This window comes from Mytilus galloprovincialis, chromosome 9 (assembly GCF_965363235.1).
Source record: "Mytilus galloprovincialis chromosome 9, xbMytGall1.hap1.1, whole genome shotgun sequence".
NCBI classification, from domain to species: domain Eukaryota; kingdom Metazoa; phylum Mollusca; class Bivalvia; order Mytilida; family Mytilidae; genus Mytilus; species Mytilus galloprovincialis.
In genome coordinates, this window is record NC_134846.1 from 46,617,203 (window position 1) to 46,675,685 (window position 58,483).

Consider the following 58,483-nt stretch of genomic DNA (forward strand, 5'->3'; position numbering starts at 1 on the left):
CAAGGATACAACGCTGTTTATAGTTTCAACTGCAATTTGCCAGAACATATTGCCTAGTACCGTCCCGTTTCAGTTCAGCTTTAGAGAAGACAGCCTACCACAGTGACGTTCCAAAACCCTTGAGACAGTTATTGAGCAAGTTGAGTATAATTTATTGATTCTAATTGATCATGTTGATACAGAAAAAAAAAAAAAAAAAACACAAAAAAACCAAAAAAAAACAATTGTTTCGGTTAAAATCAGACTTAAAAGTCCATTTATTTTTGGAAAGATACATTGATAAATAGAAAATTTAATCTTACTACAGACAGTTATATTTTAAAATATAACAGATCAGCAATATATAAACCATGCAGTTTTACAGAATCAGCGATTTCGAACCCTTTGCAGAAGAAACTTATTATTGAATTATCAGAACCCCCTCACTGTGTCAATAGATTATCTGTAGCTATGTCAAACAGTTATTGAGTAATAAATCTAGGTTTACTTTAGAGTAACGTCATGTTAACAAATTTATAGCAAAACGAAAGATTTAATTGACCAGAGGGCATCATCGTGTGTACACATGTATATACATCCGGATTATTTCACTTATTTGGGATTTTATTGGAGAATTAATTCAGTTACCATATACTTGAAATTTACATTTTTTCCTTCAGTTAAACAGTTCTGGTTACATATTTTTTTTTTTTAAAACTTAGACCTATAGTAAAATACTGGTTATCTAAGGATATAAAAGTAATAGTTTATTTAGACGTCGGATAGATATGTGATAAATTGAATATATTGTACTAAACTTTCATTAATACTACAAAATGAGTTTTTAGAAGCAATTGTTTCTAGTTAAGGAGAAAAACGGAGGATAAATTTGTTAATTTATACTTCCATAACCTAGATGTACAAATGTAGTTAGTATATCACAAATTCAGCAGTATGAAGCCAAATTACAAGCACTTGCATTCTCCTATTAAAAGACATTTTTAAAACATAATATAGATTTATCTGATCTTGGGCACTAAGAGAATTTAACGAGGAAGCAGATTTATTTAATTTTTCAGAAAAATCTTTGATTTTGATGATTGGATGTAAATTTTAACATTTTGTATATATATATATATATATATATATATATATATATATCTTTTTTTTTTTTTTTTAAAGAAATCCCGTTCTACATCTGCTTCATTTGGGGTAATAGTTTTCAGAATTGACCCTATAATATTATGATTTATTTTATGAAAACGTTGTTCCGTAATGATGTACTGATATGGAAATTTGAAGGAGGACTGTACTCTCTGATATATGGATTATTGGTATGTAAACGTATGGTTACATATAAATATTTTAAAGAGAACTATACTTCTTTAGAGAGGATGTATTCTTTAGTATTAGATAGATATTTTGCATGAAGACGCTTGGTCACGTATAAATAGTTAAAGGAGAACTGTTATCTTTTAGAGAGGATTGTATTCTTCAGTATATGAATAATTTGCATGAAGACGTATGGTTAAATAATATAAATATTTTAAGGAGAACTTTACTCCTCCAGAGAGGACTGTACTTTTTAGTATATGGATAATTTGCATGAAGACACATTGTTACTTATAGATATCTAAAGGAGGACTGCACTCCTAAAGAGGGGACTGTACTCTCTAGTATAAGGATAATTTGCATGAAGACGCATGGTTACTTATAGATACTTAAAGGAGGACTGAATTCCTAAAGAGAGGACTCTGCCCTCTAGTATATGTTTAATTTGCATGAAGATATATAGTTACATATAAATATTTTAAGTAGAACTGTACACCTTTAAAGAGGACTGTACTCTCTAGTATTTGGATAATTTGCTTGAATACATGTATACGTTTACATATTAATATCGTAAGGAGGACTGTACTCCTTCAGAGAGGACTGTACTCTCTAGTATATGGATAATTTGCATGAAGACGCATGGTTACTTATAAATATTTAAAGGAGGACTGCACTCCAAAAGAGGGGACTGCACTCTCTAGTATATGAATAATTTGCATGAAGACGCATATTTACTTATAGATATTTAATGGAGGACTGCACTCCTAAAGAGAGAACTGTACTCTCTAATATTTAAATAATTTGCATGAAGACGCATGGTTACTTATAGATACTTAAAGGAGGACTGCACTCCAAAAGAGAGGACTGCACTCTCTAGTATATGAAAAATTTGCATGAAGACGCATGTTTACTTATAGATATTTAAAGGAGGACTGCACTCCTAAAGAGAGAACTGTACTCTCTAGTATTTAAATAATTTGCATGAAGACGCATGGTTACTTATAGATACTTAAAGGAGGACTGCACTCTCTAGTATATGTTTAATTTGCATGAAGACGCATGGTTACTTATAGATATTTAGAGGACTGCACGCCAAAAGAGGGGGCTGCACTCTCTAGTATATGAATAATTTGCATGAAGACGCATGTTTACTTGTATATATTTAAAGCAGGACTGCACTCCAAAAGAGAGGACTGCACTCTAGTATATGTTTAATTTGCATGAAGACGCATGGTCATTTATAGATATTTAGAAGACTGCACTCCAAAAGAGGGGACTGCACTCTCTAGTATATGAATAATTTGTATGAAGACGCATGGTTACTTATAGATATTTAGAGGACTGCACGCCAAAAGTAAGGACTGTACTCTCTAGATATGGATAATTTGCACGAAGACGTTGGGTCACATATCAATATTTCGAGGAGGACTGACAGTCTGTACTCCTTTAAAGAGGAATTTTCTCTAGATTATGTTTATTTTGCATGAAGACTTATTGTCACAAATAAATATTTTGAGGACTATACTCCTTTAGAGAGAGCTACTGTATCCTCTCTAGTATATGAATAACGTGCATGAAGACGTATATGGTTTCATATAAATAATTCGTACTGATGAACTTTATTGATACCGATCTAATTATAGTTAATTTCTATCTATACTGATATCTGATCGTATTAGGATTTTATAAGTATAGTTAATATACATGTATATATATATAGTCAATCAAGGGCTCTTCTTTTATTGATTTGAAACGTTATTATTTTTTATTCTCATGTATTTTATAGATACGTGTACTACAACAGACGGATGCTACTGAAAAGATTTTGAAAAATTCAGGAATCATAGTTATTTTTCCATGAAGGCTCTGTAATCGGCTCCTAACAGATAAAGTAGAAAGTTCGAAAGCTGCTGCCAAAAACAAGAAATATGACAATTCGTGTTTAAAAAATTTCAACACTGGTGTTTTTAAAATATAATTGTTGTCATTAAATTGCCGTTGTGCAATTTACTGGGAGGTCTTATTTAACAAAAAGTCTCTTCATCAGTTATTTTTTCATGAAGTATATTTTTACAGTATAAATTGGCACACAAACACCATCGTAAGCTTTACCCATTTGCAGAGAAATTAGTATAATTTATATATATTTTTATATATTTACATAACCCCCTTTGCCATGCGATCTTGTAGCGAACGCACAACCCTATACTGTGTTTGGTATTTCTTCTACGATATATAGTTAAGACAAAATTTATTTTCGGAGGAGTGAAACGAGGGAGTAAATAAATACATTTCTTTACGGCTACATGTTTTATATATATAAAGGTCTTTCTAAATTTAAATGAGATGGGGTATTACCCATTGAATTCCTTTCTGCACGGACGATTTTGGCAGTCAGTATATAAGGAAGATTTGAGGTGTGTTTGACCAATGCGACGCTCGGTACAAGATAGTAAGGACTAGGTTAGTTTGGTATACTATTCCCCATTCTCCCACCCTTTTTATATGTTACCTTATCGTTTCTATTCGACTTGTGTATGGTAAATATTGATTCATTTATGTATGACTATTGTATATATTTATGTTGAACATGTTGAATTAAAAGGCGATCTTGTAGCGAACGCACAACCCTATACTGTGTTTGGTATTTCTTCTACGATATATAGTTAAGACAAAATTTATTTTCGGAGGAGTGAAACGAGGGAGTAAATAACTTGTGGGAACAAGAACACTTTCTTGTGGGCACAAGATATAATCTTGTGGGAACAAACTATTTTGTTGTGGGAACAAGTTAAAAAATATTTCGTGCACGACCTCATTCTGCCACCGTAGTTTTCAGTTCAATTCATCACAACAATTGAGAATGAGTTAAACTTATTTCTATTATTTGACGTCCGTATTTTTTTTTACTTCTTGAACACTTCTATAGTATCAGCCAGAGTTAGTTCCCTTACATCACATCAAAATTCATAATTTGAATTGATAGAAATGCTACTAACCAACCGATATAGATACTGTGTACAGCAATATCAAGGGTAACAACAGCAATTGATTTTTGAGTGATCTTTAGGCAATTCATAAATTGGTATTAATATGTTCGAAACCACAATAAAAAGTTTTTAAAACCTTAAAATATAAATGAGAATCAACGAAACAGCGCAGATTGAAAGATTCCTGGAAAAATCCAATGTGAAAATTTTCTGCATTTGAGTAAGCAACAAACACGTACGTACAAAACGTATGGTTTATTCAAAATAACAGAATTTTGACAATTGATGACGTTAAAACCGAACATTGCAAAAAAGATGTTGTTCTAGTCTTTTCAATGTAAGTCATTGTATGTTAACTTGATATTCTGATTATAAATAAAAAATGAATAGATTGCAGTATGCGTAATGTTTAATGACAAATGTGTCATCCATCTACATACCGAGAACAAATTGATAATTAAGACAATAGATACGTTCTAGAAATTCGATCAACAATGACGATTCCGGCAAGGCGAAAAGAATCAACTGAAAATGGAAAATAAACGTATAATACGATGAGGTATAGGAAGCATATCGTTTGCATTGAAAGAGGGTTCCTACGATATCCCCGAAGTGTTGTTGCAAGGATTTCGTTTCACCAAACATAAAGACAGCATGGAACTGTAGATCTACTCTGATTTAACATACACATTCCAACCGGAGATGGATACGTATTTATACAAACTGCACTGCCGAACGAGAGAAGTTTTATTATTCCATACCTAAGTCAGCCCTTGCATTTGGAAAAGTAGATATGAATCATAAGGCTTATTGCATTATCAATAACATCCCTAAACTAGAGGCTCTTAAGAGCCTGTGTCGCTCACCTTGGCCTATGTGCATATTAAACGATGGACACAGATGGATTCATGACAAAATTGTGTTTTGGTGATGGTGACGTGTTTGTAGATCTTACTTTACTGGACATTCTAGCTACTTACAATTTTGTCTATCTGTAATAAACTTGGCCCTTTAGTTACAGAGGAAAATATTTTGTAAAAACTTACAAAATTTACCAAATAAATGAAAATTGTTAAAAATTGACTATAAAGGGCAATAACTCCTTAAGGGGTCAACTAACCATTTTGGTCATTTGACTTATTTGTAGGTCTTATTTTGTTGAACATTAATGCTGTTTAAGTTAATCTCTAGCTATTATAATAGTATTCAAGATAATAACCAAAAACAGCAAAATTTCCTTAAAAATTACCTATTGGGGGCTAGCAACCCAACAACCAGCTGTCCAATTCATCTGAAAATTTCAAGGTAGATAGATCTTGACTACATAAACAATTTAACCCCTTGTCAGATTTGCTCTAAATGCTTTGGTTTCAGAGTTATAAGCCAAAATATACATTTTATCCCTATCATCTTTTTTTAGCCATGGGGCTATCTTGGTTGGTTTGGCAGGTCACCGCACACATTTCTTTAAACTAGATAACCTAATGAGGATTGTGGCCAAGTATGGTTAAATTTGGCCCAGTAGTTTCAGACGAAAAGATTTTTGTAAGAGATTACAAAATTTACGAAAAATTGGTAAAAAATGACTATAAAGGCAATTAAAGGGCAAACTCCTTAAGCAGTCACTTATTTGTAGATCCTTCTTTGCTGAACATTATTGCTGTTTACAGTTTATCTCTATCTATAATAATATTCAAGATAATAACCGAAAACGGCAAAATTTCCTTAAAATTACCAATTCAGGGGCAGCAACCCAACAACCGGTTGTCCCCCAGCAGGCACTCAACGTTGATTCAACGTTGAAACAAGGTTCTTTCTCAACGTTGAAACATGTCAAATTTATGTTTGATTTTGAAAATTTGAATCAACGTTGACATTTCAACGGTAAAGGTTCAACATCCATTCAACGTTGATTCAATGTTGAATAGTAGTTGAAAGTATATTAATGAAATTTATTATTAAGCTACATACACATTTTTACCTGCTCTCCAAATTTTTGCTGTTGTTAAATGGTAGGTAGCCTGAGTGTACACTTTTTAATGTGTTTTTCTCTCACTAAGACACATATAAACCAAATAGATAAGCTAAATGGGAAACATCTAAATAAGTACATCAACTGTTACTGAAACAACATCCCCGACACCACAGAAAGGATCTCCAAACAGAAAATGTTGAATATATATAGTTCTAAACAATTCTCACAAGTTGAAAGTAGTTTTTATTTAGCATGTTTAACGACCATCGGATTTTATCTTTAGTCACTACCTGAACCGATTTTAAAGTTATACAATGTTTACTTTAAATATCTAGTACACACACATATGACCCTTAACTTTATATATAACCAAATATACACTAGTATATAATCTTTCTCATTTCACTCATTTAACACCCAACATGGCTAGTGCATTAAAAGTGCCGTTTCAGGTTGGAATGAGGCGGTTGTTTTATGCTGTAACACCTAATGAAACCTCCTTCTCTGATGTTAAAGACGTACCGCCCTACACAGACGAAGTATGTATATATATTTGATTTTAGTATCAACAAATCTATTTATATTTTCTATGGATCTTTTCCTTACTAGAATACGCTAGCTAACTCTTTATCAACTTTAACCTTTTTCCCGTTTAATTGATGGATCGATTAATTGCTTGATTGTTTGTAGGTTAATGTCCAGGGGTAAACATTCAGGCTTAATCGGGCCGAAATAATTAAAAAGAAAATTAAGTAGGTTGTGCAATGTTGGTTGACAGGGATGACGGGTGGGAATTCGACAGGCATTAACAATTGCATATAAGATATAAGATGTAAGATATGGACGGAATATTGGCTTCGCATCGGGCCATCTACGGAACAACCCCTCATAGTGTTGTGCAATGGTTTTACAACGTACAGATATAATGCCAACAATCCAAACAAGGCATCGGATTTAACGTCCATATTTTTGTGAAAGTCCATACCGGACAGCCTAATATACGCGCCCTCTTTTACGGAATATTGGCATCACATCGGGTCATCTACGGAACAACCCCTCTGACATAGTGTTGTGCAATGGTTTTACAACGTACAGAGATCATGCCACCAACCCAAACAAGGCATCGGATTTAACGTCCATATTTTTGTGAAAGTCCATACCGGACAGCCTAATATACGCGCCCTCTTTTACGGAATATTGGCATCGCATCGGGCCATCTACGGAGCAACCCCTCATAGTGTTGTGCAATGGTTTTACAACGTACAGAGATCATGCCACCAACCCAAACAAGGCATCGGATTTAACGTCCCTATTTTTGTGAAAGTCAATACCGGACAGCCTAATATACGCGCCCTTTTAAGATTGGAGAAGTCTATAAATGATATATTACTAATAGCTATACATTATAAAATAATGATAATTTTTCGTTTGTATTTTTTCAGTCTGGACCATTCTTCTTCGTTTTAATATTCCTAGAGTTGGCCATTTCATCTTACAAAAAGGATGGAAAGTACAGACTCGGTGACAGTATAACATCCATTAGTGCTGGAGTGTTTTCTAGATTTCCGTTGTAAGTTTTTAGGTTTGACATTGAATATATCGTTTATTCTGGTGTCCTCGTAGATACACTGCACATGGCAATTAGTTTAAATAAATTGGTGTGCTTTCAATATTATAACCATGCAAGGAATGACTTTGATATTGAAATGTAGTCAACTGCTTTTGTCAAACCCGGCTGTAAGGCCAATCCTTATGGTGTTCTTTTCATGTCACGCAAGTATAATTAAGCATCCACCGCCGGTCATAATGGGAATACGTCGAGTAGATATGATCTCTGAACTATAAAGTTTCTATGCAACAACCTATTGCGTTGGCACCTGTCTTGTTTTTATAAAAAAAAAAACTTTATTTACCAATAAGAGTAAAAATGCCCATGATATTCAAATCTTTATCATTTTGTTCTGGAAGTTAAAGCGGCATTTTCTCCTTGCAAATTTTATACACGATCATGCATGTTTTATATACATGTACATACTTATCATATGAATATATATATATGTAAAGATGTATGTGAAGAGGATTAGAACCAACAAGGCGAAGGTTGTAATCTGAATTCCGTGATCAATAAAATTTTTCGTGCGAAGCACAACCTTAGTTTCGGTACAAGTACATAATTTTCAAAAATAATTTACAGTAGAAAAATACACGAGTTGCTTGGTCAACGCACCTGCTACATGTAGTAGGCGTATCGTCACTGATGGTATCACCAACCCAGAACTATATATTATAACATTCTTTAATTTATTCTGTATACAAAAAAATGAACTGTCAATATTTCAGGTTATTCATAAAAGCCATCCATCTTATGTCGTATATGTGGGTATATGACCACTTCAAAGTATTCGAGTTACCATGGAATTCACAATGGACATGGTGGTTGTGCTTTTTAGGCGTAGATATGGGTTATTACTGGTTCCATAGACTTGCACACGGTAAGACTTTATATAGACTTGCACACGGTAAGATTATTTTTGGTTGATCTGATAGTAGGCTTATGTGCGACATAGTTTCACATGGTTTTGAACTACATTGTTATTTATTATATCGTCAAGAAATATGTTTTAGTCAGATTTATACAGCAGCAGTTGATATTTTGAAAAAAAAATGTAGTGTAGAAGGTCAGTTTGACAACAAATATTGAAATACATTTATTTTCTAGAATATAGTTTTTCATGCATGCGTAGCTTCTCATCAGAAACAACCCCATGGGTTCACTAGGGTATATCAATATGATCATTCATTGTGTTTCTATCAATCGACAGACAAAACACTTCTTTAAGTGTCCGTTTGTCTGTATAGGATGTATAAATACGCAGTCATGCCCGGTTGAAATCTGGATCTTCTGGTGGAGAATACCATACTCAGACGTTTAAGAATTATAATAGCTACTAGAGTGACCTCTAGCGAGGTAAAAAAAAAACCACCACTATCCAACTAACTCTTGATTTATATGTTTAACAGTCTAAATTATAGTGCCCTACTTCCAGATCGTATGAATATAAGTTGTGGTATAATTACCAATAGACTACTCTCCACAAGAGACCAAATGACACAGAAATGAACAACTAACGTTATATGTCAGTCACCATATGGTCTTTAACAATGATCAAAGCTCATGCCACATAGTCAGCTTTAACAGGCCCTAAAATAACAAACGAAAAAAAAAAAAAAAACGCACAGTCTATGTACAAAATAATGAACGAAAAACAAATATATAACAGAGCAACAAACAACAACCACTGAATTTTAGGCTCCTGACCTAGGACAGGCACATACAAAATATTGTGGGGCCAGTTAAACTCCTTTGAAGGATAAAACAGTCCCCTAACCTGAAACAGTGGTGTAACAGTACAACATGACAACAAAGCATTTTATAACAAAATCTACTTATTGAATAAATCGTTTATTTCTAATCAAGAAAATGTATGAAAATTTTTCCCACTGGACGTTGAGTAAGCAATATAAATCAAAAAATCTACATTGTATTTGACATCTCTTTTGGCAATCTGCTTTTGCATTTGTAACTAATATTTGTATTTTTTGTATTAGAGGTGAATTTTATGTGGGCAGCCCATCAAGTACACCACAGTTCAGAAGATTACAATCTAGCTACAGCCTTACGACAATCTATCTTGCAGAGTTATACATCCTGGGTGTGTATACTGTTGACAATTTTCCATATTTCCACAAATTCAACATGTTCAGTGCATAGAACTTCATTTCTGCCTTGAAGACAGATTAATATATAGATATAGGAAGATGTGGTGTGAGTGCCAATGAGACAACTCTCCATCCAAATAACAATTTATAAAAGTAAACCATTATAGATCAATGTACGGCCTATGTATACACATTTCACTGCTTCAACGACGTAGTCTGACAAAAATACATAAAAAGCAAAGAAAGCATCTTGCATAAAAAACGAATACCAGTAAGAATATAACATAACAAAGTCCGCTGATTATGTCAATTTTGATAGTATCAACTACCACAAAAATATAAATAATATTTATAGATTTAAAGTATATTCTGAATGTTTTGGTTCTTCTAATTGTCATAGTCGGTACAAAATCCAATACCAGATTTTCTCAAACGTATAAGACCAATCAAACTAGAGTTATTCCTCTTTTTACGTCATTTGATAGTACACTCTGGTTTTATTATTTTATGTATTTGCAGGTGTTTTATCTACCACTTGCCTTATTTATCCCACCACAGATTTATATTGTACACCAAGAACTGAACATCTTATATCAGTTTTGGATACATACACAGGTATAGTATATATATTATTTTGTATGAAGAGTTGTAAAATGAGAGAATGCAATTGCTATTAGGATCTCACTTTATAATCGAAATGAAATATTTGTAGTTTTCTCATGCCTAATTTCTCTTTTTGATTATATCAGCTTAACAGCATTTGTATCATGTATTTGATTTCGAATGTTATGAGCTCGAACATCACTGAAGAGACTTTCATTTTCAAAATGCGCATCGGATGCAGTAAACAAACACCTACCGTTTAATGTTATAATCATGTTTCTGGTAGGTAAATGTTTTAAAGTTCGTCCAAAGGTTTTAGTGTATACATTAAAATTGACACTGCTTCCTAATGGTATTGCTATCAGTGGGTCGATGTCTCTGCTTTTTGCCTGATGGAATCGCCAGTCTACGAGCTCTGAACTGGCACAGAAAAATTCATATTTTCTATTGAAATTAGCTATTATAAACCCAGAGGAAACATTCTGAATTTAGGATTGTATCTCCCTAATGAATAGCGTTGATTCTTTTACAAATATTGAACTATATTTTTCGTGTTTGGACCTGTACGATTGGACGTTTGTATAAGATGTAGGATTTTAACATATGTCGACTTCGAGCGTCACTGATGAGCAATATACTGTCTTAATGTGCATCTAGTCATTGGTACTGGGTAATTATATAACTTTAATTGAATCAATATACAATAAACGAAGATGTGTTATGAATGCCAATGATACAACTCTTCACTGGTGACCATATGACATAGACGTAATAACCACTATAGTTCACCATACGACCGTTAACAAAGATCATAACCAATATCTCTTACTCAGCTATGAACTCAGAAATGACAAATGTGAAACAATTTAAACGAGAAAAATGACGGATTGATTTATATTCAAAATGTTGAACGAAAAACTAATATGACATACAGCAACAAACGAAAACCACTGAATTACAAGTTCTTGACTTCGGTAAGCACGGACAGGATGTGACGGGGTTAAACTTGTTTAAAAGCGCTAACCCTTCACCTACCTTTGACAGTAACAGAACATTACAACTTAAGAACAAACTATTCACATCATTTAAGGGATGAACTCTTCAGATCGATACAAAGCAGAAAGACAACTTACAAAAACACAAACCAGACGTGGCAGGGTGTTATATATCCCAACAACAAAAAGATACAATATACAGATCCACGAGTACTCGTAATGTCTGACAGTTAGGTCCAAGCCAATTGCAACTAATACAACAATCATGTATCTAGAACAATTTTGTTGAAGGACGTTAGATACCAGATTGAATAGCTTGAATATTTAAATTTTGACAAAATAGTACAGAAATTTTTTAATAGAAATGTGTTATTAACAAGATTAAAATTATTTGAAAATAAGGAATGTATCGTCTTTGGAAATAGCTCTGATTCTAGGTTTATTTCAATTAAATAATTTATAAATAAAACATTCACGCTAAAAATTAAATCATTTTAATCACACAAGTACCCATTCACTGGCTATAGGAGAAAAGTTCCTAGAAAAGTAAATGTTCACAAAAGTGGCACGGACTTCTTATAGATAATTACTCACCCGGATGGGTTGACATGTCTTCCTGCGAGTTAATTGCAATTAATGTGTTTTTGCACGAATTTTACAAGTCAATAATTATAAAAGTCAATTTGAACATCATAAACATACTATTGTAACATTTAATTGTTAAAACGTTATGTCATGAACATATTGGAATTTCTTAAGGAAGAAACTATTCCAGATTATAAGCAAATATGTGAATGAAATGATCAATTGCAAATGATTATTTTCCAGTATATAAAATCCCTAGGGCCATTAGAATATATACTGAACACTCCTAGTCATCACAGAGTACATCATGGTCGAAATCGGTATTGTATTGACAAGAATTATGCCGGAACTCTTATCATATGGGACAGATTGTTTGGTAAGTACGAAAAATATTTTCAATTTTATTTGATGACCACATCTCACGCAAATATTGTTGGGTAAATAATTGCTTTTCTTGTTAGATTTCAATAAATGACACTGACTCACGCACGTTTTTTGGTACCAACACTTCATCATGAAATCAAACATTGACATATTTGCTTTATTTTTGTTATGAGGAGAACCGTATGGACATAACACATTGACCGATATGTATATAAATAAATGGCTATTTATCACAATTGTCAAGTAACAAACTTGACCGGATTGAAACCGCAATTTGTATTTTTATGATATTTTGTCATGTCCTGAAAATGGTCTACTGTTACAATTAAATAAGACACGAAATGTGAAAATGACAAAAACTTAAACTGTGGGGAAATCGTTTCCGGTTTGAATTTTCCTCTGAGTTCAGTATTTTTGTGATTTAACTTTTAACTGAAGCCAAATACCAATGACAAATAGTGCTGAAACAAACACAAAAAAATAAAATAATTATATACTAGTAGATATTTATATACACATGTGGGGAAAACGTTATGTAGCTGATAAATGGGAAACAAAGGAGATCAATTAAAAAAAACGGCAGCTCTGCAACTAGAGATGCGTAGTTCACGTTAAGCTTTCAATAATGCGCAGATGCATGTTTAATGCAATGAGGTTTACGTAAATCTGAAAGGATTTAACATTAAATGTTGATTAAACTCACTTTAAAAAGAGCAAAACTTGAGTTGAACTTATTTTCGGAAAAAATCGAAACAGGCACTAGTAGTAAGATTTCAGTCTGAAACGGTCATTTTGGTCTGATCAAGTCTTAATCGATTTGATTTACCGCTAGAGAAAAACGTCAAGACGCTGTCAAGATTTACATAATTCATGAGATCTCCACTTGAAGATGGCTGTCTCGATTTTCTGTTCATTGCAGGGTTATATCACTTATCTCGGTGAATTGAAATAGTCATTACCGGTATTCTATATTAACATTAAATTGCAACGCTAATTAAACTTTTTTTTAAAACAAGATTGACAGCTCACATGGCTTAAATTGAAAGATATGACCACTAAAACCAAAGTAACACACAAAACAACTATTGTATTTTGATACATTTTGATTGTTAGGGAAAATGTCCCTAAAAACTGCATTATTTTGTTTTTAAAAGGAACGTTTGAAGCAGAAAACGAAGAAGTAGTATATGGGCTGACCCATCCCTTGAATACCTTTGATCCAAACTACGTTCAGGTAAATAAAATAACAACTTTTCAATCTAAATGAGAAATATTGAATTAACCATAAAAAGCTAGATTGTTAAATCCTATTTCAAATGCACATGCACAGAGAGATACAAAATACATTTTATTTAAAATAATACATCAACGTGCTGTCAATAGTTAACAGATTATTGTATCATAGTTCAAGCTCTTTGTAAGAATCATGGAAATTTAGAATAATTTTTAAACATGATCGAAAAACCCAATGACCTAAGCACCCTACTTTGAAGTTGTTCTCATCCAGAGTTAGAAATGGATGTCTTTCGTTTTTTCGTGTCTTAAACTGGTTATTTGAACAATCTCTACTTATCTTTTGGTAAGAATGATTGTAAATTACAGAGTTGCCTTCCCTTAATTTTTAATTTTAGTGCATTTCAAAGAAATTATATTTAGAAATACTATTACCAAAAACAGGAAACTGAAACAAATGTTATGTATACATTTTGAACATATATTGATGTAAACTTAAGCAGGGCTTTATTGGTAATGTTTTCACCACTGTCTGATTCGAAGACAGATCAGCACTTTAAAATTGTAAATTTTATAAACAATTCTAGTATATGACGAATTTGTCTTTAACATAAATCTCTCTTAAGAGCAGAAAAAAACCAATAAACAACCCATCACAAAAACAAGAATATAGATAAGGACAGCCAGATAGATCCCCAACTTGATTTATGCATATAAACATGTGGCGGTGATAGCAAGCAATTATGTTTTTTGGTCATGACGTCCCTCCGAAGGAAGTCTATTTGTTTATCTGTTTCCATGTTAAAGTTTTGGATCGAAGAAATTTACCGAGATGTAGAGGTTACATCAATTTGATAATGGCACCACATACATATATGCAAAACAAGTGTTTGATACAGATTTCGCGATCCACTGATAAGGTTAAAGTTTTGGTTTAAGTAAGTCTACCATGTATTTGAAGTCACATTAACTTGCATTAATACTTGTATAATAAATTATGTCAAGTAAGTTTTTACAAATATTTTACGGTTCACTGATCATGTCATAGAAGGCACTTTACAATAAAATTATGTACCCACAGTAGCTTATAATTGTATGTAGTTGATTCTTTTTAAGATTGTATACTGCTATTTATTAATGTCTCTCAAAACGGATTATTAAAAAAATTTAAGCAGAAGACATAATCAGAGTTTCATATTAATTATCACAAATCCAGTCTGTTAATTACCGTCATAAGTTTTTATAATAATTTAATTGCTTCTTTTATATACCTAATAAACACGAGATGTGTTACATGTAATATTTTCCAAATTATTCAATTCAAGTAAGCAGTAATACGCGTCTTGAATGTTACCGTGAAAGTACCTTCAGGTTTTGAAGTTTTTATCATCTGTGCAGACTACATTTGTGTTTACATGGTTTATAAAGATTCCTTTTCACATTCGATTGCAACGTATTATATTTAAGCCTCATTTTATTAGGAACACCACAATGAGTCACTGTTGATAATTTAGCACGCTGTATCGAAACATATTGATGCGAGCCTTTGTCTTTTAGATAGTTTCTAAATACTTTACTTTAAAGACAAATGATCCTCGTTAAAGATTAGTCCAGCTTTGTTTAATTAACATAAAATGACATTATCATACAGCCCGTAACAGAGAAGTGATCGAATTGATGTTTCTTTACCGTCAAAATTAGCTACGTTATCGACAAACTTAATTGAGTAGTGACCGAACTATTGGTACTTTAACGTTAAAAAGATTGACAATGCTGACAAACTTTCATGTGTCGATAATCAAGTTTAATACCGATAATATTGAAAATAATTCTAATAATATGAAACAAAATATGTCCATGCACCATTTCGATTGGGCGAAAAGTAGTCATTTCTTCAAAGTCAGAACAGAAAAAAAAAGATTTATGGAAGGACGTCTTGATAGTATCATTTCCTTTACAATTTTACCCAAAACTAAAAGAAATATACTGGTAAACAATTAAAAAGGTGTTTGATAAGAATGAAGTCCTTTTTTCGGACTACAATGTGTACCGTATGTGTGATGGATTTGAATTCAATCAATAACTTTGAAATGTTTTCTCATATGTATACACAAAAGGGAGGACTGGTATTTGTACTTCTGTTAGAATATGTCTTCGTCCGTTTCACATGCCAAACTTTTTTCTAGTACTGTATGGGACGATTCTGTACTCATACTTCACGCGTAGTTGAGTACAAGTGTCCTCGTAGTGAACGCACCCGACTACGCGTGCAGTAAAAAGTGTACTCTTACGTCGGATACCGGGCAGTTTCTTTGTTATATCTGTATTTTATCAAATACATGTACATGTTAATATTTACTTAATATTAAATAGGTAAAAATTATTGCTGAGAGCCTGTTCAGGGTTTCTTTCTTGTGTATGACTATATAATTTTTCACATGCCTGAACTCATTGACGATATTAGAAAAAAATAGATTTCTAGTTCGGGTTTGAAAAAGAAATTTCGCCTTTTCTTGAGCCTGTTTTGTACATTTAGTTTAACAGATATGATCCAATGGAAATTTTCACATGGAACCTTCGGTAAATAGGAAAATGAAAAGATAAGGGGTAATTTACAACGAGACCACACTCCATCCATGAGAAAAACGGAGAGAATTTAAAAATCTAGAGGTCTCCACAAGGCTTTCAACAAGGGTGGAATCTCACTCCTTCTGAAAAGCTCTAAATCGCCCCAACGTGTACATACGTTTGGTCATCTAGAGATTCTGGTTTCTCTTTTTGTGTGTCATAAACATTCAATTCGGATTTGAATTTAATTTACCGAAACATTTCCGTACATTAAATCTTAGGACGGTCAGAACATTTTAAGGACGCAACAGATCGAAGTACAATTTTAAGTAGTTCATAGGTGTGCAATAATTCAGCTTCCTGTACATGTTCATGAAGTTCTAAATTTTGAATGTTGATTTCTTTAAAAAAAAAAAACCACCATTTTTTTACAATAAAATATCTCAAAATGTCCGTTAACAATGAAAAAGTTTGACCATGAAAAATCACGTATCTGAGAAAAGCAGTCGTTTAATTGATTATAAGAAAGTTTCAGTATATCATTTCAAATTTCTTTAATTTGAGAGTTTTCCTTTAGTTACAAATGTAGCTCCATGTCTGATGGTGAAATAAAAATGAATATCTCAGAAAGTGGTGAATTAGTTTCCATAAATGACAGATGAATCGGGCCAAGCTTAGTAACTTACAGTAAACAGACTACTGTAACATTGACGCACTCGTCGAACTTTTAAAAGATTTGTGTTTATGACCAAAAATTTATATACAACTTCATTTATAAATTCATCTGAATTTCATAGCGCGTCGTCACAATAATGAAAGTTATAAAAAAAATCTATAACCAGCAGATCTATACTTCTATAAAGAAAGTATTATTGTACAAAAGGGTATTTATTATAAAATGGTCCTAACTATAGAATAGATAGTTAACCACAGAAATCTTAAACGGAAGTTTCGACAATTTTAAACAGAAGAGATTTGAAAATAAATTTAACTTTAAATAAACACTGAAATAATTTTAATACCTCGAAGGTGTAAAGAATAAACCAACAATCTCAATCTTTAAAAGTGTCTTCATTGCACTAACCGATGAGTTCATGTTTACAGTAGAAATAGTGGATGTGACTCCAATAAATTCATTATCATTGTAGTCATGAATATTTATCGCTTATATTAAATTGATAAAGATTTTATCGAGGTCGCACCAACTGTTTCTACAGCTAAAGCTAGGTTCACACTGCCGATCAGATCAACTCGATCAAGCCCGATCAAGACAAATTACGTGATCGGGAGACTGGTCTGACTCAATCGACAAGGATGTTCGGGTAAGTCTACCCTACTCATCATCGATCTGACTACATGTCAAAAACTCTCGGGTAAGGACCGAGAAGCAAGTCACTCGAGAAGAAATCGATAATTCGTCGAGTACGTAGAGATGGAGATTGATCGGGAAAGGATCGTGTAGAGATCGAGATTGGTCGGAATACAACGTAAATTTTGTTGTATTTCGATACACGATCCTTTCCAGATCAATTCGACCGCTACTCGACGAATTCTCGATCTCTTCTCGAGTGACTTGCTTCTCGGTCCTTACTCGATTGCTATTAACATGTCAAAAACTCTCGGGTAGATGGTCAGATCGATGACGAGTAGGGTAGACTATCCCGAACATCTTTGTCGATTGAATCAGACCAGTCTCCCGATCACGTAATTTGTCTTGATCGGGCTTGATCGAGTTGATCTGATCGGCAGTGTGAACCTAGCTTAAGATCAGTTACATGTAACATGATCTCGTCGATTCGCACGACGAAGCCATTGTTTATGACAGAACACACATTCTAGATTATGTATTTTTGTTTCCGTCAGTTCGAAAGTATTTGATCATTTCAACTCCTTTGTATTTCATAATATGTGTCATGAACAAAGACATATTTTCGATTGAATAATGATTTCCCCGTAACAAATGATAGAAATTTCGGAGATCCCGTATTTGATCCTTTACCGTTAAAATACTAGTGTGAAGCTAATGAAAATGCCAATGACAGAGGTTGATTATAAAAAATGTTTTACTGTGTTAAAAAAACTTCGACTTAAACAATGAAAACTTACACGGTGGACAAGAAATATTTTGTCGATGAAGAAAATTAAATTATGTCACTTCTGAAATAAGTTTGTCGATAACGTAACTTATTCTGACGGTAAAGAAACGCGAATTCGATCACTACTCTGTTACGGGCTGTATTATGTTTAAGGAAGAGATACATCTATTTACGCTTGTATGCAATTTGTCCGCCATTACGTAGAATCACACAGATTCCCGTAAACTTTGATATAACAATTCAAAAAAGTTGACGTCACAATAAAAAAAGTGATTGTTGCTTGACGTCAAAAGGTTATTCGGAGGCGATCAAAGGTTATTTGGAGACGAAAATTCAGCTAAATACCAAAAGTGTAAATACGTTTATTGAAAAGATTCACTTTGATTCAAACAGAAAACTTAACTCTTTCAAAATGCATTTTTCCAAAGAAGATCGACATTCTCCTTAGACATATATTCAGAGACTTGTTCCGTTTTTTTCATATAGTGGCTTCTCAAAGAAATAAAAAAGCAGCTAAATTTGCCTATAATGGAAGTGTTTTAAAATAAATATTTCAAATTAAAGGGACAATTGTAATTGCATATGATATGTCAAATTGCACTTGCAATAAAATATACTAAAGATACATCTTCTCTCTCATACTTTTGTTGTCATATTTTCCTATGCACATTTCAATCTTATATATTTGTTTGATAGTTCTGCCACGCCAAGTATACTTTTCAACGGTTTTTGGATACAAAGGGAATAAAAAACAAATTAGGTGTGTTATTTTGTGGACCTGGATGGGAGGAAGGAAAACCTAGAACAGGATTAATTGAAGATATCCCGAACGTAAGTTGTATTCGGCTTAATTGTGAAAAAATATCTTATTTTCCAATGAAAAGAGCCATTTAGATTTATCGTTATGTAACGATGCCTGCACTTGCTGTGGCAATTATGAATTTGAAAGATTACAATACAAACTAACAATATTTTGGAGCTTTTATAGTTTCTGGTTATATCTTTCAAATGCAAATGATGTCAAATTTGACCCAAAAAAAATTAACAGTAATGTTCACAGTTTATGCTGAATAGTTGATAGAATAGCACACAAATCACAACGAAAGTATTTTATTTTATTAAAGAAAATACTTAACATTGGTCAGTTTAAATTTAGCTAAATTAACAAGGATTAAACACCATTAAATACTCTGAACCTACAAAAAGTGAAATATTGTACTTTATTTGGTCTTTGTAACTTTTTTGGATTCGAGCGTCACTGATGAATCTTTTGTAGACGAATAGCGCGTCTGGCATAAGTACAAAATTTAGATCCTGGTATCTATGATGAGTTTATTTATTGTATAACGATTTCTATATTTACACATTTATTTGTCATTTTTTTTTCAATATTTTATAGGTTAAGGCACCACATCCAAAGTATGACCCAAAACATTCCTTGATATTTAATATATATGCTGCTGTTCACTTTACAGTACTATTGATACTGAACCTAGAGCTCGTAACACAGAAAGGGGTAGGTATAGTACAGGCGTACCAATACATATAATGTCCTGAAGTTAATAACATTTGTTAATACATCGCTTAACATGCTTTGTTTGATCTTTTTGTAGACATCAAGGCATTGCGCGCCCTCTTGCTTATTCTCTAGGACAGTTGCGTGATCATTTCAAAAATAGACATGGACTATTGATCATAGATCAGACATTAACCTCAATGCTAACGACATTCTATACCAGCATTTCAATCAGCCCGATCATTCCATCGTTTCTATGACAGTTCGCATTATCGAAAACATATACCATAGCCCTAACAATCCTAATCTTTTAACGACTCTCCGTAGACAAAAAGAGGACTACGGATTAAACAATTGGGAACTGCGACACCTTATGGTTGCAATGACAAAATTGATGGTATAGGTATTCTATCTAGTCCTTCGTGTAACTCGGTGCATGTGATGAATATTTTCAACTCGACTCCTCGACGTAGACGTAGACGCAGTCATGGTCATCGTCATTATACAACACCTTCTCTGCATGATGTATCTATTAAAACCAATTCAAAATTACAGCTATAATTTCGGATATTGCAAGTCACAGACTTTTCAAGCCAGTCCGTATTGGCAAAGATGAAAAAGAGAAAAGATCTTTCCTTAATCTTTCCTTTGCCAACAAAGGTATCGATGGCGTCAACTTAGGCAATATCCTTCATCATAAATTAGTTCAATGGAAAATACCTCCTTATTTCAAAGACCAGTCTGTACCAATCATTTCTTATACCTATATCAAACCTATTGCAACTAAAATTTTCAATTACAAACACGTTTTACAGGATCTCGATATTGACGACTTCAAGTCTAAACCTCCTGATTGCACTTGTGCTAGTTCCCAATTCACATATAATCCTGCTGGCCACGTTATTACCGGTGACCTCAACATTGTTAATAACACTTCTCTACGAAATGTGTTATCGAAAGGTCCGAAATATCGTGAGCCTAAATCCATCAATTGGAAATACAACTTAAAAATTTTGATGGATTCAGTTGAGGATTATGCCAGGCAATGGGCTAAACGCGAGAAGGAAGACATAGACACTCTTTCCGAATGGATTAAGGCAGTGAGGTCGTTGATACAAATCAGAATTAAAAACCTGAATGGGTCTATCAATGCCCATGCTACACCAATCTTTAAAGACCCAAATGTTGCAAAACACCTATCCTACCTCCATGACAAATATGTTGTTGTCCCCGCAGATAAAGCCCCAAACAACATCGTTTTTGTGTGTTAAACTCATTACATTAACTGCTTGATAAACGAATTAGGTATTGGCAATTCACTTGGAAACTCATCATATACCCTCACGACACTTACCAAAGAGGAAATCCTGGATAATCATAGGTCTGTTCTGTTTTCCTTTTGAATTTCAACCAAAGATGAAGAACTGGATCTTCAATCACTGTATTGGATACCTAAACTACATAAGTGTCCTTACAAACAACGGTATATTGCTGGGTCTTCCAAGTGCTCCACGAAACCTCTTCCTAAATTATTAACATCCATTTCATCAGCAATCAAAGACGGGCTTCAAAGTTATTGTGAAACTGCCTATTCTAGAGGGGGCGTGAAACAGATATGGATACTTAAAAATTCTTTTAGAGTACATACAATCTAGCTCTCTTTCATTTTGTAACAGTATTAAAATATTTGACTTTTCTACTCTTTACACTAGTATTCCACATTCCAAACTAAGAGACAAATTGAAAGAGTTGGTATTGCTTTGCTTTATAAAAAATAATGGCCAATGTAGATACAAGTATCTTGTCTTAGGGAGAGATAAATCCTACTTTGTAAAGGACCACTCTGATTCAAACAAAAAATTCTCTGAAACTGATATTATCAAGATGCTTGATTTTTTAATTTGATTGACAACATATTTGTTACGTTCGGAGGACGTGTTTTTCAACAGACTGTCGGCATTCCAATTGGAACAAACTGTGCCCCTCTATTTGCCGACTTGTTTCTTTATTATTATGAGGCTGACTTCATGCAGGAACTTCTAAGGAAGAAAGATAAGAAGTTAGCAATATCCTTTAACTCTACTTTCCGCTGTATAGATGATGTTCTTTCACTTAATAATTCAAAATTTGGTAACTATGTGGAACGCATCTATCCCATCGAGCTAGAGATAAAGGATACTACAGGTACAGTTAAGTCGGCCTCATATCTTGACTTACATCTAGAAATTGACAATGAGGGTCGGTTGAAAACAAAACTTTACGACAAAAGAGATGATTTCAGCTTTCCAATTGTGAATTTTCCATTTATAATTAACAAGATTCCAGCAGCACCTGCATACGGGGTATATGTCTCCCAATTGATACGATATTCCCGTGCTTGCATTTCCTATCATGATTTTCTTGATAGAGGGTTGCTGCTCACAAGGAAGCTATTAAAACACGAGTTCCAAATGGTGAAGTTGAAATCATCCCTTCGTAAATTTTACGGACGCCATCACGAGTTGGTTGACCGTTATGGAATAACCGTTTCACAAATGATATCGGATATGTTCCTTACGTCGTAACTACAATCCCCTCCCCTTCCCTTTCATGAATGCGACCTACCGAATTAGACTATTTACCGGATTTGTTATCACAAAAGCAACACAACGGGTGTCACATGTGGAGCAGGATCTGCTTACCCTTCCGGAGCACCTGAGATCACCCCAAGTTTTTTTGGGGGGGGGGGGGGGGGGGTTCGGGTTGTTTATTCTTTAGTTTTCTATGTTGTGTCATGTGTGCTGTTTTTTGTTTGTCTTTTTCATTTTTAGCCATGGTGTTGTCAGTTTGTTTAAGATTTATGAGTTTGACTGTCCATTTAGTATCTTTCGTCCCTTTTTTACCCCGAAACGTGTCCAAGCCCAAACCTTAAACATGTCTAGATTATTTTAGACGTGTAAACGTGTCCTTACACAATCTCTCAAAATGTGTCCAAAAACGATCTTACGTGTCAACCTCCTTAAAAGATTATATGGTTATAACGTCGACGATTTGAAAAATACCCAGACAGGTTAATTTAATGAAACCTTTGACGAAGTTTCATTCACTGTGTAAATTGCTTGTTTTCCCTAATTTATCAATATTGTAATGAATACCATCTTAGCTACATGTCAAAGCGTGTTAGCTTTGATTTCGAGGTGACATTTAGCTACATGTTAAATGTCATCTCGAAGTCAAAGCTAACACGCTTTGACATATTTAACAGAATCTTATGACATCACTATCGTTTCTGGATTAAGTTGTTATCAGCAACGGGTAAATAAGTCAATGGTAATTTTTGAAGGCACTATAATATTTATTATTTGATGTTTTTTATGAATAAGGTAAAACATTATTTTGTTTAAACAACAGGAGCCAGTATTCTTTGTTTTTGAATTTAAGGCATTTTTATGCTAATAGAAGACAAAATGCGAACGAAAGATCTGTGAAAGTCAGATCTGGTGCATCAACAGGTTGAATATCCCAGTATAATCGCCGATTGTGCGCCACAAAAAGAAGTGATTTTTGTAATAATCACAAAATAAGTGAAAAAAATATTGTTTTATTATACAACAGTATTTTCCTTATCTATTATCTATTTCAAAACAAAATTCTGTTATCTCACCCTCGTACAAAAATGTACGTCTCCAGCTCTTGTCCATCCGTATTCATACAGTTCCAACTGGTGAACATAGCAACTATCTAATAGTCTGACCAGGTCGGGGATTTAGTTTGGCAATTGTTTTGCGCTTTGACGATTAATTAATATAAAGAACGTTTGAGTGATATGGGAACTGTTGATAGCGTCGAAAGAACACGTTTGAAGAGTAGGTCACGTTGCTAAGTATAAATATACCAGTAAAATATCTTATTTATATTCATATGCTACAAAATTCTCACCAATAATGAACAAGGAAAAGTTCAAAGAGTCCTTGGGTAAATCAAAATACTACTATTTAGCGATATACATCTTCCTTGCATGTCCAAAACACAAACAACGTCTAGAGGTTAGTGTGTCGCTAAAAGCACAATACACATATGTACTATTATTCAAAAACCATTTGAGCTACATGTTAAATGTTATCCCGAAAGTAAAGCTAACACTCTTTGACATTTAACAGAATCTTATGACATCATTTTCAATTTCATTACGTGTTTCTGGATTTAGTTGTTATCAGCAACGCTCCAGACCAAAGGTTTTGGCAACAATTGTGCAATTATTTACATTAGGCCACACCAATTTAATTTCTTGTTCTACGGATTTTTGGACTCCAAAATTTGGGGCGAGCGAGCGATTTGAAAATTTTAATAAAAAAATATTTAATTTGCAAATTTTTGAGTCGAAGCTTGAAAAGTAAAGGCGAGCGATTATAATTTTTTTTTGTAAACATAAAATAGTAGGTTTTGACAATATTAAAACTTGATTTATCACTTGTACTTTGACATTTCTTTAATTTTTGAAGTATTTTTTCCCTGTTCATCATGTTCAACAAGAAATAATTAAATCTGGTCTATGTATGTGTGACTGACAATGAGACATTAATTCTCAATCCAAGTCATAATCAGTTTGGGGGCAACCCCTTAAAGTTATAAATATCCCTTTTACATGTTTTATGAGGGATCAATATAAGTTATAATATATTTGTTTGTACAAAAGGGCTCATATTTTCTCAAAGAACTATATATCTATCTGGTATTAAATGGTCAAAACATGTCCAAGAATTTTGTCATATTCCTGGACTTTAACCATGTTAAATTAAGGTGGTATGGGTGTCTTCCTCCATCTTGGATTGTAAAAAACAGAGAATCAAAGGTCCAGATTTTCCATCAAGTTAGCAAAAATTGATGCAGGAATGCAGATGTTTAATGTACATTTTCATTTAAAAGTACCAATTTATAAGAATATAACTTCTAAATATTGATATTTTTGCAAATGTTAATTATTTTTGGTTGTTTTTATTTTTTTTAAAATTGGCATTTTAAGGGGAGGTAACTCTAAAAAAGTGCATTTTCTGAAGGATTCTGTATGGAATTTTCCTATTTTGTATTTTAACCGGAAAAAACGTACGGTGACCCTATCTTTTCTTTTGATATTCTCAAAGCAGTGTCTGAAAGCTATCTTTTCCTGAAGTATTTAACAATTCTATCATTTTGTTTAGTTTCTAATCACAAAATGGTGTTTTTTCCTGTATAATCCATAAAAATGTGTCATTTTGTCCCGTCCTGTAGCTTGAGAAAATGCGCGGTGACCTATCATTTTTATTATATTTTTCAACATGTATCAATAGATACAACATTTTGGCAAAGTATGAACAAATTCTATCATTTTTATTTTAGACTCCCATACCACCTTAACACATTTACTTTAACAGTTTAATATTATTCAAAATAAGTCATGTAAGTGGACCCCTCTTTTAGAAAAAGTTGTTTAAAATATGATGTAACTCTCCTCTTTTTGAGTACAAAATTCTAAGTTTTCAAAGGTTTTGTATAGAAGAACTATACAAATCCTTGGTATTTCTAGTTAGATTGAATTTTGATTGCTGATAAGGTATCATTTGAAATCTTTGATATTACTGATTGTTATATGAATTGTCTTTGATGGATTAATAATGAAAATAACATTTTTCTCAAATAAAATAGTCAGCTTGGATGGGTAAAAACACTGATGACAAGTGATCAATGTACAGCAGTGTGACTGTGTTTTTGGTATTTGTTTCACTTATAGTAATTCAAATTAGTGCTTTTAAATATTCGTTTAGGAAATAAAGGTGTGCGAAGTACAGTTCGGAATTGATCTTGTATAACTGTTACTGAATATTTTTATATTGTTAAAATGTATCAATAAAGTTAAATTTAGACTTAGTCTTTAGTTGTTTTATGTCAAATATTTTGTAGTCTTTGAATTCACAGAAACTTATCCTCGTAGCAGCAAGACAACAACTTAGTCTTCAGTTGTTTCACATTTAAAAATATTGTAAATATTCGGCCAAATTGTAGACTGACTTCACCACATTCAATTATATACACACAACGCAACACTATACTAAAAACTAAAATCAGGGCGAACGGACTCGAGGCGAACAGGTATTAGGGCGAACAGAAACTCGGGCGAACCAGAATCAGGGCGGACGGACCCGGATTCGGTTAATAGACTGTGATTTTAAAAACAAATGTTGATATCTTTTTATAATATTTACAAAAAAAAAAAAAAACGGTGCGGGAAATGGACATGATTACATTTCCGGATGCGGGAAGCGGGAATATAAAAAAAATAAAAAAAATCTGATTTGAAAAAAATAGGTGCGGGCGGGTCCGTCGAACAAGGAATCAAATTGGTGTGGCCTTAGTACTTGTGTTAATTGTAAATAAAGGCAATAGTAGCATACTTAGGTTCAAAGGTCATAAATTGATTGAGAGAAAACAAACCGGTGTACAAACTGAAACCGAAGGATACACATCAACTATAAGAGGAAAATGAACGAACAAAAAGGATAAATAAAGGCAACAGTAGTATACCGCTGTACAAAACTCATAAATCCATGGACAAAAACAAAATCGGGGTAACAAACTAAAACCGAGGGAAACGCATTAAATATAAGAGGAGAACAACGACACAACACTAAAATGTAACACACACAGAAACGGACCAAGCATCAGACAAAATCCCACGAGAATAACAAATATAACATCAAAACCAAATACATGAATTTGGGATAGACAAGTACCGTGACACGTCTTATCGAAATGTGAAATTACACTCAAAAATAAGAGAAAACAAACGACGCAACGTTAAAATGTAACACACACATAAACGAACAATAATATAACAATGGCCATATTTCTGACTTGGTACAGGACATTTTTAAAGGAAAAAATGGTGGGCTGAACCTGGTTTTGTGGCATGCCAAACCTCGCACTTTAATGGCTATGTTAAATATAACATTGAAATGACAACATAATATTACAGGACTACAATACAAATAAACACATGATTAATGAATAACAAAAAGCATCAGGTTTAAAATTCAATACGTCAAAAACGCGCCTCGTCCACACAAGACTCACCAGTGACGCCTAGATATAAAAGATCGAAAGCGAAAAAAAGTACAAAGTTGTACAGCACTGAAGATCAAAAGTTGAAAAAGGCTGTGTCAAATACGGCTATGCTTTTATGCTTGGGATAGAAACATCCTTATTATTTAGAACAATTAATGCTATTGGAAACAGTAAATTTTATCAAATGAATATAACAGATATACATAATGAAACTGAAGTATTAACTCATTACAGAAAACAAACACGAATACATAATGCACAGACCAACACAGAATAGACACACCCGAAGTAAACAAAAAACCCAAACCCGCTAACATACATAGAAACGAACTGTTTGAAAAATATCAGTAGGATGGTATCGCGATCGGTTGTACTATATTCATTTTTTTGGTACGAAGTTTGTAAGTTATCTTAACATTTAATTTTGTATTTTTAGAGTTTGTCACAAGCTTTGATCATCTGTTTATTATTGTATTTGGGATTTAGTCTTACTTGCTTCGGAAAAATATTTGATAATGCGTAAGTAAAAATTTCTAAACACTTAAGAAAATGTTAAGAACAAGGAAAGATAACAACTCTTTATGTCCATTTTCTTTCTACGATGTGCTTCTATCATCACACAACGAACTAGTTTATTACATGGTGTAATTTCACCTTAAAGTTTATATATTTTGGAACCATTATTATCTTTGTAACGTTGTACCTGTGCTTCAAGGTGCAACTCGAGTATAATTTCACACAAGTCTCAAACGACAGTTACAGATTTGAGCGGAGATTTATTATAATTTCATGAAACGTAACGAACTCAGCTTTTCATGTGAACAGTATTCAGTCAAGGATCATGCTAATTGACCATATTAATGACAAAGCGAATATAGATAATGAACTCCAAGGCAAATTCATAATATGGAAGTCCTTAAAAACTGAAAATTCAAACGGAACCAGTGAAAAACAACTACCGTATTCTTGACTTGGTACAAGCAACTTCAGAAAAAATTATGTGTTTAATCTAGTTTTATAGGTAACCATTAACCATATCATATGATGTGTTTAATAGTTATCATAGGTACCAGGATAGGTACGCCAGACGCGCGTTTCGTCTACATAAGACTCATCAGTGACGCTCATTTCAAAATATTTATAAAGCCAAACAAGTACAAAGTTGAAGAGCATTGAGGATCCAAAATTCCAAAAAGTTGTGCCAAATACGGCCAAGGTAATCTATGCCTGGGATAAGAAAATACTTAGTTTTTCGAAAAATTTAAAGTTTTGTAAACAGGAAATCTATATAAAAAAATGACCACATTATTGATATACATGTCAACACCGAAATGTTGACTACTGGGCTGGTGATACCCTCGGGGACGAAACGTCCACCAGCAGTGGCTTCGACCCAGAGGTGTAAATAGTTATCAAAGGTACCAGGATTATCATTTTGTATGCCAGACGCGCGTTTCGTCTACACAAGACTCATCAGTGACGCTCATATCACAATATTTATAAAGCCAAACAAGTACAAAGTTAAAGAACATTGAGGATCCAAAATTCCAAAAAGTTGTGCCAAATACGGTCAAGGTAATCTATGTCTGGGATAAGAAAATCCTTAGTTTTTCGAAAAATTTAAAGTTTTGTAAACAGGAAATTTATATAAAAAAAATGACTACATTATATTGAAATTCATGTCAACATCGAAATGTTGATTACTGGGCTGGTGATACCCTCGGGGACGAAACATCCACCAGCAGTGGCATCGACCCAGAGGTGTAAATAGTTATCAAAGGTACCAGGATTATAATTTTGTATGCCAGACGCGCGTTTCGTCTACATAAGACTCATCAGTGACGCTCATATCAAAATATTTATAAAGCCAAACAAGTACAAAGTTGAAGAGCATTGAGGATCCAAAATTCCAAAAAGTTGTGCCAAATACGGCCAAGGTAATCTATGCCTGGGATAAGAAAATCCTTAGTTTTTCGAAAAATTTAAAGTTTTGTAAACAGGAAATTTATATAAAAAAAAAATACTACATCATTGATATTCACGTCAACACCGAAATGTTGATTACTGGGCTGGTGATACCCTCGGGGACGAAACGTCCACCTAGTTTTATAGGTAGCCACAAACCATATGATATGATGACGTTTTCACATAATTTAAGGGAAAAGGTCCATGATATAAAGAACAACTAAAACTAGTTCAAGAAAATGATATAAAGAAGAGTGCAAATAACACCAATACAGTTGCACAACCTTCATTAACATTCAAGTGCACATGTAATGTGATTTAGAGACGAAATGAAACACATAATGACAAAACAAAGCATATAGTAAAAATACCTATCATATAATGAAATGTGGATACGGTAAAAAATAGTATTCATGCTTTGCACACAGAAAAATTATATTTTCACATCATATTGAGGTGATTGCGTATTTTATAATGACCAGTTAACACCATATAATGTCGTTCCTACATCATTTAAAGGTAAAATATCACCATTTAATCGAATAGTTCACATTATTTATAGGTAAATGGAAAATATACAATGACAATGCATGTACACATCACAGTCATTGCGTTCCATAGTAAATTGTGTGCATTCTATCATGTGTTATTGCTAAGCTCTATTCGCCCATTAACAAAATCAGAAAAAAAAACTATGGCTAGATTTAAACTAGTAATATTAAACGAAAGCATCGAGTAACATGGTTCTGAATTTGGACAGGATAGTTGTAGGATTCAACATCTTTGTTAGCGATCAACACCCCTAATGCATGGAACACTGGCGAAATATAACAACATTAACAAAGGTGTAAAAATAAGTTGAAAAGAAGTTGACCCAACTGATCGGTTCGATGCATCAAATCTACTAAAACAAATTGACAAACAACAAAAAGTACCGATTTAAAAGTAGTCGCTCTTACTGAGAGCTAGTTCAACACGAGTTCAAACCAACTTATAAACCGTCAACTCATACCGAAATGTAAATTATCATCTATATGACGTTCACAATATAAAATATTTAATTTGTAAACAATGTTATTATTAAAAGAAAAAACTACAACAATGGCTACGCGTGTTTGACATTATTAATAATGTTCAACATCAGCTGTATTTTGAAAGAATTAGTTTTAAAAGCGGTATACTACTGTTGCCTTCAGTAATGTCCGTATACCCATTTAAAACAAATAGAACATGGATGTGTTTATAGAGCCAAATATGGACTCCATATTAGAACAAGGGTTAGCACAGTATTTAGAGTAGAAGAAACACAATTAGTAATTATATATAATGTGGACAAAAGGTGCCTTCACAGAAGCATAGTTTACCCAAGATTAAATTCTTGTAAAAAAAGAATACTAAAACATGTATTTAAGTGTGAAAAATGTCAAAACATTGAAATTATCCTTGCTTCCATCTCAATATTTGGAAATCTTATCCAAGTAGTGTATATAACTTTTGTATTTTAATGGGTAACATCATCTGCTAATATTTTCACTTCCATTCTGGTCAAGTGATTACAGCTTAATTAAACGAAACTTGTCACTTTAGTTTTTAATTGTAGACGAAAATCCTTTTGAATTGAATTTAACTTTCAATTGTCGACAAAGTTTCAAACTTCGTCACTAGATTGTATCAAAATAAACAAGATCAACTTCAGCATTTGTTCAGCTTGTACTATCTAATAAGATGTGTCCTACGTTTTATTTCAATATCATTCTCTTTACAGACCATATGCTGTGTATTACGAGATCACACGATGTGCTGTATCGTTATTACTGGATTGGGTCATGTGCTTTTTTGAAGTATATCAACCAAGCAATCGTCCAGAAAGTGTCAAGTTCCTACAGATACTATTCTTACTTAGTTTAGTATCCATTCTACTGTTTACAATAAGGAGGAAGGACAAAACAACTTGAATTGTGAAGATTATTTCAGAGAAAGTATTAACTAAATACAACATATTCGTTTTAGTGATATTTTTACGGATAAAACATATAGTTATGGATGTTTGACAATCCAAATAATGAGGTAATTAGTCAAGCTCTATAAAGTTGCCAAATTCAGTTAATTAAACAGTCCTGTATATTATTTTGCATTGATTATATATATTTCAATGATACGTTTCTGGCCTTTTAATTATTATAAACTCATGCAAGACTGATTTGAGTTCGCAGAATATATGTAAATGCAAATTATTAAGAAACCAAATACTAAGAACGTATTAAGTGTATCAAAACCCAAAAGAGAATACAGAACAAATTTGCAGAAAAGCTGAAACCGCATATGTGATAACTTTCCCTAATTGAGTAGAAATTGTTTGTTTCATTACAATTATTAAACTCGAAATATAAAAGACAGAGTATAAAATGTATTGTTTTATATATTGAATTACCGAACCACATGGTTCTGAACAGTTCAATATATCCGCTGAACCAACTTTGTGATTGCAATACAAACTTTTGTGATCGTGGTGACATGTTTGTGTTTATGATACAAATTTCTTAAACCATTGACTTAAAGTTTGATCAAGGCAAATAGAAGAGAATCCTCTCCTCCTCCGATTTTATTTTATACTAGTAAAACTTTTGCAGCTCTTCCAATTTATTACAATATATTTTACGCTTATTAGTAACATAATGCAGATATTTGAAGTTGTACTTGAAAAATCTAAAATTGACATTACAATAAATATGTACAATAACTTGTGTATTGATTGCAATATTGCTATTATGCAAGTTATTACTCCAATAAATCCAGGGATGTCACCTGGCTTTCTACGTATTATAATTTCAGCTGTTTTCACGTAACAACTATTTATAAAATTAGATTAAAGCATTACATACGCTATCAAGTGCCAAATTGTGTTTGTCTTTGTTTGTTGTATTCGTTTTAATGATTAATTTGTCTAGAGCGCTGTATTTTTTTGTTAATTAGCATCTGTTATTTTAATAAATATGTAGGTTTATCAAATAGCGAAGAATTACATTATTTGATTGACAATGTATTCAAAACAAATAGTATTGAATAACATGTGTTAATTGTCTGTTCGTGAATAAAAGAAAATATCAATAAAGGTCGTTTAAGTCATTTTATATAGCGTTATTAATATATCAGTCTCCGTAAGTACTATGACTAAGGAATTTATCATCTGTGCTTTTGACAACACAAATACAAAATAAAAAAGAGATTGGAAATGGGGAATATGTTAAAGAGACAACAAACCGATCAAAAAGTAAAATACACAGCCGACGGCTACATGTATCAATGAGTCTCTTAACACAACGAAAAAAAATCAGACATCCAGAGGTGGATTTCAGCTGGATTATAGACAAAAATGTGTACTAGTTCTGTGAAAATGAATGTCATACTAAACTCATGGACATATACATGAACTAAAATTAAAAATCATACATTACTGAGGCTCCTGACTTGGGTCATGCACAAAATACGTCAGGGTTAAACATGTGTAGTGAGATCTCAACCCTGCCTCTACCTCCTGCCAATGTAGATCAAACAAGCGCACAACAATATGCACAGTAAAACTCATTTTGAAAAAAGTCCGAGTCCGATGTCAGAATAGGTAATAAAATAGTACTAGTATATTAACAACAATCCGAATTCAAACGGAATTTCAAAACGGAAGGTCCCTTATCAAATAGAAAATCAAAAACTTAACTACACCAAACGATTGGAAAACAACTGTCATATTCCTAACGAGGAACACACATTTCTTTTCGCAGAAAGTATAAGTACCTGCTCAATTATGTATAATACAGAATTTAATTAAATAAAGTTAAACAAATGTGCTGTCTTACGAGCTTAATTAAAAATCAATGAATGTTATCAGGGCTATTTCATCTGTGTACCTTCTGACATCAATATGTGTACTTTTCTGTTTGTTTAACCTATCTGTACCAATAAAGTACTTTGTTAAGATTACATGTGAAGTTTCATGTTTACTACTCCTAAGCCGATTGCCTTCTTAGGTGTCAAGTAACGTGATATTTGTTCCTCTGCTTTCGCATGCATTTATATTTCTTCTCAATTTGATTCATGATCTACTTTACTTAAATTCATAGAAATCGTGATAAAATATTAAATCTCAAATCATAAATGCTAACTCTATTTGAGAAAAAAAGAGATATAAGCACATATATTTACCATATTTGTTTAAATTAAACCAGTGAAAGCTATAATAAACATAAAAACAACCAATTTGTAAATCGTATCCATCCTAAGCACTTTTCTGCATTTACAATCATTAGGAACTGTCAAAAGCCGAATATTTGAAAGCCGAGGATGCATAATAACAGAAACAGTGGAAGATAAAGGCAACAGTAGTATACCGCTGTTCAAAACTCATAAATCCATGGACAAAAAACAAAATCGGGGTTACAAACTAAAACCGAGGGAAACGCATTAAATATAAGAGAACAACGACACAATACTAAAATGTAACACACACAGAAACGGACCAAGCATCAGACAAAATCCCACGAGAATAACAAATAAAACATCAAAACCAAATACATGAATTTGGGATAGACAAGTACCGTGACACGTCTTATCGAAATGTGAAATTACACTCAAAAATAAGAGAAAACAAACGACGCAACGTTAAAATGTAACACACACAGAAACGAACAATAAAGAAGAACTATATAACCTTCGAAGCACCTTTCAGGATTTACCATCATCAGGAATTGTCAAAAAGCCAAATATTTGAAACCAAGGATGAACAATAACAAACAGTTGATGAGCTAGATGACCATAGATGACCATCAAAAATAGCCAAACTCACTTTAAGTGAACTTTGCATAAGGATTTGAAACCTTAGTTTCTTTATAATTTAGGATGTTTACAAAACATTATAACTAGAAAATAAAGAGTAAACCTCACAAAATGTAAATAATTCTAAATAAAGTTAATTACTTGCTTACGTAAACATGGGACTCATTAGTTGTGCTCGAAACATATCAGTTGAAAAATCCAATTCAAAGCAATTATTAAGAGAATACAAAAATAAGAGAGAGAGAGAGAGAGAGAGTTCTGAATAAGTAAAAACGTAACGAGCTTAATCAAAAATGGGACATAACAAGAGTAGCAAAAATTATCCACAGAAACTTGCATGAGAGAGGCGGAACCGTGATTTTATTTTTTTTTATAAAATATTGACACTATGTTAGTCAATAATTTATTAGCAGTTCATTTCCTGAAGATTAAGATAAAATAAAGGATTTAGGGTTAACCAGAAGGAGGTAGACGTGTTTTATAACTATCATTAGCTTTTCAATTATAGAACATTTATCTCATTTGGTTATTTGGAAGGATCATATGGCTTTTAAGGGAGTTCGCTTCACAGTTTCAAAGTAATTAACTTTTCTAAACACTAGTTTATAAAGATAAGGGATTAATAAAGGAATCCAAAGAGCAAAAAAAATATTTAGGTCACCGTGCTTGTTTTTGACATAGAAGCCATTGAAATTTTGGCGGGAAAATATTCTCTCTTGACTTTTCATAGCTTTATCATTGACAAGTTGAAGTTCTCAAAAACTGTTAAAAAGTAATTAAAATTTTATAAGATTTTTACAGATGGCTTATCATTATACATGTAAAAGATTAAGAAAAAGAAAAATGGGGGTCACCGGTCAAATTTTTTCAAGGCATTTAAATGGATAAAACCAGAGGATTCCGAAAATCTGACAAAAAATCTAAAACATGACAGGCCAGCTTCCTTAAGACTTTATCATAAAAAATAATTTAAGCAGAACCCCCATACTTTATGTTTCAGTTTGTTCGTTGGGAGTGAAAACAAGTGTTTTAATGCAAACTTTGTGACTAAGCATTTATCAAGTGTATTAAAGTTATACATCTTACGGTTTGACTAGGGTTAAGAAATATGGGCATCAAGACCCCTCGTTCTACCAATTCCAAGGCATATGTTTGTTTGAGATGAAAGTGTAAACTCGCAACCACACACAAGTCATCAATCATTTAATTACTAAATCAATCACTCAATCAGATCTACAGTAGACAAAGACAACTTTCAAAATTCTTTAATGAATTTAAGTTACGACTAATTCAAAGAAATCCAGTCGAAACAGCATTTCATTTCATATGAATAAAAGAGGAACATACCATTTGTTTTTCATTCGTTTGATGTGTGTGATCTTTTGATGTGCCATTTGATAAGGGACTTTCCTATTTGAATAAACATTAAAGTGCGTTTTTTTGCTGTTTTACTTTTTAGTGCTTATTTTGACTGTTTGACCTCTCTTAGAAAATAAAGTATCGAAACCTACAGGACAAAATATCCTTGTTAATTCGTGTTTAACTTATAGCGACAAACAGTTCAGCATTTCTTTCGGTATTAGCCAAGAAAAAGAACGTCGTGTTGTTGCATTGATAAATTTCTTGGAAAGACATTTTAAGTTACCTTTTGTATAATTATACAAATGGCTTCAATCTTCAGAAAATATATTGTTCCGTTTTACGTTAATAATACTAGCCATATCGTGACAAATGTACAACGAACCTGGCATCCTCCAGACAGAACTGAAAACATTGTAGGACAGTTCACTATCCGCTAAACCAGGTCGGTGTTTGTAATGAACACTTTTGTTATCGTGGATACTTATGATACAAGGTTTTGAAACAATTGACATAAAGTGTGCTCAAGGCCAATAAGGAAAAATCAACCACTCCCTCCAACCGCCGTTTTTTTTTTATGCAAGTAGCACTATAGCGGCACTTTTTAACAGTTTTATTTCACTTTTGATTAGTAATATGATGGAGATATTTGAAATTTCACTTGAATAACATACAATCGACATTAAAATGAATATGTACAATAATTTGTGAATTGATTGGCAATATTTTCGATTTATTACCTTAATAACTATTGGAATGTCACCCTGACTTCTACGTATTATAATTTCGATTAATTATTTTGCCGTAACAACAATTTATAGTGATAATATTGAAGCATTCCATACACTATCAGGTGCCAAATTGTGTTTGTCTTTGTTTGATGTATTTGTTATTATCATTAATTTGTCTAGTGCGATGTATGATTTTGTTAATTTGCATCTGTTATTTTGATAAATATGCAGGTTTATCAAATAGCGAAGAATTAGATTATTTGATTAAACATGTATTCATAACACATACATATGAACTAGATTTGATGATTGTCTGTTCATGAATAAAAGAAACTATCAATCAAGGTCGTTTAAGTAATTCTATATACTGTGGATTCATTATTATTCGTTGGATACCAATTTTCGTGGATTTCATGGGTACAGGAGAACCACGAATTTAAATGTTCAACGCATTACAAATTTTCTAAAAGAAGTGAAGGCAGACTTTACCAATACCACGAAATTCAATAGCCACGAATATGCAAATTTTCTTCAACCACGAAAATTGGTACCCAAGAAAATATATGACAAAACATTAAAAAGTGAAAATGAACGGCATACTAAACTTCTAACCATATAAATGAACTAAAATTTAAAAAAAACATACAAGACTATCAAAGGCCAGGGTCTCCTGACAGGCGCAAAAATGCGGCCGGGTTAAAAATGTTTAGCATTTTTTTAGTGAGATCTCAACCCATCCCCTTCCTCCAGCCAACGTAGATTAAAGCACACAGCAATATGCACAGTCAACAAAAATACCGTATTTTAAAGAAAATTCAAAACGAACGTTCCTAGTTATCAAATAGTAAAAATCAAAAGCTAAATAACGTCAAACTAACGGAAAACAACTGTGACTGTCGTATTCCTTACGAGGAACTATTATTTCTTTGTGTAGAATATATAAGAAGCTGTTTATTTATGTGGAATACAGAATTAAATCAAAATAAGTAAAACAAATGTGCTCACTTACGAGAGCAATTAATACTAGTAAACGTTAAAAGTGCGCTTCATTTGTGAACCTTCTGACATCAATATGTTTTTTTTTAACTTATCTGTATCAATAAAGTTTTATTTTTATAATACACGAGAACTTTCATGTTTACTATTCTTAATCCGATTGCATTCTCAGATGGCAAGTAACGGGATATTTCATTCTCCAGTTTTCGTATATATTTATATTTCGTTTTTTCTCAATTTGATTTATAAACTACTTTACTTAAATGCATATACATGGTGATAACATATTGAATCCTTTATTTTTAACTATATTTGAAAAAAAAACGAGATCAAACATCTACAATGTTTGTTTGAATAAGATCAGGGAAATAAAATTAGAATGGAAATGTGTCTTCCATACAACGAGGCAATCCTGCACCCGGATTAATCCTTCAGCTGACCCCTAAACAAAAATATGAGCTAGTTCAGTGATAATGGACGTCTTACTAAACTCAGAAGTAGATTATGGAACTGAAATTAAATTTATACAAGAATAACACAGGCCAGTGGCTCCGGACTTCGTACAGGCGCAAACATGAGGTAGGGTTTAACATGTTTTTTTAAGATCTACCCCACTCTTATACCTGGTCCGATGTCAGAATGGGTGAAAAGAAAAACAATACAAAATGACACTGATACACACATTAATAAAGGACTAATATAGCTAGCAGTTACATGCCAGCCACAGACCTAAATCATACTGATTAAAAGATTATGTTTTCATGAAAGTATTTATAAAAATGAAAATAACCCATTTTTGTCTCGCTTGATGGAGTCAAAAGCGAGACATAGGTTTCCTGTTTTCGACGTCGGCGACGACAATAATGTATTAGTTTGTGATTAGGTCTAGTTTACGGTGAAATACTAGTGGTAAGTCAATGTAATAGGTATGCAGTTGTATAAGCATTGGCATATCTCGTTTCCATGGAGATTATTTGGCTTCGCCCCCTCAGTCATATTATGCTATTGTTTCAGAAAAAGGGAGAAGGTTTGGTACCATTAAAACGTTTAATCCCGCTGCAAATGTGTGCAGCTGTCCTAAGTCAGGAATCTGATGTAGAGTAGTTGTCGTTTGTTTATGTAATGTATACGTGTTTCTTATTTTTTATATAGATTAGACCGTTGCTTTCCCCTTTTGAATAGTTTTACACTAGTTATTTTGGGGCCCTTTATAGCTTTTTGTTCGGTGTGAGCCAAGGTTCCGTGATGAAGGCCGTACATTGACCTTTAATGATTTACTTTCATAAATTTTTATTAGGATGGAGAGTTGTCTCATTGGCACTCACACCACATCTTCCTATATCTATAGTCTATTGATTTTGAAATTTTGCTTAGGTTACATGTATGAGTTTGTGTTAAGGTTTGTTTAAATGGAACTTCTTATGATAAGTGAATGGTATTTGGTATGCAGTTGTATTACATGTAGCATTGGTACATCTCATATCCATGGAGATTGTTTAGCCATGTACCTTTAATCATGGTTCATTGACTTTGAATATTTGCAAAACTTAAAGTTTTGCTTGTTTAATTTCAACATTTGTATTATTGAAATTACAAAAAGCGAGACATATCTCTGTGATAACAGTTTTTTAAGTTGTATCGTCAACGAACTTTCTGGATTTACCATCATCAGGAACTTTCAAAAACCAAATATTTGAAAGCCAATGATGCAAAATAACAGAAATAGTTGAACAGCTTTATGATCATAGAGGACCTAAAAAAATAGCCGAATCCATCTATGGGGAACTTGGCCTAGCAGATTTGGAACTTTATAGGCAACAGTAGTAACAGCTGTTCAAAAGTCATAAATCGTATGAGAATAAACAAATACGGGTTAAAAACTAAAACCGAGGGAAACAAATCAATTTTAAGGAGAAAACAACGGAACATCAGAAACACTGAAGTGAAACAAAAAACAAACGCCGATGCAAAATACATAGAAACTAACTATTTGATAAAAACTTCCATATTCCTGACTTAGTGCAGGACATTTTTTTTGTAAAATGATGACTTGAACCTGATATAATGACTATCTACACCTCGCGCTGAATAGCAATGTCATCATTTCAGTAAAACCCTGCACATTTGCAGAAAAATAAATTAACTGTACCATTTTAATTGCACCGAATGCAATATGAATGATAGTTCATGTGGCCACAAAAGTGCTGATTACTGGGCGTGTGATAGCATCGGGAAACAACACCTCTTATAACAGTGACATTGACCCAGGGGTTGTATACATTCACCAAAGCTTATAATTTGGAAGCCAGACGAGCGTTATCAAAAGATATCAGGCTTATGATTTGGTACGCCAAACGCGCAATATAGATTTAGTATATCTTATTATTGTATAGCAATATGATATTTCCCACAGAACGTAACCAAAAGTTAGCGTGCAATAAATTCTAATATTGCACTAGTGCAATAAATCTTCAAAATTCATGACGTCATCAACGTTTAAATCTTAGTTTAAACCAATTTTTACTTTCAAATATTAAATTACTATACAATAAAAGGGTTATTGCATGGATATTGAGGAATATTGTCCCTCGTAGAACATATATTGCACTCGCAAGCTCGTGCAATATACAATTCTACTCGGGACAATATTCCCCAATATTCATGCAATAACCCTATAATATCATATACGTTATAAATCAACCTAATTACACAATAGGCAAATTACCATTCGTGATTCTGACATAAATAATGTAAATGAAATGGATATTTATTATGTCTTTCCGTGGAAAATTGATCTGCTTATTAGAACCAGGGCATCCACCTTTTCGTATTGTTAGGTTTTTCACCTTTCGGTTCTTAAGCTTCAAATAATTCCAAAATAATTATATTTTATTGTGGCAATACCATTTCCCTAGATACTAATGTCAACAATTTTAAAATATCTCACCAGTCCTGATCTAGGTCTTACTAAGACAAACATTGAGGAATTGAAAAAAAAAAAAAAAAAACAACACGAAAACTACTAAAAATTAAATCCCGACCCGGATAAGGCATCCACATTCGATATTAATTTCTTATACTTTCATGTCATCATTTTTATCCTATTTTTTGTCCTTTCATAAATGTTTTGAAAGAAGGACGAAAATTACAAGAGGGACAGTCAAACTCATAGATCGAAAATATTGAATATGCTTGATATTGTATTTTCTGTTTATTAGAAAATGAAATAAACACTTCAAAAATAAATACAAATTTGTCCTTAGATACTATTACATTTTTATAACAAATGTTTTGAAGATGCTTGATATCTTCTGTATATTAGGAAATGAAATTAACAATTTTCAAAATTGATCATAATAACTACTGTAACATGTGTAATTTGTCCTCAAATTCTGTGATTATATTTTCTTATGTTAAAAGATGGTTTATAATTCATTCAAAGATAATTTGTGATCCTAATTTAGGTTAATTATCGCACAGTGCTGGTATTTTAATTTATAACAAGTAGCTGCTAATGGCTTGAAGAGTTATCAAACATTAGTAAGATTGCTATTTAGTTTGACTTTAATCTTTAAAACTTAATGATATTGAAATATTTCTCATTAGTGTAGAAACTTATCAGAATTTTAATCGTTCTTTGACTCTTGATTGACAAAAAAGTTCATATTAAGATTCTAACAAACCATTATACATGTTATATGTTGATGAATTTAATATTGCTGTTGACCAATAAGGATATTTAAATTGGTTTAATGACATAAAATCTATTTCCTCAGACGAATAATATACGTTAAACATATGTGAATAATATTAAGATGAAACAGTGTCTTTTTTGTTAAAAAGGAAAATAATACTTGATAGATTTCGTTTGTCCTAAACGTTTCACTGCATTTACGTACACCGGGAATGCTAAGACATTTGATATGAAGAGAGTTATGAATATGTAAACACGCAAAGAGTTATATAAAAAAGGGACATGACAAGACAAGCATATCCAACCATTGACGACTTTGCATGAGAGAGTTGGAACTTTAAACAGATAATTAATGAACAGGGAGTATTTGAATAGTGAAGGACCACTAAATAGTTCACAAATAAACCTTATGGACACAAAGTTAGCCAACAATTCATTATAGAGCAGCGGTAGAATCAGAAATAGATTAATTTAATGCACCCACCGAACACACGGCTGAATTATATATCGTCGAAAAAAGAAAATTAGAAACTTTCAGATTAATGATGCTGTAATCCTGAGAAGTGGTCGGAATTTCGCATAATTGAAGTCAAAGGTCAAGAATCATATATTTCCAAATATTGTCCAAACTGTTAATTTTGGGTTAAATTCAGAGATGAAAGATGAATTAAGAAAGCAGTTGACAATGTTTCATTCAGTATGTATGTAGCCTGTATGGATTACCGATTTTTTTTCAATACGTGATTTTTTAACTTTAAAATTGACGTTTTTTCTTAGATAAGACATTTTGTTCATTTCTGGCTTTATTTTGTTTCCATACAAGGATGACCTTGAACTTTGATTATGGTTTTTTTTTTCATAAACACAACTTGACACTTTGCAAAGCTTTAAAGTCAAGTAAATGAGGGGTTGAAGGCTATTTGATTGATTTAAGATCCACTGGCTTTTTGAGTAATATTTTGAAATTTTAAATTCAGACTAAAGCTGCATAAAATATGATAGCAACGTTTTTGACGTTATTTGACGTCAAGATCGTCTAATCAGAGGAAACGGAAATAGCTTTTTTTTTGTCAAATTTACATTAACGTATGAATAACAGAAAAAAATGGATAAAAACTGAGATAAAATAAGTTTTTTTAAAGTCATTAGAATGTGGAAGAGTTAAATAGGTCAGACAATTCTAAGTATCATCATCATCATCATCATCATCCTCATCATCATCAACAACCTCTGTCAGGTGTGTATTGAAATTTTCACAAAAGTTTGATGCTTGACATTGACAAAGTTCAGTACAGGATAAATTCTGTTTAAAACACACACAACCCTTACTGCAAACTGATTATCCTTTGCACGTGCACATCAATTCTTGAAGGAAGTCAGATGAAATTTGACTTTCTAACAATACCGATGAAGACCATAATTTCTCTTTTTCCAAATAAACTGTTGAGTCGATCCGATAGCCAACTTTGTGATATATGCATTAATCCATACTTTGGTTTGGAAAAAAGTCGGACCTAGCTGGAATATTTACAAGTAGTGAATTTAACCTGGAACAAAAAGATCTAAGGTATCTACGGTAGTTTACCTCAATTTGTTTCGAAATGATATGATTGAAAGAAGACTACTTTTCTACACTTTGCAAATATATCTCATCTTTCCGTACTTTAGTAGAAGAGGTACAAAGATACGAGAGTGACAGTCAAATTAACAAATCGTAGCTCGAACAAAACTTAAATTGCCCTTGTCAGTGAATTTTTTCTCAGGTTTTAAGTCTGGCAAATAATACATTCACGACAATCTAATTTTCCAGAAATGTTACAAATTAAAGCTGGTTTGTATAAAGTAAATATTTAGAGTGTTTATTTATGCAAAGTAAACACAAATGGAGCGTTTTGTCATTATCCTGTTTTTAATGAAAAACCGATGAAAATCGTATAAACCCCAACTACTGAAGTAAATTGTTTTTTTTAAATTTCAATTTATTTTGGTAAATATTTTTATTTATTTTTTATTTTTTTCATCAGTGTTATATTCTGACATTTGCATATTTAAAAAGAGCCATTATATTTACATTCGTGATAATAATTAACATGTTAGTGTATCAGTGAATATTTAGTGTATCAGTGAATTTTGTCTTATACACTACAAAACGCCGTAAAAGGACTTATTAATGGAAATTCAACCAAACGATTTTCTTACGGCATGTTTAAAATATAAGTTTAACATGTATTCTTACATTTTAAAAAAAATTCCAGGTGTGTGTTCTTTGGCATGGGTGTATTGAACTTTTTAACCAAGCATCTTTTCAGATTTCGCCACTGCACTATTAGCAGTACATTCCCTGAAGACTAAGATAAAATAAAAGATTCAGGGTTGAACAGAAGAAGGTAGACGTGTTTCGTACCTAATGTTTAGCCATTCAATGATAAAACACGTACCTCATTTTTTGAAATTGGAAGGATCGTATGACTTTATATTTAAAGAATTGAAACAGAACCCATAAACCTTTTGTGTTAGTTTTGTCGTTAGGAGTGGGAAAAGTGTTTTAATGCAAATTTCGAAATTTGTGGACTAAGCATTTATCAGATGTATTATAGTGTTACTTCTGAAGAAGAGGTTAAAATATCCACATCAAAATCTCTGGTACTAATGCGAAGGCATGTGTTTGTTTGTGATGAACGTATAAATTCGCAACCCCACACAAATTAATCAATCATTCGATTATTTAATCAATCACACAATCATATCTACGGTACAAACTAGTTGATAAAAAGTATTATTCATCAACCATATTATGTACTGTTTCATAAATGATTTAATCAAAGTCATATTTTCAAAATGCCTCAATAAGTTTAAGTTTCAAACAACTAAAAGAAAAACAGCCGAAGCAGATTTTCATTTTATTTGATTAAAATAGGAATATCATAGTTGTTTTTATTCGTTTGATGTGTTTGAGTTTTTGATAAAAACTGCCATATTCCTGACTTAGTGCAGGACATTTTTTTTTGTAAAATGATGACTTGAACCTGATATAATGACTATCTACACCTCGCGCTGAATGGCAATGTCATCATTTCAGTAAAACCCTGCACATTTGCAGAAAAATAAATTAACTGTACCATTTTAATTGCACCGAATGCAATATGAATGATAGTTCATGTGGCCACAAAAGTGCTGATTACTGGGCGTGTGATAGCATCGGGAAACAACACCTCTTATAACAGTGACATTGACCCAAGGGTTGTATACATTCACCAAAGCTTATAATTTGGAAGCCAGGCGAGCGTTATCAAAAGATATCAGGCTTATGATTTGGTACGCCAAACGCGCAATATAGATTTAGTATATCTTATTATTGTATAAAAAATATAATATTTCCCACAGAACGTAACCAAAAGTTAGCGTGCAATAAATTCTAATATTGCACTAGTGCAATAAATCTTCAAAATTCATGACGTCATCCACGTTTAAATCTTATTTTAAACCAATTTTTACTTTCAAATATTAAATTACTATACAATAAAAGGGTTATTGCATGGATATTGGGGAATATTGTCCCTCGTAGAACATATATTGCACTCGCAAGCTCGTGCAATATACAATTCTACTCGGGACAATATTCCCCAATATTCATGCAATAACCCTATAATATCATATACGTTATAAATCAACCTAATTACACAATAGGCAAATTACCATTCGTGATTCTGACATAAATAATGTAAATGAAATGAATATTTATTATGTCTTTCCGTGGAAAATTGATCTGCTTATTAGAACCAGGGCATCCACCTTTTCGTATTGTTAGGTTTTTCACCTTTCGGTTCTTAAGCTTCAAATAATTCCAAAATAATTATATTTTATTGTGGCAATACCATTTCCCTAGATACTAATGTCAACAATTTTAAAATATCTCACCAGTCCTGATCTAGGTCTTACTAAGACAAACATTGAGGAATTGAAAAAAAAAACACGAAAACTACTAAAAATTAAATCCCGACCCGGATAAGGCATCCGCATTCGATATTAATTTCCTATACTTTCATGTCATCATTTTTATCCTATTTTTTGTCCTTTCATAATTATTTTGAAAGAAGGACGAAAATTACAAGAGGGACAGTCAAACTCATAGATCGAAAATATTGAATATGCTTGATATTGTATTTTCTGTTTATTAGAAAATGAAATAAACACTTCAAAAATAAATACAAATTTGTCCTTAGATACTATTACATTTTTATAACAAATGTTTTGAAGATGCTTGATATCTTCTGTATATTAGGAAATGAAATTAACAATTTTCAAAATTGATCATAATAACTACTGTAACATGTGTAATTTGTCCTCAAATTCTGTGATTATATTTTCTTATGTTAAAAGATGGTTTATAATTCATTCAAAGATAATTTGTGATCCTAATTTAGGTTAATTATCGCACAGTACTGGTATTTTAATTTACAACACGTAGCTGCTAATGGCTTGAAGAGTTATTAAACATTAGTAAGATTGCTACTTAGTTTGACTTAAATCTTTAAAACTTAATGATATCGAAATATTTTTCATTAGTGTAGAAACTTATCAGAATTTAAATCGTTCTTTGATTTAAAATTCTTTATATTAAAATTCTAACAAACCATTATACATGTTATATGTTGATGACTTTAATATTGCTGCTGACCAATTAGGATATTTAAATTAGTTTAATGACATACAATCTATTTCCTTAGACGAATAATATAAGTTAAAAATATGTGAATAATATTAAGATGAAACTGTCTATTTGTAAAAAAAGGAAAATAATACTTGAAAGATTTCGTTTGTCCTAAACGCTTCACTGCATTTACGTACACCGGGAATGCTAAAACATTTGATATGAAGAGAGTTATGAATATGTAAAAACGTAAAGAGCTAAATGAAAAAGGGACATGACAAGACAAGCACGGACGACTTTGCATGAGAGAGTTGGAACTGTAAACAGATAATTAATGAACAGGGAGTATTTAAATAGTGAAGAACCACTGAATAGTTCACAAATAAAACTTGTGGACACAAAGCTAGTCAACAATTTATTATAGACCAGCGGTAGAATCAGAAATAGATTAATTTAATGCACCCACCGAACGCACGGCTGAATTATATATCACCGAAAAACGAAAATTAGAAACTTTCAGATTAGTGATGCCGTAATCCTGAGAAGTGGTCGGAATTTCGCATAATTGAGGTCAAAGGTCAAGAATTATATATTTCCTAATATTGTCCAAACTGTTAATTTTGGGTTAAATTCAGGAATGAAAAATAAATTAAGAAAGCAGATGGCAATGTTTCATTCAGTATATATGTAGCCTGTAGGGATTACCGATTTTTCTTCAATACGTGATTTTTTAACTTTAAAATTGACGTTTTTTCTTAGATAAGACATTTTGTTCATTTATGGCTTTATTTTGTTTCCATACAAGGATGACCTTGAACTTTGATATTATTTTTTTTCCATAAACACGAAGTCTTTACACGACTTGTCACTTTGCAAAACATTAAAGTCAAGTGAAGGAGGGGTTGAAGGTTATTTCATTGATTTAAGGTCTACTGGCTATTTGAGTAATATTTTGAAATTTTCAATTGAGACTAAAGCTGCATAAAATATGATAGCAACGTTTTTGACGTTATTTGACGTCAAGATCGTCTTATTAGAGGAAACGGAAATAGCTTTTTTTTTGTCCAACTTACATTAAAATATGAATAACAGAAAATGTGGATAAAAACTGAAGATAAAATGAAGTTTTTTGAACTCATTGGTATGTGGAAGACTTAAATAGGTCAGACAATCAAGCATTATCATCATCATCAACTACAACCTCTGTCAGGTGTGTATTGAAATTTTCACAAAAGTCTGATGCTTGACATTGACTAAGTTCAGTACAGGATAAATTCTGTTAAAACACACACAACCCTTACTGCAAACTGATTATTCTTTTGCACGTGCACATCAAATCTTGAAGGAAGTCAGATGAAATTTGACTTTCTAACAATACCGATGAAAACCATAATTTCTCTTTCTCCAAATAAACTGTTGAGTCGATCCGATAGCCAACTTTGTAATATACGCATTAATCCATACTTTAAAAGTCGGACCTAGCTGGAATATTTACAAGTAGTGAATTTAACCCGGAACTTGTTCAGATTGTATCCACGGTAGTTTACCAACAATATGTTTCGAAATGATATGATTGAAAGAAGACTACTTTCTACTTTTTGCAAATATATCTCATCTTTCCGTACTTTAGTAGAAGAGGGACAAAAGATACCAGAGTGACAGTCAAACTCATAAATCGTAGCTCGAACAAAACTTAAATTGCCCTTGTCAGTGATTTTTTTCTCAGGTTTTAAGTCTGACAAATAATACATTCACGACAATCTAATTTTCCGGAAATTTTACAAATTAAAGATCTTTTGTATAAAGTAATTATTAGAGTGTTTATTTATGCAAAGTAAACACAAATGGAGCGTTTTGTCATTATCCTGTTTTTAATGAAAACCGATGAAAATCGTGTAAACCCAACCTTCTGAAGTAATACGTTTTTTTTTTAAATTTCAATTTATTTTGGTAAATATTTTTTTGTATCTTATTTTTTTCATCAGTGTTATATTCTGACATTTGCAAATTTAAAAAGAGCCGTGATATTTACATTCGTGATAATAATTAACAGTTTAGTGTGTCAGTGAATATTTAGTGTATCAGTGAATTTTGTCACTACAAAACGCCGTAAAAGGTCTTATTTACGGAAATTCGACCAAACGATTTTCTTACGGCATGTTTAAAATATAAGTTTAACATGTATTATACATTTAAAAAAAAATCCAGGTGTGTACTCTTTGGGTGCATTGAACTCCTTAACCAAGCATCTGTTCAGATTTCGCCGCTGCACTATTAGCAGTACATTCCCTGAAGAGTAAGATAAAATAAAGGATTCAGGGTTGAACAGAAGGAGGTAGACGTGTTTCGTACCTAATGTTTAGCCATCCAATGATAAAACACGTACCTCATTTTTTTAAATAGGAAGGATCATATGACTTTATATTTAAAAGAATTTAAACAGAACCCATAAACCTTATGTGTCAGTTTTGTTGTTAGGAGTGGGAAAAAAGTAAAATCTCAAAAATACTGAATTCAGAGGAAAATCAATTCGGAAAGTCTATAATCACATGGCAAAATCAAATAACAAAACGCATCAAAAACTAATCGACAAGAACTGTAATATTCCTGACTTAGGACAGGCATTTTCAAATGTAGAAAATGGTGGATTGAACCTGGATTTATGGCTAGCTAAACCTCTCACTTGTATGACAGTCGCATCAAATTCCATCATATTGTCACCGATGCGTGAACAAAACAAACAGACACAATAGGTAAAAAGGTAAAAAAAAATAGGGGTACAGCAGTCAACATTGTGTTATCATCTAAATCACTGAAAGTGTTTTAATGCAAATTTTTAAATTTGTGGACTAAGCATTTATCAGATGTATTACAGTGTTACATCTAAAGAAGAGATTAAACTATGTACATCAAAACCTCTGGTACTAATGCGAAGGCATGTGTTTGTTTGTGATGAACGTATAAATTCGCAACCCCACACAAATCAATCAATCATTCGATTACTTAACCAATCACACAATCATATCTAAGGTACAAACTAGTAAAAAAAAAGTACCATTCATCAACCATTATATGCACCGTTTCATTAATGATTTAATCAAAGTCATATTTTCAAATGCTTCAATAAATTTAAGTTTCGAACAACTAAAAGAAAAGCAGGTGAAACAGATTTTCGTTTTATTTGATTAAAATAGGAATATGATAGTTGTTTTTATTCGTTTGATGTGTTTGAGTTTTTGATTTTGCCATTTTGATAAGGGACTTTCAAATCTAAATTTTCTCTGGAGTTTGATATTTTTGCTGGTTTACTTTTAACAGTGTGACCTCTCTTCTCTCACACAAAAGATAAGGTATCAAAACACAGAGAGAAAATTGTCCTTGCAACTTCATGTGAAACCTCTAGCCACACACAGTTTATCATTTCATATGTTATTAACAAAGAACAAGGCAAAGTTCGTGTTATTTCATTAACTTATTTTTTGGAAAGATGTTTTAAGTTATTTTTGTATAATTATACTAATGACATTTCAATCTTAAGAATACATATTGTTCTGTTTCACGTTAATAATATCAAAAATATCGTGACAAAGGAAGAACAATGAACCTGGTATCCTTCAGACAGAACTAAAGGACATTGTAGGACAATGTTTTTTTAACACTACCAAAATGTATTATATTACAATGTATTGTTATGACATTGATTGAAAGGTTATTTCTGTTCATAGTTTTAGAATGTTAAGAACCACAAATCAAAACCATTAGATCAAACAACTATCAATTTCCTGTTTGATAGTTTTCTCAATGGCAATCATATCGCATCTCAAGGTTCTTATAATAAATAATTTGTTCAGACTAAAATAGTAGCTAAAACTAATTAAAACACAATTCGCAGTACAAAAAAATGGCATCTTTGAATTTGAAACCAACTCTTCGACTTTAAAAGATCATGTCTCTCATTATCATCTGAATATTAATTATAATGTTCTCCTCTGGGTTTTTTTATTTAATGAAATTTTGTCACGAAATGGTCTATATTATTAACGTAAAACAGAACAATGAACTTTCCTTAAGATTGACATGTCACTAGTATATATATATAGAAAGACACCGTAAATATCTTTCTAAGACATTATATATGATATCGAACATTCAATAATAATGGCATATATTAATGTGCACACGTTATAAATGATCGACACTATATATTACAGATTTGAGGATATTTGCTCTACAGTTGAAAAAAGAGTAGAAACCATCTTTAACTCAAAACTTGTGTTGTTGGTACATTGTTACATAAGGCAGGCATTACCTTTGAAAGGCGACGATGTCTGTATGAATTATTTTGTTTTAATTCAATTTAATTTCAAAACGGAAATACCGTAACGTTCCCGATATTGGTTCTGTTGTTAGGGATTTTAGTTGTGACGTTATTTAAGTTATGACGTCATATGCAATGTAAACAAAGAAACGCTATCATCAGGTAACGTTTTTTCATATCAAGGAATTATCAAAAATGAAATTGTTCATTGTTCTGTTTTGCGTTAATAATAATAGGTATTGTGTTCCTTCCTGTATCATACTAGACTGATCAATATATATTTTACTCAAAGTTTCATGCAAACGAGACCGAAAAAAGGAAGTAGATTTCTGCGCAGATGCGGGAATTAAAAAAAAGTTAAAGATTTTGAGTTCATTAGTATAATAAAAAAATTCGGGAAATTTTTCCGATTTTTATTTTTTTTATTGATTTTTTTTACTGTTATAGGGGACTTCGTCCCCTTAGAAAAAAGCAAGTACAGTCAGAAATAGTCTCATTGACTAGTTGCCACAGCATGAAATAAATTTAAACGGGTAGTTACTGTCATATTCATGTTCACCGATTTGATTTAAATTCTCCTATCTGATATTTGAGGTATATCAAAATTACAGTAAGCCCAATATTAACAATTAACAATATAAACAAGAAGATGGGGTATGATTGCTAATGAGACACCTCTCCACGAGAGACCAAAATGACACAAAACTAACAAATATAAGTCTTCGTACGACCATCAACAATGAGAGTGGACGTGACAACGACAATTTATGTCAACATTTCTAGATAATATATTTCAACATTTCATGTGTATTTAGTGTAGACACCATCTAATCAACCATCGAGGTGACCTCCAAAGACTGTTAAGGGTCATTTAACTCCAAAAAAGCATAGACATAGTCCTAAATATATAGCGAACCCCTACAATGATATTTTTATAGATCTGTCTGATTTCATATTATTGGTTGAAAATTTGGTTAATCATCATTTTTACCTGTATAAAAATGATTTTTGTGGTATACGAAAACGAAATATTTCACCTTTGTTTCACTTTCAACATTGACAATATTATCCTTCTGATCAAGACGCACACATGCCTAACCAATCTGTAGCTACATGTAATAGTTTAAATTGACGGTCACATAAATATGGATCCAATGGGGTCAAGTTATTCAATAGAAAGTGATACGTTATAAAGCATTGACAAAATTGAACTAAACTACCCGTTAATATGGAGTTTTGATTATCCTATTTCACTTTCACTAATGATTAAACAAAACAAAATCATATTTCAACATTTTTTAAATCTCGCGTAGCTAATGCTCCTTTAAAAAACATTCAAAAGTATATCATATATATATCATTTTAAATGTTGTACCCACAACACTCTAATCAGTTGCTAATGTCATTTTCGCTAACATTTCATTGCATAGTTCGGTATTGCAATTTATTGTTTCTAAATCTTTCTAACATTTTGAAATTTTGAAACAAAACCCGGAGGTATTACCAACCACAGACAAAATTGACAATAGATTGAATTGTTTTTTTTTCGAGGTATTTTTTGTCATATAGGAGCTGTTCAACTGTTTCAATTCTTAAAACATCCTTTGCTTTTAAATATTCGGATTTGGGCGTTCTCAATAAAGACAAATCCAGAAAAGCGCATCAGACGCATGGAATCTATAGAGTGTGGTTTTTGCTTTTAATATTTTTTACATTAAATTGTCAAGTTTAAGTGTTCTTTTAAATGATTTTTACCAAGCAAATAATAAGTAAAGCTTAACCAATATGACAAGATGATATAGTTTTAAAAGTATATCATCTTGGTTATAAAAGTAATAAAATAATAGATTCTTATATTTTGTGTTAATAAGACTTTCGTATTTATATTTCTGTTGTTTGAATGATTTGCTTTTAGCTCTACGTTAACCCAAGCAAAATGTCGTTTAATGGAAGCTATAATGAAAAGCTAAATATATCACAATTAGTTTGTTGAAAGGTTAAGGAAACATAAAAATCCACTAATGGCAATTAATCAGAAATATTAGTAGTATGATTTTTGCTACAGCTAGTCGATAACTTGTTTCTTACAGTATTTTTATATCGTTTTTCATGAAAGAAAATCACGTTTTCTAATGAAAGCAACAAATGAAGATGGAAGTATTATTATTTAAGATGTATTATTATTTAAGATGATTTATCACTTTGTTATTCTTAATTCAAGACAAAATAAATCGAAAATCAAATTTAAAATTACTGAAAGCACAAATAGATTACTCTGTTATACAAATGAAAAGAGATTTCGTTTACAATACTCTTCAATTTAAAACCTCCTACGTAAATAGCTGTCAAGATATAATACAAGTAGAATTATCCTGGGGACATTTGATAAAGCAATATTTTGTATTTGATGCATGAATGTTTCTTTAATATTTAGTTGTTTTTGGCTTTGAACTAGCTTTCAGTAACTGCGTGAACTCTCAGATCTCTACGAAGTGTCTTTATGTTGTTTGGATGTTCATTACCCGGCCACTCCCACTCTTTTTTGTTTTGCTTTGTGTATTTCTATTTACACCAAACTGATGGACCAATCTAACGTGAAAAATTGATGGCAGAATTTTCGATAAATGTCAAATGTTTCTGATTCGAATAAAACAATCGTTATAAACATATAAACTAACAATAAAAGAGGGTCGAAAGATACCAAAGGAACAGTCAAACTCGAAAATAAACTGACAACGCCATAGCTTAAAAATGAAAAAGACAAACAGACAAATAATAGTACACAAAAAACAACATAGAAAACTAAAGACTGATTAACACGAACCCCACCAAAAATGGGGTGATCTTAGGTGCTCCGGAAGGGTAAGCAGACCCTGCTCCGCATGTGGCACCCGTCGTGTTGCTCATGTTATCACAAACCCGGTAAATAGTCTAATTTGGTAGGTCGCATTTATGAATAGGGAAAGGGATTATAGTGTCGAAGTAAGAAACATATCCGATATCATCTGTGAAACGGTTAATATATTGTAACATTTTAAAATTAACAGTTACTTCTAATATGATTCCCAAATAAAACCGATAATATCATGTGACACATGTGTGGCTGACGATTTGCACTTACATGACCACAAAAAAAGCAACAGTAGCATACAAAATGTTCAATAGGCATAAATCGATTTAGAGAAAACAAATCCGGCTGACAAATAAAAACACCAACCAAAAGAAGAGAAATAAAGGAACACCAGGGTACAACAAAAACAAACGTCAACACACATACAAACAAAATCTTGATAACATCTGCCCTATTTCTGACTTGGTATAGGATATTTTACATTGCTTGAAGAACAAATGGTAGGTTGGGCATTGTTCAAACAATGTCCAACCTCCCGCTTTACGACAATGTAAAAAAATACTGCTAAAACACTACATGACAGAAATACACAAATACACACACACGACCATTCATTACAACATATTAGTAAAGGATATCATCGGAGAAGACATTTCAAACCAATTATCCTAAATTTGGACTGGAAAAAAATATTCTTAATTCATGTTTAACGGACGGTCAAAAAGGTTAACAGCAAGTAGTCCATACATGCTGTCTATTCAATGGACATGTTTATTTACACATATAGCATCATGACCAATTTTAAGTACTTCAAACTAATTTGAGAGGAAATGTTCTGTAACCATGATATTAAGGGAATTACAATGTGAAGATTAAAGTTAACGTTGATACCAATCATTGTGTGGACTAATTTAATGACTTTTATTGAAGCACCAGAAAATAATAATTTATTCTGAAGGCAAAAAAAGTTTATAGGATACATACACGTTAAAATACAGTTATAATGGACAATTTGATTCTATTCACACGATCAAGATGAAATGATCGAGCTGTGGGAATCAGATAATACTAGGAATGTCAAAAATCGGAAATTTAATACTCGAGTACTCGCGTATATCGGTCATGATACTCGCGAGTACTCAAATTTAAATTCTTTATTACCTTGAACTTTACAGTTCATCGGTGACAATACAAATTTTCAAAGTAAACAAGTAAACAGACAGAGAATGTTCATGTAATGTTGTCTCTGATTTTAAATGCAGTAAAAATGTATTTTCCTAAATTGGTTAACTGTTTGATGTTCTTTAATCAATAGATTTAAAAACACTTGGTCTAGACCAGTAATATTTCTTTATGAATTTACTCTAAGTTCCTTATATTTCGGAAACACTAAGATGAAATGGAATTCGTCTTCAATACATAATATACTGCAAATAATATTGAATTTACTGAACATAATGTTGAAAGAACTGAACATAATGAAAAATGCACTGAATATTACACCAGAAGTACCGAACATAATTTAAATACTACTGCATATAATAATGAAACTACTGAACATAATAATTAAAGCACCGAACATAATGTCAAAACTACTGAACATAATGTCAAATCTACTGAACATAATATGAAAACTAATGAACATAATATAGATCTGACTGAACGTAATGCATAAAGTACTGACCATATTAAACAATCAACATCAGAAGACAGTCATGGCGTTCCATAATAGGACGCATAATTGGATACGTAGCCAATAACAGAATATACGTGTATCTAAGATTGTATCCTCTTTAAGAAAAATGAAGTTCATTCACCCAAACCTACAGATAGTTTACATCCGACCAGTAAATGACGGATGGTATCATTCCTTACCACAGATGTCATACCTACAGTAATTTCATAATGAACTATCCTTGGAACAAAAAAACAAAATTGTTTCAGGGTGCCATAATTATCAAGACATGGTGTTTCTCTGTCCTTAGTGAAGTTGCATTTGTACTGTAGTCCTGTCATGTAATATTGTCATTTTAGTGTTAAATCTAGCATTGACATCAAAGCGCGAGGTATGACTAGCCACAAAACCAGGTTCAACCCACCATTTTTTCTTAGATGTCCTGTACCAAGTCTGTACCAAGTCTGGACCAAGTCTTGAAAATGGCAGTTGATAGCTAATAGTTCGTTTCTGTGCGTGTTGCGTTATCGTTTGGTTTTTCGTTGCATTTCAGTGTTTGCGTTGTTTTCCACAGTTTTAGTTTGTAACCTGGATTTGTTTTCTCTCAATCGATTTACGACTTTCGAACAGCGGTATACAACTGTTGCCTTTATTTATCCTCGAACCAGAAAGATGAAGGCTTCATATGCCTTACTTTATTTATAAAGAAATAACATCGCTGCATAATGGGTAATAACATTATAATGTGATATATTTCAACTGTTATCGTATTATCGGAGATACCCCAAAATGTATGTAGACGTATAGTTATTTTTTAAATATCCTAGACCACCAATTTCCTTGTTGCGGATAAAGACAACAGAGATATATAACATTACGGTACTAATCAAAGCAATACATATTACCAAAACGTCTAACAAACGAACCGTATCTGACAATAGTTTGGAAAGAAATTATTTTATAGTCTTAAATACCGGTACTCTGAATTAATATCAAAATATAAACTGCTTCAATGGGTTAACAAGGATAGTCCAAAAACATTCACGAAATTCACAAATCAATATCAAATGAAATGTTTGGCAAACAACTGTCATATTCTAGAGTTACTTGAGGCTATTATTAAAGAAAAACATGTTCTTTTAGCAAAATGTATCGTATTTGAAGAAATATATGTCAACTGTTTATGGAGAAGACTTTTGTATATTTCTTTTATATCGCCTATAAGTCCATCGAAGTCACTCTTGTTTGTCTGATAAGTTTTTTTTATATTTGATGATTCCTTTGATAAAAAATTAAATTGAGAGATATTAAATAAATGTCAATAAGACAAACACTCAAATGGCACAATATGACCAACTAAAGCAAATCAATATTGCAGTTCAGTAAATAAACAACAGTGGTTTATTCTGTATGATGCATATCAAATGTCCCCACAAAAGAAAGATCATACACAGAAATTCAATGTGCCATTTCTGTTTTCATAATCACTATATGGATGAAATGGATTAAAACAAAATTATTAGCAAAGAAACAGTTATAGAAATATTTATATTTATATAAGAAAACCAGCAGCCTTCATGACAGTGAAGCAACAACCAAACTTTCTTTACCTTGAAACATAATGTTAAATAGAGTTCAAGAAACGAAGGTAAATTCAAAAGGACTGCTATTTGCAATAAAAACATTTATTGAAAGAAAAAAATTGTGTATGTATTGAATTTTTTTGTGTATGTATTGAAATTTTAATTTCACTCTCACTTTTTGGCCAAAACAAAACAAACTCGAAAGACATTCATTATGACACAAAATTATTTTGTTCGTTGTTATGTTTATCAAATATTTTTCAATCAATAAAAACGTCAAATATGATGGATTGCTTCTGTGTCTCAGTTTTTAGAAATGCTTCCAAATTCTGGAGCCCACTCACCGATACCTACATAATGTCAACATAACATCAAAAGTGTGATTAAATAAATCCTGTAATGAATTGTTAGATTTGAAGCAATATCATTTAAATGAAGTAAATTTAGACAAGACTAGTGTTTTCGCCTCTAGACCAGGAAGATGTAGGCTTCATATCTACATCAGTAAAGGAAATGCGTATCGGCAAAATGAATGACGGTATAAGAAACACTAAACAAAGATAATTTGAATTATTAACCAACATAACCTACTCTAAGGATCCATAGGAACAAAAAGAATAGTCGGTAAACATCCACGAAATCCATAAAACAATCAACCAATAAAATGTCTGGCAAACAACTGACATTTTCTAAAGATGCTTTAGAATATTGTTTGAAAGTGAAGGTTATATATATAGTAGATATCAGAAGATGTGGTATGAGTCTCAATGAGACAATTCTCCATCCAAGTCACAACTTGTAAAAGTAGACCATTATAGGTCAAAGTACGGCCTTCACCACGTAGCTTTGTTTTCGTATTTTCATGGCACAATTTATTTTTGTTTATGTTTAAATATTTGTTCATTTTAGAAATGAAATGCCAATCTGTTTGTGGAAAAGACATTTCTATGTTTCGTTTATCGTGTGACTATTTTCATTCAGTGAATTCTTGTTTGTCTGGAAAATTTTTAATTCTATTTTATTCGATATAAAAATAATGAAATGGAGAGAGCTATTTGATAAATGTCATTAAGACCAACAATAAAACGGCACAGTATGACCAACAAAGCAAATAGATACTGCATAAAAATCTTCAAAAATGAACGGAAGTTCACACTGTTTGCTGTCCTTCAAATGACCCCATCAAATAGAGATTAGACTTGTGCACATAAGTTCAATAAACCATGGCAGTTTATAGCATTTACTATCGGGATGTTGTATTATATATCGGGTACAGCGGAAATAAAATGGAGAAATATGATTAAATAAATAACTTTAAATTATCTCAACTAATGACAAATTTTAAAAAACATACCAAAGTCATGTGTCATTTGCAGAAAAACGCTTCGGACGCAATAAATTATTAAAAGTATTGTTTTTCATTTTTAATGCCATACGGGATAGCACATACTTTTTATATCTTCTTATTGATAATCAATTCTAATCACAAACAACATGTATACATTTCCATACTATCAAACTTCATATCCTGGAATAAATATAATAATTTTCTATCTACAATTGATAAGGAAATATGAATATATCAATCATAATTAGTTTATGGAATCGGAATACTGTCTATTCTAACATGACGTCCTTCAAACGCTTTGAGTACACACCCGTTGTTAAATATGAATTTATTGTTTGGGCTGTACTGATCATACTCTCATGTCGTATGATTTTTTATGAATGAGCTACCCGACGTCAAAGAATGATGCCACCAGAATATAAGCATTTTACTGGAAATTACACGCTTGTGAAACCGAAAATCATCGCAACAAAAAAACATTAACAAACGACGCTTAAATGTTTTATAAGGCATTTTTTTTTATACATTAAGGACATATAAGTAAAATTATCATTCAAATGCATCCAAACCTATATAATTTCGTTACTGAAAAAAGTTTAAGCATGTTATTTCTTCAGTTTGCGCCATTCTTTTACGTCAATTCAACAGTGAGTTTATTTATGGGAACGGCAATTATTTGCCTTCAGCTAGAGCGCTTCGATCCAAAAATAATTGCCGTATTTGTCCTATTAGAATCGAAATAAGTTATCGAGGCTTGAATTTAAACTGATACTACCACGTGGTGATACCACGGTATTTAGCATAATGGGTCAACCCGTGGTAAACTCAGTATAAATTCAGAATGATGAGTTTATTTTCAAGCCACATGAATCATTCCTTTAATAAAGATTATATTTATTCTTTGTTTTTCAATCACTACGTCTTTGAAATTATGGGATAAACATCAACTCTGACTGTTTCATATTATCAAACTACATGGTACAATAATTTCCTCTCTACAAATGATATATATATCAATCAAAATTATTTCTTTTGAATCGGAATGATATCTTATATAACGAAAACAAACATGTTACAATGTATGTAATAAGGAGAATGGATAAGTCGAATGATAACGAAACGCGTCTGGCGTTCACAATGCTAATCTTTGTATATCTGAGGAGTTGTTTTCGTTAATCAATAGTTTGAAGCATTGCTCAATATCATGTCTTACTGTAATGATTATGAACCTGTTAAGTACAGCTACCTATAGTATGAGTAGTTTGGCATGATTTGTCAATTGGTTATGTTCGTAGAGCTTGCTGTCAGTAAATGGGTACTTTTGGAGACTTTTTACGTCAAGTAACTGTCATTGTTAAATAGCCACCGAATCCTTTTATCTATATTGTTGCACTCCGTGTTTTTAGCCTAACCATTTTTTTTTAATTTC

General features: G+C 32.1%; 1 protein-coding gene across 1 annotated transcript; it reads left to right on the forward strand.

Annotated features, from left to right (window-relative positions):
- The first annotated feature begins 6,655 nt into the window (after positions 1–6,655).
- LOC143045130 (alkylglycerol monooxygenase-like) lies at positions 6,656–32,149 on the forward strand. The gene is made up of 11 exons (XM_076217447.1): positions 6,656–6,815; positions 7,719–7,846; positions 8,617–8,768; positions 9,886–9,989; positions 10,516–10,611; positions 12,423–12,555; positions 13,718–13,797; positions 19,157–19,291; positions 19,860–19,976; positions 27,490–27,572; positions 30,784–32,149. Exons 1-11 carry the CDS (start codon positions 6,699–6,701, stop codon positions 30,971–30,973), a joined length of 1,335 nt encoding a protein of 444 aa, XP_076073562.1. The 5' UTR covers positions 6,656–6,698; the 3' UTR covers positions 30,974–32,149.
- Positions 32,150–58,483: the final 26,334 nt, after the last annotated feature.

What these genes read in the sequence shown, in the direction of transcription:
- LOC143045130 (XM_076217447.1), top strand. Translation starts at nt 6,699, where the DNA reads ATGGCTAGTGCATTAAAAGTGCCGTTTCAGGTTGGAATGAGGCGGTTG. An exon ending in TACCGCCCTACACAGACGAA is followed by an intron (nt 6,816 to 7,718) that starts GTATGTATATAT and finishes GTATTTTTTCAG; the next exon opens with TCTGGACCATTCTTCTTCGT. An exon ending in GGAAAAATATTTGATAATGC is followed by an intron (nt 27,573 to 30,783) that starts GTAAGTAAAAAT and finishes TTCTCTTTACAG; the next exon opens with ACCATATGCTGTGTATTACG.